Raw genomic sequence first — 71,772 nt, 5'->3', positions numbered from 1 at the left:
GAAGTAAACCGAATGTTTTACACACACCCACTCACAGACATTTCACACAGATTGCCCACACGCTGAGGGCCAGCAGTTTGTCCGCCCATCAGTTTGTCATCAGTGTTCACTCTGTACTTTAGAGCATCTCGTAATTATGTTCATGTAGTCGCTCCGGTGTGGACAAGAAAAGGTAAACCTTTCTTCTTTGTTTTTCTTTCCTTTCTTTCTTTTGTTCATCATCATCGTCGTCATCGTCGTCGTCGTCTTCATCATCATCAATCATCATCATCATCTGCTTCTCCTTGTTCCATAGACGCCCAGAGCTTCAGAAGCCAAAGAAAGAAGAAAAAAAAGAAAGAAAAAAACCTAAAAATAAAACAAAACCTTCCTGCTCGAAATCGAAGAGCATTAAAGGGAGGGTCAAACAAAGGTTGCGTGACGCCCGTGCTGGGTTCCAAACGGGTGGCTTGAGACGAGGCGGGCACGAGGCAGCCGGGGCCGGACGCGAGCTGGGTGTCAAGAGGAAGATGTCTTCACGCCTGATTTACACCTGGAGGACATGCAGCGGGGTTTCAGGAGCTTTGGGGTGGGGGTAGAGGGGGTGTATGAGATGAGGCTTGTTGGAGAGGACACGAGGAGGGACCAGGAGGGACCCCTGACTGCGGGAAGGGAGGAGGTTGGGAGGAAGGGGGAGGCGGATCACAGTAAGGAGAATCATAATATGCTGGGTGGGAAACGATGAGCAAGGAACTGCTGGGTGGAGATGTCGAACTTCTGCAAGGTTCAACATTCGATATCTTATTCCTTCTCCACCGTAAATGGTAACTGAGAATATAACAAAAATAACACAAATCACACGAAAAGAATAATTGCATGTCATCATTATCCTCAACAACAACAACAACAACAACAACAACAACAACAACAATAATAATAATGATAATGATGATGATGCGCGTTTCCCCACACGAAGACGAGCCCAACTCATCCTTGCAGCTTCTCACTCTCAAAAAAAAACAACAAAAAAACAAACAAACAAACAAACAAACAAACAAACAAACAAACAAAAAACTGCATAAAAGGAGAGGTAGTTCCATATTTACGGATGAAACAAATGAGTATAGAGCAATGAAACACGATACGAACAGGAGAAAATAGCAACACACACAACTCTCTCTCTATTATATAACGGAATATATATATTTCGAATCCCTACCCATTCCTTCCTTAGCTGTCAGACAAGCTGTTTACCTATGTTGTCTGCTTGGCAATACGATTAGGAACAGTTGACAGCTGGGTTAAGAAAACTCAATGAAATCTCTCTCTTCCTTCTTTCTTTAATGTCAGCTTGACAATTTTATTTCATGGTTTTATAATCAAAGTCTTTTCACCATTTTAGTTACAGTTTGGTATTTAGCATTCTAAACTGAGTATAAACAAACAAACAAACAAACAAACAAACAAACAAACAACAAACAAACAAACAAACAATTAAACGTCTCTGATTCTCCTCAAAGCCTTATGAGGACGTGAAAGATGACTGTCATCAAGTTATCGACATTTTCTTTCAAAGATGTTCAGTATCCCTACAACAAAGCAAGAAAAAAAAAGTTAAACAGATTCGTAAACAATAATAATGCAATGTTCACGAGCGGCTTCATTCAAAATAAAAAGTGATGCTTATAATTTCATGTAGAATGCTCAAGAAGAGATTCTTAAATTATTCCTGAATGTAATATTTTTTCTAATATTACTTGCTTACATATAGAGAGTGTAGTATTCAGAAATAAGTTTGTACACAATAAACACGCTGTTATTAAACAGGAGTAAGTGCAAAGGGCACGACCTAGCAGTCAGGTTGCAATGTATTGTGCAACAGACCCTGGGCCATCTGGGAGAAGCAGCTTGGGGGGAGAGCAAGAACGGGGAGGTAAGGGGGCGAAAGGAGTCGCGAGGAGGTGGAAATGAGATAATACGCCGATAACGCGAGGGTTGAAGAAGATGAGGAACTGGAAATTAAAATCTGGTGCACGCCATCGTCTTCTCTCAGCCTAACAGCCATTTCTTCTTGATGCTGGCGACAAAAATCTCTGGCCCTATCCCTGGCTCCGCTTGCAGCACGCTCCACTGGGCGACGCACCGTTCTCCTTCCGCGAGAGCTCACGTAGGGGAGCTCTCCAGTGTCTGGAGGCGAGAAGAGACAGGCGCGAGGCGCAGCACGTATCTTGTTGAATTTTCATGCTAACGTACACTGCAAAATGACGCAGAAAATTTCTTTTTGGCGCGCGCAAAAAAGCCTGAAGCCTATTCACGAGGAGAAGGCGAAAATGGTGTAAATGGAGCGGACAGGAGGAGGAGGAGGGGCAGATTGTACTGGGCAGCATAGATGGCGACCCTCTGGAGCGGCAACCCCAGCGCGTGGAATGAATGTCTATGAGATGTTGTCAGCAAAAGCTTTGCAACGAGTTTTCGCAAACATTAAGGATGCATGGAAAGCAGCAGTGGATGCATCGGGGATGGGAGGAAACACTGACATCTTAGGGTCTGGCTGTTTCCTTTCCTGAAGACAGCGACCATCTCTAGTCTGACTACCAAAGTCTTGGATTCACTGAGGAAACAAGGCTTTGTCGTGGTTGACTAACGGAACTGGTATGCCATCCCTGTGTCATGACCTACATGAAATTTTCTGATGTAATTTTTAATATATATTGTCCATGGTCTAATGTTCATAGACGTTGTGTGATGAATTACAACTTTCAGACTGGACCAGGGAGCAATGTTAATTTTTTTCACAATTTAAGTTTGAGCTGTGTATGTCTCTCTCTATCTTTTTTCCTGTCTTCCTGTCTGTCTGTCTGGTTGCCTGTCTCGCTCATCTCCCTCAGATCACCACGTCACCGAAGCCGTGTATTACAAACTTTACTCTCAGGGGCACGCAAATCCTGGTTGTAAGGATCAAGAGTTACCCAGTGGCGCCCGCAGAGAGAGAGAGAGAAAAAAAAAAGGTTAAGAGATGTTGAAGAGGAAATGGCTGACGGCCCCTGGAGCAAGACGCCTTCATCCTCGTTCATGAAGATCCCCTCCTCCCCCAACCCATCCTCCCTTGCGCCTCGTACCTCCAGGCTGCTTGTCTTCCTCCCTCATTTGATCTCGCTCGCAGTTTGCTGTACTGCTGCCAATGCTGCTATGGTCTGTCCTCATATTTCCAAGGGTGGATTATATGGCACCAGTTGCTACTATTTCTGAAAGTCAACAACAACAAACAACAACAACAACAACAACAACAACAACAACAACAACAACATGTGCGAGCTCGTCATGACTGTTTTTGGTTGCCATCCGATTACTCATACCTTCGCAATTGCACACACGAGCGAGTTCGTTCTACACAGCCACGATGTCCCTGCACACCTGGGTGGACATGTTTTGTATTTGCACCTTGGTCTGCATTTTCGTCGAGGGGCCCTAAAACTGTGTTCCAACGATATTTCAGAGGAACAAGGGCCAATTGTCGAACAAGAAATCGACAATATTCAGGAAAATTCCAGGAAATTCACAAAAAAGATTAACTGGATTGAATCACATAAGCCACAGTGCTGTCCAAAGAGAGTAAAATTAGACCCAGGTCTGTCACTTGACCAAACGATTAACCGTGAATTGAGTTGCTCGTTAACACAGTCGGGGGTGTTCCGGGGACAGAGCTTCAGCGTTTGATGTTGGTGCCTGGTGTCGATGGATAAGTGGGGTGAGTGAGATGATGGATTTATGGCTTGGGGGAGACGTGCGTAAACGTCGGAGGGACTAAGAAAGAAAGAAAGAAAAAAAAAAACGTATTGAATCTAAACTATTTGTGATTAGTTCTAGGTCAGTACATTTCAATGCAGTGACCACCGGTGGACTGGCTACAGAGGACGTCCATGCTTTCGCTTTAGAAATTTAATGCTTTAAATAAAGTCTCGCTTTATTCAGAACCATTCTTTTGTGAACTGATGTCTTTTATTGGACGCTCGGAAATATCGTTAGAACTAAAGCAACGGTATTATAGAACCTCCACAACAATGGAAGTCAATGTAACAGATAAACAAGAACATTGGGTGAGATGAAAAACCTTTGAACACTTTTGAACTGGTTTTGACAAGACCGGAACTCAAGTCAGTGAATGCAAATTGTTTGTGTGTGTGTGTGAGAGAGAGAGGGAGAGGGAGAGATTACGCGAGTGTGTGTGATAGAAACGTGGAGGAAGAGATAACAAAATGGATAAATATATATAAATCACTCGTACCTTGATGTACTTAGGATATTATATTTGTCATTTGACTCCTGCTGCGTAGTTACGATGATCCCCACACAATCATTTCTCTCTACAGAGATAACAAAGTTATTGTCCTTGTTCTTTGCCTTGTCAAATCCATACAAAAAGTTCTAAAACTTTAAAAACTTTTAATTCTGTGGTGTCAACCATTTGTGTCAAGGTTTATGGTTCAACTTGTCGCTACTTCTCCACCCCTTTCAGACAACGAACGCTGTTTCTTTACAAAAATTTAAAAACTTATCTACTCAACTTTTCTTTTTTTTCTTTCTCTCTTTCTCTCCTTCTCCTCCCCCACCCCACTTTTTTTTCCTTGGTCACGTGAATAGACCCAGTGTTACAAATCGCACGTCAATCATTACCGAACTTTCAGGTATAATTGGATCACAAATAATGGGTTCAAATTGACTTCTGCCGATGCCGCCAGCCATGATTGACAAGTGACGTCAGAAACGCATCCATGCAAGAGCGTCCACATGCCGGGGCCGGTAATTTTCATTTTCTGTTTTCTCGTTAGCGCACGCGTGCGCGTTCGCGCGTGAGTCTGCTGGTGCGTGCGCCTGCATGTATGCTTGTCGTGCATGCCTGAGCGCCCGCGTGCGCGTGCGCGCCCGTTAATGAGAATGATAGTTGTTCAGAGCGCCAGCGATCTGGCATGCCAAAGACTCCTCCTTAATACCGGTATCAAAGGCCTTCTTAAGATCGTAAGCCCTTTGACAATCATTACTTTCACTTGAAAGCTGAAGATAGCACCGTATTCCAGCTCATTAACAAAGCACAGAAAAAAAGAAGCTGGATAATAGGAAGAAAGGAGAGAAAATCACCCGTGAAACAGCATCTGATTGTGATGTTGAAATGGATACAATAGGGCAATCTTAAATCAGCATGAGTCTGACAGTCGGGACCGTTTCAAATAACTTTACACGAATTAGGGTACACGTAATAACCAGGCAAAGGGCGAACTACCCATTATTGTCCAGAAATCAACGGCGGGATTGTTCGCAGAAGGGCACAGTAACCATGACAGCCATTGGGTTGAAACTTTGAATTCATGCACTTGGTTGTCGCACCGTGATGTGCATCAGTCAGCAAATCAATGATACCACCTTTCTCCTCCTCCATTCCATTCCCCATCCTTATGTGTGTTTGTGAGTGCGTGCACGCGTGTCCCTAACCAAAGAAAAAGAATCATTTCACGCCAGTCGCAATCGAACCTAAAAATGTTCAAATTATTAACTTTAATTATTAAGATTAATTAAGAATTAATTAGTTCGAATAAGAAAGAGAAAATCTCGAAAAATGATGTCGGTGGCTGGAATCCACGTCTGCACGGGGCAGATACGTCATCCGTCATTACAAGTCATCTTTACAACTGTCAGGATTATGGCAAGAGAGCCAGCAATCTTCATGAAACAAGAAACATGAACAGACTCTGAGAAGCAGTCTAAGCCTTCTCAAAATCCTTTCGTCGTGAAAACAGTCCTGCACCTGAAAAAAAAGTTATTTGCGACAAGTCAGTCTGGTGGTGTAACAAGGGAATAGTGTTTGCCATCTTATGTAGAAGGTCAGTTGTCAAGTATATTATAAAATGTAAGATTTCTACAGTTTGACACGCAGTCATCTAGTTCTTTCAACATTATAGTTGATGAAGCTTTTATTAAACAAAATCAAACTCAACCAGAGATGGGAAAGTGCCCTGACTGTCACCACACCCAGAGTCATCAGAGAGAAAGTAGCATGAACAGTGAGGAAGCAGAAAGTGTGAGGTCGTACAGACAGGTAGTACAGGTAGTACAAACAGTGAGGTAGAAGGAGCAATGAGGTGAAGTCTCTCACTCAAAACATTGAACTGGGGAAAATTGTGGAATTAAACTGCGAAAATCATCTGGATTTTTCTTTTCCTGACACACGTTATCTTAATGCGATGTCCATTCATCTGTATTGTTTAAGAGTGAAGTAGATTCTAATAAAAAAAAAAAATCACGGCATTTCTGCTTTAAAAAACATGTTGTCAATTCGTTCATGACTATTTTTATCATCATTTTAATATATATTTCAGAAATACAAACTGATTTTCCATGTAAATGGCTACTATTAAAAAGGAGAGAAAATTATCTCTAAAATAAAACTTTCTAAAATCTCAAAGTTTTAATTTTTAACCTTTCTTTCGCCTGTATCGCTTACAAAATATTGTAGAGCCTGTTTCGTACTTTCGAATGAGAATTCAGTGAAAGCTTCTTCTTCTCCTCTCTCTCTATCTGTTTTTTTTTTTTTTTTTTTTTTTTGGGTGGGGATGTTTCTAGGAATTTTGTCTCTTCTTGTTTTTGCATCGCAAGTCTCACTGCTTACAGCTTGCATTCTTTGCCGATTCACCTCCAATGTTGTTGTTCACACTCATGGAATGACTGTTCCGACATTCAAGCTAGCGGCGAGGGAGGAAGTGGTCTGTTGTAACGCGCATGCCCACCAGCAATTTCCATCGTCGCGCGCAGATGCCAGCACTTCCTGTCGCTATATTTTCACGGAGGCTTACTTCGGAGTTGATAATGATAGAACATGGTCTGTAAAGAAGGGTCACTATGACAGCTCAGACCTACTTTACCCAGTGCACAGTTTACTTCAAGTTCTTCTTACAAAAGTTTTTCTGCTGGATAAACACGGGGATAGTCATCATCGTGATTATCATGGTCTAGCCTTGCAGTAGATAGTTTGGGCTTCAAGAAATAGTTTTCCATTGTGATCAAAGGATATTAATTAAGTCTTAGTAGCTCTCTGGTAGTCTGGCGGTAGTGTGTTTTCTTTGTGTCCATGCTAAAAAAAATAGTAAAAACTTTAGGAATATCTTTTGCACCCCCCCCCCATATTTGAGACGTAATTCCTAAGATCAAAGAACAGAAGAAAGGTAGGGGAACGTAGAGAGGAACGGTCATCACCGTGCGAGTGCGAACGCCGTTCACTGTCAGCAGGGAGTTTACGCCGAACAACTGCAGAATAAGAGCCTGGAGTAAATAATGGGATCACAATCTCACTACAAAAATCCTATCATAATTTCTTCGACTTATCATAACGCGGGTAATTACTTGTCCCATTATATATATATACCAAGATATATACATAAAACATACATATTACACGCACACTCATAAGTATAAACAACGAACATAACAATACACAAAACATTCACATCAGAGAATCCCAAACCAGCAACATTGACTTAAAATTTTTTTTTAAACCGCTTTACTAATTGCTTGACTTGACCGACCAGCCGGCCGGTCGGCGCGGTCATCGAGAGAGTAAGTGAGTCAGTGAGATAAATGAGTTATTATAATTGTAGCGGAAGCAAGAAGTGGAATCGCAGCCGACGATGCCGGCCGTCTGCCCTCCGTCGACGCTGCAGCAGCTCCTCCGCTGGCTTTTGTGGTCGGCTTAATTACTCCTCCCCTGCTGCGACTGTCCCAGCGTCTGCAGCGCGCGCACAGCCTTGGCGATGCACGTGCTGTTTGAAGTGCCAGTGACAGTGCGCGAGCAGAGGCCACGTGCGCCCAGAAATGAATACGATTGGCCAAATTGAGGTAATTATGCAGCCTGACCCCTCGGGCCTGGAACTGCAGCACGGCGGTTGGCGCTCCTCCTCGCCGAGCTGGGAGGTACCGCCTGGCGGGAGGGAGAGACAAGGGACAGAATGCAGCTAAAGGGGGGCAGCAGCGGCTGCAGGCGGGTGAAAGAGCCCGGCTGTGCGGAGGATGCTGTGCTCTGGCCGCGGTGAGGAAACTTACGGTGCCCCGGAGGGGTCATGCTTCTGAATTTGTGCTGGGAGTGGTGTGAGTCGATTCCCGAGAAAAAAGAACCAAAACAAACAGTTCCGCGAAGCAGCAACAGGTGTGGAGGGTGTTTCTCTCGGGAGTTTGGGTGGTCATAAGAGTAAAGATGGTGTCTGGCATCCCTGACTTCGTCTCAGTGCCAGAACCACAATAAAGGGCTGACGATGATTTGAAAATATTGACTGTTTGGTATTTGCTTGTCCGTCGTGGCCAAAAGAAATCAGATGAAAGTATGCAATGTGAAGAAACTGTTCATCAACTGTGTTGTGGCCAACTGTTCGTCATTCATAAGCTGTTGTAGAAAAGTTTCATTCATAAACTGTGTTATGGAGATGCCAATCTGTCTGAAACACTTTTGAGTCATGGACTGTGTTATTTCTGTGTCAGGTCTGTCGACATTGCCAAACACGAGTTGTAAAAATAGCAAGACCGTTAATTCGACTCTAAATAATAATATTGAATCTTTACCATCCCAGGATGCATTGCTTGATCAATATTTTATTCTTATAAATGATGGGTTCTGGAAAAGAAGCGTTTGATTTCATATCTAAAACACACACTATACACCCAGAGAGAGAGTGTGTGTGTGAGAGAAAGAGTTATCGTTATATGTATTCAACATCATAAACAATCCCATTGCGATTATTTATTAATGCAAGAAGGTTACAAGAAAAAAAAATAGTGTTGCCGTTGATAACCCCCAGGAAGGAGATACCACTGGTCTGTAATTCAGTTTAAAAGACCAAAACAGTGAGACAGACGCACTTACTGAGGGCTGCACCAAGGGAAAGACATTTTTATTGTCCTTCTTCCCTCACTCAACTTGACTTTTTTTCCTGCAGACCAAGAACATCTTCTGTAGGCGAAAGCTTTGCCTGAGGGGCCTCGATCATGTTTGTCAAGTGCCGATGAATACCTCACGTGCAGAGGTGTGGAGGCGCCTGTGTGTGCACACGCGGACGCCCCCTACTTCCTGTCGCAACAAATTAAGACGCAGCCTCGTTAGAGAGGCCGTGAATCAGCTCGGGGCGTCTGGGAACTTGGCCTTTGGTACGGAAACCAAGCCGTGTACACAAATAGGGCGAAGACCATTCTTAATCAGTATATATGAGCGAACCTTTGGCCAAGTTTGGCAAAGTTGTTGTGTTGCGGTCTTGTAAAAACATTGCCAAACGTGTTTAAACATTCATCCACATTTTTCGGGTCAAGAATGGTTTTTTACCGTGAAAACAATATCTGGACATAATTTACTCAGAACAAGCATCTTCTTTATATGCACACACAACACACACACACACAAACACACACAAGACGCGCGTGCGAAGCAGCTCAAGGAAACAAAGACATAGTGAAGCATAACGAAAAATACGAGATTCTAACTACGTTGTAAATTATTGTAGTAAATAAAAATTTATTTCAAAAATTGTTTATACAGTTAGTTAATCAAATGAATAAACAAATGCGATCTTTAAAAAAAATCCTCAACCCAAGAGACAGAAAACAGCCCGAACAGAGCGAACGACGACTCTTTCATTTCTGTCTTTGTGTCTGTTCTTTTTAAAGGGAATAATTTGATCTTTCTAGAATCAATAGATACAGCATGTAAGAACAAATTTCAAGATATAAATGCATAATTTTATAAATGATTTCTTACGCTTTTAAATGGATTAGTTTTCTTAAAGCAACAACTAGTTCTTAAAAAAAAAATTTCGAGGTAACTACAACTGAAGCTGCTGGTGAGATATTAAAATTAATTTAGATTTTACCATCCACGCTTATCTTCTTCGTCTATCAAATTAATGGTGATGTCGCAATTGTACTATTGTAGTATTGTAGTACCATTTCCTGTTTTCTACGATGGAAGAGCATTTCTCAAACACATAGAGTCAGCGGTAAACATCGAGAAACTGGGGCTACTTGTTCCCCCCTACATCCAGTTCACAATTTGTCTCGAACAATGTTTGAAGCGACTTCCTTCCTTCTCAACGTTGATTGCTACTTACTCTGAGCTACGTTCACATGGAGAAGAGTTGACTAAATGTACACATCACATGTTTACACCGCTTGTCGAGATGTCTAAATTTGGTATAAAAAAAGAACAAATTCCACACAATGAGGAGGCGCAGCAGTTTGTGGTTAGTGTGCTCCACTTAAGAGCGAAAATTCGCGGGTTTAAAGTTCACCAGAGGACAGTAACTAAATGAAAGGAGAAAAGAAGATGAGTGAGAAGGTACGGCTAGAAAAATCCTCCTGTAGAACCAGTGAGCCATTCACAATTAGGCTATAGTATACAAACGCTCTTCTGAAACAGGAATAGGAACAGAGAAACAGGAATATGACGAGAAAGGGAATGGTTAGAATGAATTGTGATTTACATAGGAGTTCAGAAAATGCGAATTTGAGGGAAAAACATTTGCGTTTTCCGGTTTTCTTTATTAGTGCACTTACCATTTCCCCTTCAAAAATAAACACAATTCAATTACGGAGCACATGACTACTCTATAACAGTTTCTTCTCAGCGCTCTAATGAGTAAAACTATGGCTACTTCCGATGAAACACCAACACAGGGGTGGAGCTGATAGAAGTGGTCATCCGCTTGTGATTGTCAGGACTGACTTCGTCCTCTTCAACGAGACTTCTGGCTTGTGTCTGTTGTCTTTACATCTCGTTGTTACTACTCACGCCACCTGTCGAGGCATAATGTCGTGGAAAGCCAGCACCAGACGACCCCAGAAAGCGTTTCTCGCGTCGTCTTCCTCGCCCCACGCCAGGTAAGTCGTCGTCTTAAACATGGCGGAGATGGCGTCAGTCATGTCACGACGTAATGGGCGCCAGCAGCGTCAGCACCAGGACGTCATCGCGTTCCATGACGTAGTTTTTGACAGAAACACCAGTTCAAACTGACACCAGCGGCTCCTGGCGAAGTGCGGCGACAACACAAAGAGGACACGCTTGGACGCGTGCACACAGGTGCTGATGTTGTCGATGATGTTGCCGCCGACAGGGAAGTCTCGCTGGTGGATGCACAGCCTCAGCCCGTGTACCTGATGATTAAAGAGAGAGAAAACGATAAGTTAGACGTTTGTTGGATAAGTTATACTAGTCATGACTACAACTCAGAGCTCAAACTTCAATAATGAATAAACATTACACAGTAACAAAGATATTTCTTATTATTCCGAGATTTGGATTGGTGGTGGTGGTAGTGGCGAGGAAATAGGTGTTTTAGTCAGCAACTAAGACTATATCACGGCAAGCAGCCAGCCCTCTAAATAGATGCTACATTCAGAGAAATAATAGTTTGCCCAAGACGGTAATAACAGGCGCTAGCCGGTGTGCCACTGAGCCACCCGAAACAGGACAAGCACCGAAGTGAACTGGGTAACACGACTATTATTACTAATTCAGGATTTCGTGAAAATCTGACATCTAATAGAATAAATTTCCTTCTTCTTCTTCTTCTCTTGTTGTTGTTGTTGTTGTTGTTGTTGTTGTTGTTGTTGTTGTTGTTGTTGTTGTTGTTGTTGTTCACGGTAATTTTTGTGGCTTTGAATTTTCAGAATAGATAGACTCTCCTACATCTAAAAGCAAAAAATAAAAGACAAAGAATAAATTACCTCCCTTCCAGTGTCGGTATGAGTTCCTGTCTCACCCAGTCCACGTCTTCGTTGGCGTACGACACGAACACATCATACTCGTACTCGCGTTCACGTTGTCGCTGCAGTCGTTGTTGCGGGTTTCCTCGGAAAGCCTCGTACAGCGCCAGGCGAATGTGCCAGCGGTACTTGTACAGCACCAGGAAGGTCAGCATGAACATCACCAGCACTGCCGCCAGAACTGCCGTCAACAGACTGGTGGACTGGCTCAACAGACACGCTTGATCATTTATCACAAAATCTGACAAGTAAACAATGGAGGAACCCGCTGGCGATAGGAAACTTTGGTCTTGTGATTCAGAAGCCAATGGTTCTTCATCTGGGTCAGTTAAGGTTTCGGGGTTCTGGTGCTGATGGTAAAATACCTTCTGGAAACGTCGTGAGATGGGATGTCGGTTAGAATAATCTGTCATTTGCTGCTGTACTTGCTGGCCTCAAGAGACTTTGCAATGGTAGCTGTTGCTCTCACTGGTTCACAGCTGCTGGATGAGAAAGATGCGCATACGTAACCTTTCGGAAATTTTGCAAACTTTTTTCTGTCGTCCATCAGCCATCTTTTGAACCACCGTACGTTACACGTGCACTCGAAGGGATTGCCACTCAAGTCCAGTTGATAAAGACGTTGGCGAGTACTGGCATTGAAGGTTGTCTCCCTTATCTCTGTCAGACGATTGTGGTCAATTTGAAGGATTTTCAACTTGCTTAGATTGTCGAAGACGCCATCTGGAAGATCTTCTATGGAGTTTGAATACAAGCTTAGCTCCTCAACATTGGGCATACCTTTAAATGTATCAGATGTGATGGTTGTGATCAGTGATCTACCCATGTAGACTGTAGTCAGCATGGGATTATTTCGAAAGAGTTCTAGAAACTTTGCATCTGGGACATCGGAAAATTCGTTCTGATCCAGCTGAACGTATTTTAAATTTGGGCAACCATTAAACATTTTCTCACTGATATCATTGCTCTTAAATGAAATCCCGGTAGCTGACAAATAAACTTTTTCCAGGGTAGCGCTTGCGAAAGCACCAGGTTCAATATTAGTGATAAGGGTGTGCATATCGGTCAAACGAAGAAATTTAAGGTTTTGAAATTTCGAGAAACTATTTGTTTTCAAGACATGAAAATTGTTCGATCCAATGTTCAAATAGGTTAAGCTTGGGAGGCAAACAGGTGAGTCTATTCTACTAATATCATTATTTCTGAAACTGAGATAACGAAGCATTAGGAAAATACGACACGTTTGTACCGGCGCACGTCGGTATGAAGTCACCTGAAATAGTATTGCTTCTGAGAATGAGATAATTTAGCGATGGTAAAGTGTCTGCCACTACACTCTCTACATTACAATCATCCACATTAAGGTAATCGAGATTCTGAGCGGCTTGAAAACAGTCAGATTGAAAACTTTAAATGTGTTTCCAGCAATAACCAATTGGCGCAAGTGTGGTAACGGAAACTCCAAGAAGATGTGTTCAGGAATGGTTGTGATATTGGGGTTGTAGCATATCTCCAAGCGAGCTAACGAAGATATATTCAGAACTGGTCGAATTGAGTCGAAGTCTAGTAAGTTGCTGTTGAGAGTTATATTAGTTAGAAATTGTAAACCACGAAAGGCATGCTGGTCCATGGAAACCAGTCCGTTGGCCGTCAGATTTATAGAGGAAAGCTGGGTCACGTTACTGAAGAAGTCTGAAGGCAGGTGGGTTAGGTTGTTGAAAGCAAAGTTAAGGTTTTTATGATGGGAGGTAACACTGGCACAAACTGTAAACGTCCGCCATTACCCGAACAATCCGCCATGTCGTGTAAACACCAACACATTCCTTGATAACAGTCTTTTCCAGGCTTTGGCACATTTTCGGCGAGACAATGGCTAACTACAGCTGTTCTGTAAGAAGTAAAAGAAGTATTGTAAAACTACTATATTCGTAGAACCTCATTTTCATCTGTGAGGAGTCAATCAGACATTTTTAATGAAAAACTTTCCTTCTCGCTTAGAATTCAGTAGTTTGTTGTTTTTTTTTTTTTTTTTTTTTTTTTTTTTTTTTTTTTTTTTACTAAACAAAATGTACACACAACTAAAGAACGGACTGATCCTCGAAGAAACGAACTCAACAGTTGGATGGTTTATCTCAACGATCTCTGTCAAGCACATTCGATGTGGAAAGGTTCATTCTCTTTCGTTCCTCATCCAGATTTTCTTCTGTCAACCGTTGCCTTGGGTGAATTGAAATGTAGTGAAAACTGAATTGAATTTGGTAACACAACCAAACCAGTCCAGCTTGTGTACTTTACTGTTGTCAGAGTAGGTAGATTGTGAAGACAGTGTGGAATGTGATCTGTATCCGTACTCTGGTCTTTTAATAAAAGAAAAACAAAAAACATTTAAGCAATTGCTGACAGCCAAAGTACTATTACAAAATAGAAGAGTCGTTTAAAGTCTATGAAACTAAACAGAAGTTATGGTACACACCTGCGAAGATTGTCTTTTCATCTACAGAAACCTGCCAGACCACAAACTTTACTGCATTCTGTACAGTCAATGTACATACTACAGGCAAACACATCAGACTGTGTCATCAGTGCATCAAGATAATGTAGACATAAAGATAAGTAATCCAATACGACACTGTTCCTTTTCAAACTGTCTTCCACAACAGGAAAGTAGGCCAGGAAACTACCACTTGTAACTACACACTTGATTTCAATCAAAGATTGTTTTCACACACACACACGCATTCACTTTCACAGATGTGGTCCTGAAGTTCATCACGCCCCGACAATTCCGAAAGGTCACAAGCCTGTGGCTGATACCAGAACATACTTTCTCCTCCACAGCACACAAGCATTTTTTTTAAATATTCTGCAGTTTACACAAGTCCTGCACTGACCACAGTTTCTGACCCCAGATGTAGGACCAAACCGGGGAAAAGCAACTTTTGTTGACGAGCAGTCAGGACACAAAGCGATAAGGGTTGAGGACAGTCTATTCAGCTAACTTCAAATGACAATGATTTTCTCTCAAAGAGTAATAATTACTGAATAACAAACTGTATCCAAACTGATTAATCTTTTTTTTACCAGTTTATTAACACACAGAGATCGACACTCTCCCCAATAACCCTTCAATTCCAGTGGAAACACGATGTTAAACATGGATATAAAGGTAAATAATATAACATTAACATATCTAAATCTGGTGCAAATAGAAATAAAATTCATGCGATGAGAAGTCCCAATCTGTGATTAGTTAATTGGTTAGTGTGCTCCACTTTAACACGAAATGGTCGCGGGTTTGAAGTTCACCGGGACTCCATCATTCCGGGCAGAGACTAATTAACAGAGAAAGTAAAGCTAGTGAGAGGGTACGGGTAGAAACACTGTCCTACAGAAACAGTTGGTCATTACTGTTCTTCTGAAACAGCAAACAGTAACAGAGAAACGGGAATATAACGAATATAACAAGGGTACTTGCGTTTAAAAAGAGAATAGACTAAAAGAATTTAAGAAGAAAAAAAGTTTTGCTGGCTTGCATCTGCAGCAAGTATAGAACTCCTAGGTTTGCTCCACTTGCCAGCATGTATACCCCATCAACTCCAAAGCACTGTTGTAGAAATTTTAACTAACTTCATTTAAGATTATTCCATCCAGATTGTAACGGATATGCTTAGCAAAAGAGAAAAATGTAAGCAAAGAATACCTTAGGTGAGTTTTTTTGTCCTGCTAGACAGACTGTGCATGTTATAGGAGTGCTATGTACCTTGATGTAGAAGAATGTGATAACACAATGCACAGAAACAAAAAAGTGTAGCAAACATATTTCTTCATTATAGCAACAACCAAGGGTACTGTATTAATGTTTAAAGAAGAAGACTATTCGAAAAAGTCCTTATATTTAAGAGGTGTGAAGGTTTGGAAAAGAAAAAACAAAAGCTTTAGAAAGCAGCAGGCATATCCATGTATATTAAATTATTTCTTAGTCCAGTGTATGCTTACTCCTCTGTTTCCCACACAGTTGTTTGCTTACAGATTCTCACCCTAAAGACCTGTGTTTAATCCATTTACATGTAGGGCATTGAAAATTGAATTACAAAATTTACTTTTTAAGATTATGTATGTAAGTATATGTATATATAATATCAAAATATATATATATACTGTTCATTAAGACCCTTCCAATGTATTGGAAGATATTATAAAAGCTATTCTATGTTACACAAATGTCTGTGTTAGAGATGCATTTTATGCATTTATACATACATGCATACTCCATGTCAAATATTTTACATGTACTGCATCGTTACACACATACAAGTAAAAGAGCTTACATTAATGTAATGGTTAAATGATGAATTTAATTCTCTTATTTAACTAAACAGAAATTATACAACAGTTCAAAGATGTTAGCAATGTGCCTTTACTGATCTGTAAATTCTATACTATCATGTGTGGTGTAGTACTTGTAAAGAATGAGGATCAAGCCCAAACCACTGGAAACTCCTTCAGAACCAGAGCAGGTGCTTTATAGTTTACCTTTACCTAACAAGGCATTGCCCAATCAGCAAAAACTACTTTGTAATCTTGTTGGTGATGAACTTTTTCCAAAACCCAGACAAGATTTGCAGTGTTAAAATATTTGTGCTTTGTGAATCAAGCAGAGGTGCTCATGTGGGGCATTTGTGTCAAATTAAAGAATTAAGCATTTGACAACAATTGTGCAGTTTGCCTTTTAAAAATAGGAAAATAGACTGACCAAAAGTCTGCTATCTTTCTCACACACACACAAACACACACTTTTTATCACTAATACACAATCTCTCTGTCCTATGCCTCCTATGTGGCACCAGAAGGAAGCCCTCTATATAGTATGACAGGCCCTCAGGATGGTATTCTTTGCTAATTTAGAAAGTGTTACAGAATATAATCAGACTGAAATTTATATAAGTTATGAGGAGCCTTGAATAGAACAGAGCAGGCAAATTCGGAAGATATAACCTCTTGCAATAATGAGGAAGAATGTTATGGGCTTAAATAACTGCATTGACCAAATACTAATCAGCTTATATATGAAAGATAGTCTACACAAACTGCTGGTGCCTGATGTTCACAGATGTGCTAGCAGATTTGAACAGAACAAAAATGTCTGTACTTTAAGTTTGTTTTGCTTTGTTCATATTATGTCTGAATGTATCCCCCATATCATAATGACAAAGTCAATGACATTTAATGTTTCTCTCTCTCTCTCTCTCTCATGCAATGATTCTTTAGAAGTCAAAATGCTATTAAGATTGTTATGTTTAACTACATTCAACCTATTCAAGTATTTTGACATTTACTTGGACAGACTTACCTACATACACAATGTAAGTCATTAAATTCATTATTTATGTGTCAATGGCCAGTTTGGAACCTTAAGTGTATGCATCTACATAAATACTCCAGTTACCTCCCAAAACAGATGTTTCAGTATGATTCTTGACTGTCTGTATTATTATTATTACCATCTGGATAACATACATTGTCTAATGTAACTGCCAAGATCATAAAACACTTATTTGTATCTTTGATGGAATTACATAATTGAAAGGGAGTTAACTGAAAATGATTACCATATACATTAAATTTTGCTCCTGCGGGCAACCAATATTACATCCCTTTATACCGTGTGTGTACATGCTTTTCTTTGAAGTTTGTTTCTTCTATAGCACATAATAATAGCTAGCATGTTTCATGGGAATCAGAAAGCTGGGTTTTCCTCTTTACTACTGCTATTTAAGTCCCTGATGTCAAATCTACTAATCGTGAAGTGGTTTCTTAATTTGGACATAAAATATTATATTTTAGGTAACAAAACCATAATCTTCATGAAAACAATAGCTGTATAGCAAGCATAAGACAGCTGGGAAGTAGAGAATAATCTACAGTCTACCAACAGTTCTGAGAAAGATCATGTGCAGTAAGTTTCATGACATTGATGCATAGTTTGAGCAATCCGGAAAACAATTTTTCAGTTTAGAGATCAATTGAATGATATGACAAAGTAAACAACAACAACAACAAAAAACATTACAACCAAGCAGAACAGTCGTAAACTTACACGACGACAGGAAAACAACATCAACAAGGGATGAAACTATTGCTAAATAACAATTAATGTAAAAACGCGGAAGTAGTTTAAGTTTGTAAACAACAAAATATTTGTTTGTGACTTATGAAACTATCGGATCCTTATAGCCAAAAAATAAAAGCAACAGTCGGTAAAAAATGGAGTTTGAAGATATACTCTTGCAAATAACATATGTTAAAGATAAAAAGATTACCTGATCAAATCGAAAGAGGAACTTGATCAGCAAACAGTCGAACCTAACTGTACTGTAAGGTCTGAGTTATGTCCCTCAATACACTGTCGCCTAGCAGTCTATGCGGAAAGTAGGGGGGGGGGGGACATAGGAGAGGGGGACAGGTTACACCTCGCTGCGCTCCCATGTCCTCTAGTGTGCAATGAGAAAGTAGGTCGGCCGCTCCTGGTATGTGGATGGGTTCAGGCCTGACGAGAGGGAGGGACTGGGGGAGGGAGCTGTACCCCGGCCCACAGGTATGAAGGGGGCCCGGCCTAGGTCAGTGGATGTTTTCCTTCTTCTTTTCCTTTTATTTGTCATTTGAAGAAAGATTGAGGTAACTTTCTTCTCTGTGGAGCAGGGTTCTACAGGTTCGATTTTTAATGTCGTGTTTCCTCATTCACTAACCAGTAACCACTCAGGTGTAAACAACTTATGTTCAAGAAGTTATATAGATCCTTGTGCACTTGTCCTTGAGTTTGCAGTCTATATTACATTACTGAATGTAGATGTTGACAATCGAACTACAAGCATATTGTTATCTACCAGGAAAATCAGTAAAGGTTACAATTACAAGGGGTCGTTGCTGGCTCTCGGTGGCTGTGAATGGGTGGCTGGAGCTTTTTTTTGTTTTTGTTTTGTATTTTTTTTGGGGGGGCGGGAGTAGTCCGCAGAGCTTTACTGACAGGTAAACAAGTCAGTGAACACAGGGATATGAAGCGCACATAATGCACATAGACTTGATGAAAGTACAACATTGTACTACTATAAATAGATCCCCTTAGCCCTAAATAAACAACACATAATGTGCGGGTACATCCAAGATGTATTTTAATCGTTGCTGTATATCTATAAGCTTCTTCATCAGTGGCGACTGTACATAAGATGTCTGTAACGTACAAACATCAAACATCTGAGAAAGAAAAACAAAATAACTAAATGAGTTCAAGCAGACGAAGCGGAAGTGGAATCCAATGCTAACCATCTTTCAATGAGGTTTATTGGTCTCAGTGTTCAATCACTATTGCTCCTCTTTCGTTCTCGTTTTTCGTATACACCTTTAAACATTATTCTCCACAGATAAAGATCAAGACAACACAGATGTCAGGACTGCCCATGAATATGATTACCTTGAGAAACCAAGAGCCAATCAGAGAGCTGGAAGTGCATGTTTAGCGGACATCGTGACGTCACCTTTTGACCCCACTAATTTCACGTTAACGTACTTTGAAAGCGATTGATTGATACTTCATGGAAGAGCACCTTTATTTTAAGAAGATCGCTAAAAGTTATATTTTTAACAGCTTCGTTTAGAAGCGCAGATTTACGAAAGAGAATAAGCCGAAAAATATATACAAAATGATATAGGGTTTCAGAGTTCAGGAAATTTAAACAAAAAACAAAACAACAACAACAAAGAGGAAGATCAAAGTTTGCTGTAGCAGTATTCTTTCCAGTTCTTATCAAGTCAAGCCATTTGAGCAAGTAAAATGTCGTGGAAAGCCAGCACCAGACGACCCCAGAAAGCCTTTCTAGCGTCCTCTTCCTCGCCCCACGCCAGGTAAGTCGTCGTCTTAAACATGGCGGAGATGGCGTCAGTCATGTCACGACCGCTAATGGGCGCCAGCAGCGTCAACACCAGGACGTCATCGCGTTCCATGACGTAGTTTTGACAGAACACCAGTTCAAACTGACACCAGCGGCTCCTGGCGAAGTGCGGCGACAACACAAAGAGGACACGCTTGGACGCGTGCACACAGGTGCTGATGTTGTCGATGATGTTGCCGCCGACAGGGAAGTCTCGCTGGTGGACGCACAGCCTCAGCCCGTACCTTATCATTAAAGAGAGGAGAAACGATGAGTTACAGAGCTATTTGTTCATCAGTTATACTAGTCACGACTAGAACTCAGAGCTCAAACTTCAATAATGAATAAACATTGCACAGTAACAAAAATGTTTCTTATTATTCCGAGACTTGGATTCGTGGTGGCGGTGGTGGTGGTGGAGGTAGGAGTGGTGGTAAATTGGTGTTTTACGCTTAGTCAGCAACTAAAACTATATCACGGCAAGCAACCAGCCATCTAAATAGATGCTACATGCAGAGAAATCATAGTTTGCCCAAGACGAGAGGTGAACCCTGACAACCAATTCTCACTATATTGGTGACAGGCGCTAGCCGTTGCTCCACTGATCCACCCGAACAGGATGAGCAACGAAGTCACCGTGGTAACACGATTATTATTACTAATGCAGGATTTAGTGAAAATCGACATCTAATAGACTGAATTTCCCTTCTTCTTCTTCATCTTCTTTGTTGTTGTTGTTGTTGTTGTTGCGGCTTTGAATTTTCAATACAGATAGATACTCCTACAATCTAAAAGCAAAAAAAATAAAAGACAAAAAATAAATTACCTCCCTTCCAGTGTCGGTATGAGTTCCTGTCTCACCCAGTCCACGTCTCGTTGGCGTACGACACGAACACATCATACTCGTACTAGCGTTCACGTTGTCGCTGCAGTCGTCGTTGCGGGTTTCCTCGAAAAGCCTCGTACAGCGCCAGGCGAATGTGCCAGCGGTACTTGTACAGCACCAGGAAGGTCAGCATGAACACCACCAGCACTGCCGCCAGAACTGCCGTCAACAGACTGGTGGACTGGCTCAACAGACACGCTTGATCGCTCATCACGAAGTCCGACAGGTAAACAATGGAGAAACCCACTGGCGATAGGAAAATGTGGTCTTGTAATTCAGAAGCCAATGGTTCTTCCTCTGGGTCAGTTAAGATTTCGGGGTTCTGGTGCTGATGGTAAAATACCTTCTGGAAACGTCGTGAGAGGGTTTGTCGGTTAGAAAAATCGGTCAGCCAATTTCGTAATTGCTGGCCTCAAGAGACTTTGCCATGATATCTGCTGCTCTCACTGGTTCACAGCTGCTGGATGAGAAAGATGCGCATACGTAACCTTTCGGAAATTTTGCAAACTTTTTTCTTTCGTCCATCAGCCATCTTTTGAACCACTGCACTTTACACGTGCACTCGTAGGGATTTTTGCTCAAGTCCAGTTGATGAAGACGTTGGCGTGTACTGGCATTGAAGGTTGTCTCCCTTATCTCTGTCAGACGATTGTGGTCAATACGAAGGATTTTCAAGTTGTTTAGATGGTCGAAGACGCCATCTGGAAGGTCTTCTATGGGGTTTGAATACAAGTTTAGCTCCTCAACGTTGGGCATTCCTTTAAATGTATCAGATGTGATGGTTGTGATCTTTGAATTACCCAGGTAGACTGTAGTTAGCATGGGATTATTTCGAAAGAGTTCTTGAAACTTTGCATCTGGGACATCGGAAAAATCGTTGATATCCAGCTGAACGTATTTTAAATTTGGGCAACCATTAAACATTTGCCGCACTGATATCATCGCTCTTAAAGGAAATCCTGGTAGCTGACAAATAAACATTTTCCAGGGTAGAGCTTGCGAAAGCACCAGGTTCAATAGTATAGATAAGGGTGTGCATAATGGACAAACGAAGAAATTTAAGGTTTGGAAGTTTCGAGAAACCATCTTTTCTTAAGACATGAAAATTGTTTGATCCAAGATTCAAATAGTTCAAGCTTGGGAGGCAAACAGGTGAGTTTATGCTATTAATATCATTATTCCTGAAACTGAGATAACGTAGCATAGGAAAATGCGACAACGTTTGTACCGGCACACGTGTGTATGAAGTCACCTGAAATAGAATTGCTTCTGAGAATGAGATAATTTAGCGATGGTAAAGTGTCTACCACAATACTCACTATCTCGCTATCATCCACATTAAGGTATTCGAGATTCTTGAGCGGTTTGAAAACAGTCAGATTGAGAACTCCCAAAGTGCTTCCAGCAATAACCAAGTTGTCTCAAGTGTGTAGATGGAAACTCCAAGAAGATGTTGTTCGGAATGTAGGTGACATTGTAGTTGTCGCACATCTGTAAGCGAGCTAACGAAGATATATTCAGAACTGGTCGCACGGAGTTGAAGTCAAGTGAGTTGTTGTCGAGAGTTATATCAGTCAGAGATCGTAAACCACGAAAGGCATGCTGGTCCATGGAAACCAGTCCGTTGGCCGTCAGATTTATAGAGGAAAGCTGGGTCACGTTACTGAAGAAATCTGAAGGTATGTGGGTCAGATTGTTGGAGGAAAAGTTAAGATTCTTTATGATGGGAGGTAACACTGGCACAAACTGTAAACGTCCGCCATTACCGGAACAATCCGCCATGTCCTGTACACACCAACACATTCCTTGATAACAGTCCTTTCCAGGCTTTGGCACATTTTCTGCGAGACAATGGCTAACTACAAGCTGTTCCGTAAGAAGTAAAAGAAGTATTGTAAACCTGCTATATTTGTAGAAAGGCCTCATTTTCATCTGTGAGGAGTCAATCAGACATTTTTTAATGAAAAACATTCCTTCTCGCTTCAGTAATCAGTAGTTTTATTTTACAAAACACAATTACAAAATGTACACACAATTAAAGAGCCGGACTGATCCTCGAAGAAACGAACTCAGTAGTTGGATGGTTTATCTCAATGATGTTTGTCAAGCACATTCGATGTGGAAAGGTTCATTCTCTCGTTCGGCATCCAGATTTTCTTCTGTCAACCGTTGCCTTGGGTGAATTGAAAGGTAGTGAAAACTGAATTGTATTTGGTAACACAACCAAACCCGTCCAGCTTGTGTCCACTTTACTGTTGTCAGAGTAGGTAGATGGCGAAGAAAGCGTGGAATGTGATATTTATCCGTACTCTGGTCTTTTAATAAAAGAAAAAAAACCATTTAAGCCATTGCTGACAGCCAAAGTACTATTACAAAATAGAAGAGTCGTTTAAAGTCTATGAAACCAAAACAGAAATTATGGTACACACCTGCGAAGATTGTCTTTTCATCTACAGAAACTGCCAGACCACAAACTTTACTGCATTCTGTACAGTCAATGTACAGACTACAAGCAAACACATCAGACTGTCATCAGTTGCATCAAGATAATGTAGACATAAAGCTAAACAATCCAATACGACATTGTTCCTTTTCAAACTGTCTTCCACAACAGGAAAGTGCGCCAGGAACTTACCACTTGAAATTTAATTTCAATTCTACCAGGGTACACTTTTACATCAGGGTATTTCCCTTTGATCCCTGTCCTTTGGCGACATCCAGTCGCATTTAGCAGTTTACTTTGTGCCGTCAGCAAACCCACAAAAGGGGGTCAAGGGTATGTCTGACTTTGCTTATTGCACTCTTTTACTGGCGAGCTACACGATTTCAACTTCATTGACATGGCTGAAGAGCGATTTCAATCAAAGATGTGTTGTTTAATGTCAAAATTATTTTTACAGTTGCATGTTCTAGAGAACCTCTATTCTAGTCTGGACAAGGCTTTGCTTAGCGACAGGCAGACGAGGCATCTGCCTGCCCTGATAACATTTAAACATTTTATAAACGTTTACAAAATTCTCGGCAATTTGTAAACGTTTATAAAATATTGAAATGATATCTGAGTAGGGCGCCACACTTTTGATTAAAACCGTGGCGATGGTGGCATCGAGGGCCCCGCACATACCCTATGCCTCAGGCCCCGCACATAAGTTGTATCTCAGGCCCCGCGGGGGCTAAGAACGACCCTGAGTGTGGAGTACACGTTAAAATTTCCAATCCGCTCGTGAGGAGCCCCATGAACACCCTCCATGACCATTAATAGGCCGTGTGAGTTGGAGCTTTGTCTCCTGCATTTGGGACAAAGGACGAACATCATATGATCTGTGTCACTAGAAGTTAAAGAAAAAATCCAGACTTCCTTCGTGACTGGGGATACATTTACGAATAAAGAAATTCCTGCTTTGTCCTACTCTCTCTCCTTCGCACACACACACAATTCAAGAAATTGTTAGGAAAGTTTAGATAATCTCGAAGAAAAATTGTTCAATTCAGATTCTACTCACGTGTTTACCGTTGGAGAAAATATAAACGAAGGTTACCGTAGGTCAGTTATTTATGTCGGAATGTGAATGTTACATGAGTATAATGTTCATTGACTTACAAGTATAAAACAGTATGTCCACAAACCATCTCCTCTTTCCTTAAAATTGCCGTGCTGTATTTACTACCGTATGACAGTTTCTTCTCCAAGATTTTTTGTACTTTCTTTAACGAGTGAAACCACAAGAGATTTCCGGTGATACACCAGCACAGCGGCGCCTGCTTGTGATTGTGTGTAAAGGACTGACTTCATCATCTCCACACGTCTTCTACCCTGCTGTCTGTTCAACAACAATTCAGTGTTCACTGTGTGTTCACTGTGCCCTCTTTCTGCATTAGTGTTCAATGTTGCACAAGTGTTTGGGAAGCAAGTAGTTCACAACACTCAGGAACGCCTCGAGAGTTTCTATCCTTTGAATATGTTTCAAGTAAACGATGACAGTTAGTCTATAACCAGCATAAACAACTTGGTAGGATTAAACCACAAGGACAATATTTTGTTATAGTGCTAAAAAAATTAATATGAAAGATGGCTTGATTTGACCTTACCACTGCTTTGAGATGGACGAAAAAAAAAGTACACGCAGTTCCTTGTAGTGTACATCTCGCGAAAATCTCGACTCATCCATACCTTACGATCTTATTGCTTCCTTTCAACGCCCATGGGAAGTATTGCAGGGTAAACAGGTCATAAACAATATTGCTGACAGATAACATTGGCTGTCACAACATTTTCTACTAAGAAAAAAAACAAATATATCGTTAAATTCTTTTCTTCTGACAGTTTGTATCTATGCATTCATCACACCATTAAGCGACATTTCACTTCACTTAATGCACCAGTGACATTCCAAATATTCTCAGTTACCATTCTATGTCAACATAGTTCTCTCTTAAACACATAAAAAAATGCATTTAAACAAATGAAAAACTATGTAATGCACATAACTTTCAGTCGCATACCTACATTTTACAGGTAAATTTCCGCTATAAGAATCCGAGTTGTAAATAAATAACTCGGTTATCGAGGCCATTTTTCCTAAAAGGAAACAAGGAGCAGAAAACAAGCTCAAAGAGCACAATAACTGGTTATGGTACAATAAAGACCTAAGCTTAAACCAGATTTTACATTTATTTGTACACCAAATCCCTAACAATCAGAGCGACTTGCAAAATGGCTAATACAAGACACAAGCTCAGTATGTCTCTGTATGTAACATCTCAAACGCTTCTCACGCCGCCTGTCGAGGCACAATGTCGTGGAAAGCCAGCACCAGACGACCCCAGAAAGCTTATCTCGCGTCGTCTTCCTCGCCCCACGCCAGGTAAGTCGTCGTCTTAAACATGGCGGAGATGGCGTCAGTCATGTCACGACCGCTAATGGGCGCCAGCAGCGTCAGCACCAGGACGTCATCGCGTTCCATGACGTAGTTTTGACAGAACACCAGTTCAACTGACACCAGCGCTCCTGGCGAAGTGCGGCGACAACACAAAGAGGACACGCTTGGACGCGTGCACACAGGTGCTGATGTTGTCGATGATGTTGCCGCCGACAGGGAAGTCTCGCTGGTGGATGCACAGCCTCAGCCGTGTCTGACGGTTAAAGAGAAAGGATATACACACAAACTCAGCCTATGTTTGACGATTCACGACAAAAAGAAAGTCATGCAGATGTTGTCTCAAAAAGTATAGTTTCCTGAAGTACACATTACTACTCACAACTACAATTCTGAGCTTAGAATGAAAATAATATAGCTACAACCATGTGCATTAAAATGAGAGATTTTAATGCCTTTCTCTTGTCAGTCATCCTGAATAGATTTTACTGTGTGGTGTGTGTGTGTAGTACCACTAACACAATGCAAAGTAGGAAAAGGAAAATCAAACTATTGCGTGGTCTCTTCTTCTGAATTAAAAAAAAAAGCACACACAGAACACTTTATTTAACTCGTATGTGCACAAGAGGACACATATCTGCTTTAAAATAATAAATTTCTGATTAATGGCTTAATCCTATTCAACAGACAGATAATACTAGCATGCAGCAAAAAAGGAAAAGATTTTGACATCATTAGTGTGTTATGACCGATCGTTAATGAGGAAATTCGAGGTAGGATTTACTAAAAGAACACAAACCAGGGCTCTTTTTACACAAACAAACTCTCTTGAATGCACTTCAAAATACGTGACAGTAACATGTTTGCTGCTCGTGAAATATCTGCTTAAAGTCATAAGTTGCAAGTGCAACCTCAACTATTCGTGGTTCTTTCTCCTGAAACCCCAAAATCAAAACGCAAATAACATACTTAAAATGTTTTATGTTCCGGTCTAATCCAGTCCACTTACCTCCCTTCCAGTGTCGGTATGAGTTCCTGTCTCACCCAGTCCACGTCCTCGTTGGCGTACGACACGAACACATCATACTCGTACTCGCGCTCAGGTTGCTGTTGTTGTTGTTGCGGATTTCTTTGGAAAGCCTCGTACAGCGCCAGGCGAATGTGCCAGCGGTACTTGTACAGCACCAGGAAGGTCAGCATGAACACCACCAGCACTGCCGCCAGAACTGCCGTCAACAGACTGGTGGACTGGCTCAACAGACACGCTTGATCGCTCATCACGAAGTCCGACAGGTAAACAACAGCAATCACAGATGGCAACGAGACATTCTCGTCTGCATCGGTCTGAAGAAAATAATTCAAATTGGGTAAAGAAAGATCACTCTGGTTTCTGTCTGATACTCCTTGGAAAGAGCTTGTTCTGTTTCTGTGCCATTTAAGATGATCATCTGTCTCCCCAATGAATCTCGTAAAGTTCCTCTGAGTTTTTCCAACTTGTCCACTGCTGGTAGACGAGACAGTAGCGCACACGTAACCTTTTGGAAAGTTCGCGAACTTTCGTCTTTCGTCTATCAGCCAGGATGTGAACCACCTCAAGCTGCACGTGCACGCGTATGGATTGCCGCTCAGGTCCAGTTGGCGAAGACTTGGCGAGTGCTGACACTGAAGGTGGTCTCCCTTATCTCTGACAGAAGATTGTCGTCAAGACGAAGGATCGTCAAGTTGACGAGATGGTCAAAGACGCCGTCTGGAAGATCTTTGATGGGGTTTGAATACAAATTCAACTCCTCAACATTGGACAGACCTTTAAATGTAGAAATAGTGACATTTGTTATCTGGTTAATACCCAAGTACACTTTTCTCAGTTCGGGATGACCACCAAAAAGTTCTTGGAATTTTGCGTCTGTGACGCTGGAAAAATTATTGTTATCAAGTTGAAGGAGGACAAGTCTTGGGCATCCTGCGAACATCTGCGCACTAATAGATTCGCTGGAAAAATAAATCTTGTTATCAGACATATACAAGTTTTCCAACGACGGGTTTGCGAAAGCACGAGGGTCAATGTACTTAATGTACGAGTGCATTCTGACCAGTTTCAGAACTTGAAGCTTAGGAAATTTCAAGAACATTTCTTTCTGCAGGTAATCCAGTTTGTTGGAATCAAGGTATAAAATTTTTAAGTTTGGTAGACAAACCGACTTGTGTATGCTGGAAATACCATTACTTCTTAGGCTCAGATAACCTAACATTGGAAAGAGCGATGTGTTATTGTCAGAGCAGGTCGTGATGAAGTCACCTTCAATCCGATTAGCGGTGAAAACGAAATATTTTAGTGTCGGCAAAGTGTCCACATGAAGTGTGTGCACTCTGTTATTACCGACGTCCAGGTAGGTCAGCTTCTTGAGAGGTTTGAAATCGCTGAGATATAAAACTCCCAAGTTGCTTCCAGCAAGAACCAATTGTTTGAGGTTTGGCAACGGAAATTCAATAAATATGTTTTCAGGAATGAAAGTAATGTTTCGGATATTTCGCATCTGTAACTGAATCAAGGTAGATACATTGAGAACAGGTCGAAGAGAATTAAAATCCAGGAAATTGCTGTCCAGAGTTATGGTTGTTAGATTATCTAAACCTCTGAAGGCATGTTGGTCAACTGAAACCAGTCCGTTGCCAGTCAGGTCGACAAAAGAAAGCTGAGTCACGTTACTGAAGAAGTCGGAGGAAAGGTGGGGTAGATTGTTGAAGGAAAAGTTGAGGCTTGTGATGATCGGAGGCAACACTGGCACAAACTGTAAACGTCCGCCATTACGTGAACAATCCGCCATGTCTTGTAAACACCAACACATCCCTTCATAACAATCTTTTCCACGCTTTGACACATTTTTGACAACATGCTTGCTAGCAACAAGCTGTTTCGTAAGAAATAAAAGGAGTATTGCAAAACTGCTATAATTGGGGAAGACGAGTCTCATTTTCATTGTGAGTCAGTAAAATATTTTTTTCAAGAAAAATTTTCCTTATTATTTAGTCAAACCGAAAAGCATTTTTGTAATTAGTGGCAGGGATCTTTCCAGAACGGTTTGAAATATATTTCGTCAGTGTTAAATTGTCTTTTCATAGAAATGATGCAGATTTTTTTTTTTTAGTTTTTAAACACCATTTCATTCATTGGCAGTTCATTCTCAGTAGCTTGGCTTGATTCATGTATTCTTTAGTAACAAGTGACAGCTGTTCAAAATGAAGCAGACTAAAGGCTGAAAACCAGAGGTACTCTGGTGATTGAAAGAAAAAACACTAAGCAATTACTCACAGCCAAAGTACTGTTACGAAACAGTAAAGTCGTTTAAATCCTAGAAAACTAAAAACAGTTTAAGGTGCCAGACTGCGAAGGTTGTCTCTTCATCAGCAGAAACCCGTGAGATTTGCCAGACCAGAAAGTTTACGGACCCTGTACAGTTTGTGTACTTACTACAAACAAACACATCACAGTGGGTCAACAGTGCGTCAAGAGAATAATATTACAGATATGACGATCAGAAGTCCAGTACAATGTCCCTCCTTTTCAAACTGTTGTCCACAACAGGAAAGTGCGCCAGGAAACTACCATGGCTTGAAACTAAGCTTCTTTTCAATTCTACCAGGAAAATTTTTCTACCCGGGTTTTTCCATTTGATCCGTGCCCTTTGGCGACATCCAGTTAAAGTTTAGCAGTTTACTTAGTTCCGTGAGCAAAACCACAAAAGGGGGTCGAGGGTATGTCTGACTTTGATTATTGCACTCTTTTATTGGGAGCTACACGATTTCAACTTCATTGACATAGCTAAGAGCGATTTCAATCAAAGATTGTTTTCCACACACACACACACATGCATTCACCTTGTACAGATGTGGTCCTGAAGTTCATCACGCCCCGAAAATTCCGAAAGGTCACAAGCCTCTGGTTGATACCTGAACATACTTTTTCCTCCACAGCACACAAACATTTTTCTGAAATATTCTGCAGTTTACACAAGTCGTGCACTGACCACAGTTTCTGACCCCAGATGTAGGACCAAACCGGGAAAAAGCGGCTTTTGTTGACGAGCAGTCAGGACACGAAGCAATAACCGTTGAGGACAGACTATTCAGCTAACTTCAAATGACAATTATTTCCTCTCAAAGAATAATAATTACTGAATAACAAACTCTATCGAAACGGATCAACTGTTTGTTTTTAAACAGTTTATTTACACACAGATCGACACTCTCCACTATACCCCCTTCACTTCCAGAGATATAGTGGAAACACGATGTTAAACATGGACATAACGGTAAATACTATAAAAATAACATATCTAAATCTGGTGCAAATAGAAGTAAAATTCATACAATGAGAAGTCCCAATCTGTGGTTAGTGTGCTCCACTTTAAAACGAAAGGTCGCGGGTTTGAAGTTCACCGGGACTCCATCACTTTAGGCGGAGACTAATTAACAATAAAGCTAGTGAGAGGGTACGGGTAGAAACACTGTACTACAGAAACAGTTGGTCATTACTGCTCTTCTGAAACAGCGAATAGTAACAGAGAAACGGGGATATAACGAATATAGCAAGGGTACATGCTTTTAAAAAGAGAATAGACTAAAAGAATTTAAGAAGAAAAAAAGTTTTGTCGGCTTGTATCACACACACACACTCATAACCAAACTATCTCTCCCATTTCTTTAAATAAAACCTGATGTAATTACTACACTATATTGACTACCACATAACAGTTACTACGCAACTTTTTTGTTTTTTCTTTAATAGGAAAAACAACAAGCGATTTCCGGGGATAAACCAGCGCGGAGATGGAGATGATAGAAGTGGACGACTGCTTGTGATTGTGTGTAAGGACTGACTTCCTTCTCTCAATGACCAATCTTTCGCCCTGCTGTCCACTCAACCACAGTTCAGTGTTCACTTTGCCATCTTTCTTTCTGTTGGTGTTCAAATCTCGCACAAGTGGCTCACGCAACTAAAAAAACTTCTCGAAAGTTTCTTTTCTTTGAACATGTTTTAAGTGTTTCCTGTAAAAGATCAGTTATTCTATCACCACCATAAACCACTCGGTATGATCGAAGTGTTTGTTATAGTGCTGAAAATAAATATAAAGACGTTTAAATTTGACCTTTATTACCTAAAAGAAAACTACTGTAACATAAAACAATTAACCCCCAAAAGGTACATCCGGTTCTTTCAAATGTAATCCGCGAAAGTCGACATTATAATCGTATCACTTCCTTTCAACGCCCATGGGAAGTATGAACCGTCAAATAATATTAATGGCATAGCATTCTTCACTAAGTAAAAATCATGCAGTCCTTATGAAACTATTTTCTACTAAAAAAATGTGGTTAGGAATTCATCGCACGATTAATCAACATTTCACTTCACCATGCACATTTCCACCAATGACACTGCAAATACCTCAGTCGCTATGACTCATTAAACACAGTTCTCATACAGGGCTTCTGCTAAGGCTAAATTCTTTGGGGTCCCAGGGACCCCTTCTTCAGATTTTTAAGGGGTCCCTGTTCTTCGCCCGAATTTGAATGGGACCCCATTGACGAAAATTGAAGGGGTCCAGGACGACACAACATCAGTATGTTCCTGTATGTAACATCTCACTACCGCTCATCACGCCGCCTGTCGAGGCACAATGTCGTGGAAAGCCAGCACCAGACGACCCCAGAAAGCCTTTCTCGCGTCGTCTTCCTCGCCCCACGCCAGGTAAGTCGTCGTCTTAAACATGGCGGAGATGGCGTCAGTCATGTCACGACCGCTAATGGGCGCCAGCAGCGTCAGCACTATGACGTCATCGCGTTCCATGACGTAGTTTTGACAGAACACCAGTTCAAACTGACACCAGCGGCTCCTGGCGAAGTGCGGCGACAACACAAAGAGGACACGCTTGGACGCGTGCACACAGGTGCTGATGTTGTCGATGATGTTGCCGCCGACAGGGAAGTCTCGCTGGTGGATGCACAGCCTCAGCCCGTGTCTGACGGTTAAAAAGAAGGGAAAATATGAGTTAGATGTTTGTTGATAAGTTATGCTAGTCACGACTACAACACAGAGCTCAAACTTTAACAGATAAGTATTACATGGTAACAGTCATGTGTATTATGATTCCGAGATTAGAATAGCTCTCTCGCTGTGGTCGTAATAAAGAAATAGCTCTGTGCTTGCTTTGGATTAACTTCAGTGAAAGATGTTATTATACATCAATTCTCGACATCGAGGCTTAGAATGAACCAAAACAAGCTATGAGGTACTTCGGCAACGTACTTTACTAGTCATTGAGATATTCACGATCCTCTGACCTTTAAGTGTCTTATATTATGTTCGTGGCAATCTTTTAGTATTTTAAGAATGTTTCATTGATCATTCTCCTAGATTTTAAGAAAGAATCATTTGCAGAAAGATGTCGGAAAAACTATAACGAGAAACGGTAATAACCTACCTTCCTTTCATTGCGGTATATGTTTCAGTCTTACACAGTCCACTTACCTCCCTTCGAGTGTCGGTATGAGTTCCTGTCTCACCCAGTCCACGTCCTCGTTGGCGTACGACACGAACACATCATACTCGTACTCGCGCTCAGGTTGTTGTCGTCGTCGTTGCGGGTTTCCTCGAAAAGCCTCGTACAGCGCCAGGCGAATGTGCCAGCGGTACTTGTACAGCACCAGGAAGGTCAGCATGAACAACACCAGCACTGCCGCCAGAACTGCCGTCAACAGACTGGTGGACTGACTCAACAGACACGATTGATCGCTCAGAAAAAAATCAGATAAGTAAACGGAGGAGTGGACAGGTGGTAGAAAGACCTTGCCTTGTGATCCAGAAACTGATATTTCTGTGTTTGTTGAGACTAAGGGCTGCTGGTGAAATACCTTCTGGAAATGTCGTGAGCTGGGCTGCGATTTGGGCTTAGGAAACTCAGACAACTGTTTGCTGTACTTGCCGGCCTCACGGATATCAGCCATGACAGCTGTTGTTCCCACTTGTTTACTGCTGCTGGATGAGAAAGGAGCGCACACATAACCTGTCGGAAAGTTTATAAACTTTTCACTTTCGTCCATCAGCCAGGATCGGAACCACCTCAAGCTGCACGTGCACGCGTACGGATTGCCGCTCAGGTCCAGTAGGCGAAGACGTTGGCGAGTGTTGACACTGAAGGTTGTCTCCCTTATCTCTGACAGACGATTGTCGTCAACACGAAGGATCGTCAAGTTGACAAGATGGTCAAAGACGCCGTCTGGAAGATCTTCGATGGCGTTTGAATACAAATTCAGCACCTTAACATGAGACAGACCTTTGAATGTATCAGATGTGATAGTTTTGATCTTTAAATAACCCAGGTAGACCGTAGTAAGCATGGGGATACGTTGAAAAAGGTTTTGAAATTTTGTGTCGTTGACTTTAGAAAAATCATTGTAATTCAGCAGAAGGAAGGAAAGTTTTGGGCACTGATCAAACATTTGTGCACTGATTGAATTACTAGAAAAATCAATCTCGCTACTTGACATGTACACAGTTTCCAGGGAGTTGCTTGCGAAAGCCTGAGGTTGGATTTCTTTAAGTCGTAAGCCTGACAAGATAAGTACTCGAAGCTTTCGAAGGCTCAAGAAACCACCCGTACTTAAAAAGCGCAACTGGTTTCGTTCAAGGTCTAAATGTTCTACGTTTGGCAGACAGACATCCCGGTCTAGGCTATAAATTTTGTTATTCTTTAGACTGAGATAGCGCAGCATTGGATAAAGCGACTCGTTTGTATTGGAACATGTCTGTATGAAGTTATCTTTAATGTTATTACTGCTGAGGAGAAGGATATTGAGCGACGGCAAACTGTCTACTACAATACTCTGTACCTTATTGTTACCCACGTCCAAAAAAAAGAGCTTCTTGAGCGGTTTGAAAACACTCATATTGAAAACTCGCAAATTGATTCCACTAATAACCAAGTCTCTCAAGTGTGGTAATGAAAACTCCAAGAATATGTTGTCAGGAATGTAGGTAAGATTGTAGTTCTTGGACATCCACAGCTGAACTAACGAAGATACATTCAGAACTGGTCGCACAGAGTAGAAATCTAGATTGTTGTTATCAAGAGTTATATTAGTCAGATTTCGTAAACCGCGTAAGGCATGCTGGTCGATGGAGTAAAGTCCGTTGCCAGTCAGATTTATAGAGGAAAGCTGGGTCACGTTACTAAAGAAGTCTGAAGGCAGGTGGGTCAGATTGTTGAAAGCAAAGTTCAGGTTTTTTATAATCGGAGGCAACACTGGCACAAACTGTAAACGTCCGGCATTATGTGAACAATCCGCCATGTCGTGTAAACACCAACACATTCCTTGATAACAGTCTTTTCCGGGCTTTGGCACATTTTCGGCGAGACCATGGCTGACTACAAGCTGTTCTGTAAGAAGTAAAAGAAGTATTGTAAAACTACTATATTCGTAGAACCTCATTTTGATGTGTGAGGAGTCAATCAGACATTTTTAATGAAAAACTTTCCTTCTCGCTCAGTAATCAGTAGTTTTTTTGTTTTGTTTTTTTTTGTTGTTTTTTTTTTGTTTTTTTTTTTTTTTTTTCACAAAACACAAAATGTACACACAACTAAAGAGCAAGACTGATCCTCGAAGAAACGAACTCAACAGTTGGATGGTTCATCTCAACGATCTTTGTCAAGAACATTCGATGTGGAAAGGTTCATTCTCTTTCGTTCGTCAACCAGATTTTCTTCTGTAAACCGTTTCCTTGGGTGAATTGAAATGTAGTAAAAACTGAATTGTGTTTGGTAACACAGCCAAACCAGTCCAGCATGTGTCCCTTTACTGTTGTCAGAGTAGGTAGATGGCGAATACAGCGTGCAGTGTGATCTGTATCCGTACTCTGGTCTTTTAATAAAAGAGAAACAAAAAACATTTAAGCAATTGCTGACAGCCAAAGTACTATTACAAAATAGAAGAGTCGTTTAAAGTCTATGAAACTAAACAGAAGTTATGGTACACACCTGCGAAGATTGTCTTTTCATCTACAGAAACCTGCCAGACCACAAAGTTTACTGCATTCTGTCAGTCAATGTACATACTACAAGCAAACACATCCGAGTGTCATCAGTGCATCAAGATAATGTAGACATAAAGCTTCCATAACAGAAAAGTGCGCCAGGAACCTACCACTTGAAACTACTTGATTTCAATCAAAGATTGTTTTCACACACACACACACACATTCACTTTTACAGATGTGGTCCCGAAGTTCATCACGGCCCGACAATTCCGAAAGATCACAAGCCTCTGGTTGATACCTGAACATACTTTCTCCTCCACAGCACACATGCATTTTTCTTAAATATTCTGCAGTTTACACAAGTCATCCACCGACCAAACCTGGGAAAAGCAACTTTTGTTGACGAGCAGTCAGGACACAAAGCAATAACCGATGAGGACAGACTATTCAGCCAACTTCAAATGACACAGATCGACACTCTCCCCAATAACCCTTCACTCCCAGAGATATAGTGGAAACACGATGTTAAACATGGACATAAAGGGAAATGCTATAAAAATAACATATCTAAATCAGATGCAAATAGAAGTAAAATTCATACAATGAGAAGTCCCAATGTGTGGTTAGTGTGCTCCACTTTAAAACGAAAGGTCGCGGGTTTGAAGTTCACCGGGACTCCATCACTCCGGGCGGAGACTAACAATAAAGCTAGTGAGAGGGTACGGGTAGAAACACTGTCCTCCAGAAACAATTGGTCATTACTGTTCTTCTGGAACAGCAAATAGTAACAGAGAAACGGGATTATAACAAATATATCAAGAGTAACTGCGTTTAAAAAGAGAATAGACTAAAAGAATTTAAGAAGAAAAAAAGTTTTGTCGGCTTGCATCACACACACACACACTCATAACCAAACCATCTCTCCCATTTCTTTAAACAAAACCTGATGTAATTACTACACTATATTGACTACCACATAACAGTTACTTCGCAACTTTTTGTGTTTTCTTTAATAAGTGAAATCACAAGCGATTTCCGGGGATAAACCAGGGTGGAGATGGAGCTGATAGAAGTGAGCGACTGTTTGTGATTGTAAGGACTTTCTTCCTTCTCTCAATGACGAATCTTCCGCCCTGTTGTCAGCTCAACCACAGCTCAGTGTTCACTGTGCCATCTTTCTTTCTGTTGGTGTTCAAATCTCGCACAAGTGGTTCATACACCTCAAAAAACTTCTGGAAAATTTATTTTCTTTGAACATGTTTTAAGTGTTTCCTGTAAAAGACCAGTTATTCTATCACCGCCATAAACAACTCGGTATGATCGAAGTGAAAGGAATGTTTGTTGTAGTGCTAAAACTAATTATGAAAGACTTTTAAATTTGACCATTACTACTTAGAAGAAAACTAAGGTAGCACGAAAAAATTAATCCCCAAAAGTTCGTCCGGTTCTTAGAAATATAATCTCGCGAAAGTCGACGTTATAATCGTATCACTTCCTTTCAACGCCCATGGGAAGTATCGCCGTCTTAACCGTCAAATAATATTGCTGGCAGAACATTTTTTACCCAGGAAAAAGCATGTAGTCGTCATGAAACTCTTTATTTTAAATGAAAACTGTGGCTACGAATTCATCACATGATTAAGAGACATATCACTTCACCATGCACCAATGACACTGCAAAGACCTCAGTCGCCATTACTTTGTAAACACAGTTCTCATATACATATATACACATAAAAACATAAAAAGAAATAAGCAAACTTTATAGTAAGCACATTTTAGTCACACACCTATATTTTACGGTTAAATTCCGGTTATAAGAAGCCGAGATTTAAATAACTAACGGCTATCAAACCTTTTGTCCTAGGTGAAACAAGTACAAAATAAGCTCAAAGAATACAAAAATTTTTAAAGTGTAAAACCAGGTTCTAGCAAAAAGTATTTAGCAAATACTAAGACAGCAATGGGAACGCCTGGCATAATGTGTAATACAAGACAAGACACAAGCTCAGTATGTTCCTGATTATTTACATCTCACTAGCGCTCATCACGCCACCTGTCGAGGCACAATGTCGTGGAAAGCCAGCACCAGACGACCCCAGAAAGCCTTTCTCGCGTCGTCTTCCTCGCCCCACGCCAGGTAAGTCGTCGTCTTAAACATGGCGGAGATGGCGTCAGTCATGTCACGACCGCTAATGGGCGCCAGCAGCGTCAGCACTATGACGTCATCGCGTTCCATGACGTAGTTTTGACAGAACACCAGTTCAAACTGACACCAGCGGCTCCTGGCAAAGTGCGGCGACAACACAAAGAGGACACGCTTGGACGAGTGCACACAGGTGCTGATGTTGTCGATGATGTTGCCGCCGACAGGGAAGTCTCGCTGGTGGATGCACAGCCTCAGCCCGTGTCTGACGGTTACAGAGAAATGATAGACACACAAACTATGTTTGACGATTTATAAAAAACACATTACTACTCACAACTACAACTCTAGGCATAGGCATTAATGGACGAAAACAGCATAGCAACAATCGTGTGTAATAATAATAATAATTCAAAATTTGTAAAGCGCATACTCACACTCCTACGGAGCATGCTCTTAGCGCTGAAGAACAAGAACGAAAAATGGACAGCATACGAGACAGGAAAACAAACAAATAACATGTGACCTGTCAATCAACAACCATACTAAACGAAGAATAAAATCAAATAAAGAAAACACAAGAGAGGTCTTTACAAAAGAATCAAAGAAACAGAACACTAATAAAAACATATCTCCTATCCAGTTAATTTTTCACTGAGTCCACTAAACCATCATTTTAACATAGTATGAGTCTAACGTTTAACTCAGTTCACTTACCTCCCTTCCAGTGTCGGTATGAGTTCCTGTCTCACCCAGTCCACGTCCTCGTTGGCGTACGACACGAACACATCATACTCGTACTCGCGCTCAGGTTGTTGCTGTCGTTGCGGGTTTCCTCGAAAAGCTTCGTACAGCGCCAGGCGAATGTGCCAGCGGTACTTGTACAGCATCAGGAAGGTCAGCATGAACACCACCAGCACTGCCGCCAGAACTGCCGTCAACAGACTGGTGGACTGACTCAACAGACACGCTTGATCGCTCAAAATGAAGTCCGACAAGTAAACTTCACCATACGCAGTTGGCAACGAGACATAACCCTCTAAATTCCGACGAACGAAATAATTTGAATCAGATAAAAGGAAATCACTCTGGTGGCTGTTTGATAACTCTTGGAAAGAGCTTGAACCAAGCAGCCCTTGCAATCTACCAAAGTCGTTGCTGTTCAATTTAAGATTATCATCTGACTCCCCAACGTATCTCGTGACGTTCCTCTGAGTTTTTCCAACTTGTTCACTGCTGCTAGACGAGACAGTAGCGCACACGTAACCTTTCGGAAAGTTTATAAACTTTTGTCTTTCGTGCATCACCCAGGATCGGAACCACCTCAAGCTGCACGTGCAGGCGTAGGGATTGCCGCTCAGGTCCAGTTGGCGAAGACGTTGGCGAGTGCTGGCACCGAAGGTTGTCTTCCTTATCTCTGATAATTGATTGTCGTCGAGACGAAGGATCGTCAAGTTGACGAGATGGTCGAAGACGCCGTCTGGAAGATCTTTGATGGGGTTTGAATACAAATTCAACTCCTTAACATGGGACAGACCTTTAAATGTAGAATTAGTGACATTTTCTATCTTGTTATAACCCAAGTACACTATCCTTAGTATGGGATTATCTTGAAAAAGTTCTTGAAATTTTGTGTCTGTGACGTTGGCAAAATTGTTGTGATCAAGCTGAAGGAGGACAAGTCTTGGGCATCCTGCGAACATCTTCGAGCTGATGGTGTCGTGGGAAAAGTAAATGTTGTTATCAGACATATACAAGATCTCCAGCGAGGGGTTTGTGAAAGTCCCAGGGTCAATACCAGCAATAAACTTATGCATTCTGACCAGCTTCAGAAGGTGAAGCTTAGGAAATTTTGCAACATTCCTTCATGCAGATAGATTAGTTTGTTGTACTCAAGGTATAAAATGTTCAAGTTTGGTAGACAAACTGACTTGTCTATGCTGGAAATACCATTATCTCTTAGGCTCAGATAACCTAACTTTGGAAAGAACGATGTGTTATTGTCAGAACATGTTGTGATGAAATCACCTTCAATCCGATTAGCGTTGAGAATAAGAAATCGTAGGGTCGGCAAAGTGTCCGGATAAAGTGTGTGAATCCTGCTGTTACCCACGTCCAGGTAGGTCAGGTTCTTCAGAGGTTTGAAATCGCTGAGATATAAAACTCCCAAGTTACTTCCAGCAAGAACCAACTGTTGCAGGTTTGGCAACGGAAATTCAATAAATATGTTTTCAGGAATGAAAGTAATGTTTCGGATATTACGCATCTGTAACTGAATCAAGGTAGACACATTGAAAACAGGTCGAAGAGAATTAAAATCTAGGAAATTGCTGTCCAGAGTTATGTTTGTTAGATTATCTAAACCTCTGAAGGCATGTTGGTCAACTGAAACCAGTCCGTTGCCAGTGAGGTCGACAAAAGAAAGCTGAGTTACGTTACTGAAGAAGTCTGAAGAGATATGGGGTAGATTGTTGAAGGAAAAATTGAGACTTGTGATGATCGGAGGTAACACCGGCACAAACTGTAAATGTCTGCCATTACCTGAACAATCCGCCATGTCTTGTAAGCACCAACACATCCCTTCATAACAATCTTTTCCAGGCTTTGACACATTTTTGACAACATGCTTGCTAACAACAAGCTGTTTCGTAAGAAATAAAAGAAGTATTATAAAACCTACATATCTGTGTAACAGATTCATCATTTCCATTCTTTGGGAGTTGCTTTTAAACAAACAGTTTTTTTCTGACACCCTTATGTCAAAAAATCACTTAAGGAATCATCTCACTGTGTAAACAATTTGAACATTCGTTTGTTCATCAACAAGATCTTCTTTCGAACTCGATTGAATTAAAGAAGTCCAAACGTGAGTCCTACCTGGTCACAATCAAACCAGTCCAGCTTTAGTCGCTTTGACTTTGTCAGAATTGAGTGGATTTTGAGGATCAGTCTGAGCCTGGAATGTTACTATGATCCCTACTCAGATCTTAATAAGGAAGAAACACATCAAACAATAGCTCAAAGCCAAAGTACTTTTAGAAATAGAATCGTTCAGAAACTTCAAATGAACGCTTAGTACACGCCTGTGAACGTTCATCAACAGTAGCCTGTCCTCGCAGATTCTCCACACCGCATAGTTCACTGCATCCTGTACTTTCCATGAACATTATGCAAACAAACACATCACACAGCACTTGAAAAGTGTGATCCAAGCTCATGTAGACACAATGCCAAGCAGTCCTATACAATGTGGTTACTTTTGAAAGTCTTGCACAATAGGAAAGCATGAGGCAGAACAAGGGAGAAAGTAAGCCAGTCAGGAAACCACTCCTTTAACCTTTGCTTCCTCTTCATTCAGCGTGACTAGAATTCAGAAATAGAATAAAGATGTGGTTATTTCTTATTAGGCGTTGGCCTCGTCTGTCTTTTTTCTCTTTATTTGCTGAACATAGCAGAGACAGCGCTAGATGGTCAACTGATCTTTCGGGCTTATAAAAGACGGAGTATGTGGATTACGAATGCAGTCTACGGAGCAGCAATGGACGAAGAAAACACATCTGATTAAATGTTCTATGGATGTACATGGTGTTCGTGAGTGTAGCACTCACATCTTGTAGGCATAAAAGAATTTATTGCAAATTCAGTAGACGGCCATCTTTAGTAAGAGTGGTTAGGAACAGCATTCAGTCTGTCCTCAGACGTGGTGAGCGTTTTCATTGCGACTGTTCCACCACTTGCTTTTCTTTTGATGGCCGTAAGAGGGTAAGTGATGCTAATTTTTACAAATGTATCATATCGAATTTTCGAGACCGAAAAACTATGTACCATGAAAGATGCTAATCAGATTTTACATTTATTTGTCCACTAAATGACTAACAATCAGACCGCCTTGCGAAATGTCTAATACAAGACACAAGCTCAGTATGTCTCTGTATGTAACATCTCACTAGCGCTTCTCACGCCACCTGTCGAGGCACAATGTCGTGGAAAGCCAGCACCAGACGACCCCAAAAAGCCTTTCTCGCGTCGTCTTCCTCGCCCCACGCCAGGTAAGTCGTCGTCTTAAACATGGCGGAGATGGCGTCAGTCATGTCACGACCGCTAATGGGCGCAGCAGCGTCAGCACCAGGACGTCATCGCGTTCCATGACGTAGTTTTTGACAGAACACCAGTTTCAAACTGACACCAGCGGCTCCTGGCGAAGTGCGGCGACAACACAAAGAGGACACGCTTGGACGCGTGCACACAGGTGCTGATGTTGTCGATGATGTTGCCGCCGACAGGGAAGTCTCGCTGGTGGATGCACAGCCTCAGCCCGTGCCTGACGGTTAAAGAGAGGAGAAACGAGAAGTTAGATATTTGTTGATAAGCTACTCACGACTACAACACAGAGCTCAAACTTTAACAGATGAGCATTACAGTGTAACAGTCATGTGTATTATGATTCCGAGTTTGCTTTGAAATGAAAGATATTATTGTACATCAATTCTCGACATCGAGGCTTAGAATGCACTGAAACAAGCTATGAGGTATTTCTGCAACGTACTTTGTTAGTCATAGAAGTGTTCATGATACTCTGACCTTTAAGTGTCTTATGTAATGGTCTTTATGTTCGTGGCAAACTTTTAGCATTTTAAGAATGTTTCATTGGTCATTCTCCGAGATTTTAGGAAAGAATCATTTGCAGAAAGATGTCGAAAAGCTATAACGAGAAACGGTAATAACCTACCTCCCTTTCATTGCGGTATGTGTTTCTCTCATACACAGTCCACTTACCTCCCTTCCAGTGTCGGTATGAGTTCCTGTCTCACCCAGTCCACGTCCTCGTTGGCGTACGAAACGAACACATCATACTCGTACTCGCGCTCAGGTTGTCGCTGTTGCTGTTGTTGTTGCTGTCGTTGCGGGTTTCCTCGAAAAGCCTCGTACAGCGCCAGGCGAATGTGCCAGCGGTACTTGTACAGCACCAGGAAGGTCAGCATGAACACCACCAGCACTGCCGCCAGAACTGCCGTCAACAGACTGGTGGACTGACTCAACAGACACGCTTGATCGTTAATCACGAAGTCCGACAAGTAAACAATGGAGGAACCCATTGGTGATAGGAAAATTTGGTTTTGTGATTCAGAAGCTAAAGGTTCTTCCTCTGGGTCAGTTAATATTTCGGGGTTCTGGTGCTGATGGTAAAATACCTTCTGGAAACGTCGTGAGATGGGTTGTCGGTTAGAAAAATCGGTCGACTTGCTGCTGTACTTGCTGGCCTCAAGGGCATCCGCCATGACAGCTGTTTTTCCGACTTGTTCACTGCTGCTGGATGAGAAAGATGCGCATATGTAACCTTTCGGAAATTTTGCAAACTTTTTTCTTTCGTCCATCAGCCAGCTTTTGAACCACTGCACTTTGCACGTGCACGCGTAGGGATTGATGCTCAAGTCCAGTAGATGAAGACGTTGGCGAGTGCTTACACTGAAAGTTGTCTCCCTTATCTCTGACAGACGATTGTGGTCAATACGAAGGATTTTCAACTTGCTTAGATGGTCGAAGACGCCATTTGGAAGGTCTTCGATGAAGTTTGAATACAAGTTTAGCTCCTCAACATTGGGCATACCTTTAAATGTATCAGATGTGATGGTTGAGATCTTTGAACTACCCATGTAGACTGTAGTCAGCTTGGTATTATTTTCAAAAAGTTCTTGAAACTTTGCATCTGGGACATTTGAAAAATCGTTGACATCCAGCTGAACGTATTTCATTCTTGGGCAACCATTAAACATTTTCGCACTGATAACATCGTGCTCAAATGAAATCCTGGTAGCTGACAAATAAACATTCTCCAGGGTGGAGCTTGCGAAAGCACCAGGTTCAATAGTATAGATAAGGGTGTGCATAGCGGTCAAACGCAGAAATTTTAGCTTTGGAAGTTTCGAGAAACTTTTTGTTTTCAAGACATGAAAATTGTTCGATCCAAGATTCAAATAAATTAATCTTGGAAGGCAAACAGGTGAGTTTATGCTAGTAATAGCATTATTCCTGAAGCTGAGATAATGTAGCTTCGGAAAATACGACACGTTTGTACCGGCACACGTGTGTATGAAGTCACCTGAAATAGAATTGCTTCTGAGAATGAGATAATTTAGCGATGGTAAAGTGTCTACCACTATACTCACTATCTCGCTATCAGACACATCCAGGTAAACAAGCTTCTTGAGCGGTTTGAAAACAGTCAGACGGAGAACTCCCAAAGTGCTTCCAGCAATAACAAGTTGGCGCAAGTGTGGTAGAGGAAACTCCAAGAAGATGTTGTCCGGAATGTAGGTAACATTGTAGTTGTCGCACATCTGCAAACGACCTAACGAAGATATGTTGAGAACTGGTCGCACGGAGTTGAAGTCTAGCGAGTTGTTGTCGAGAGTTATATCAGTCAGAGATCGCAAACCACGAAAGGCATGCTGGTCCATGGAAACCAGTCCATTGGCCGTCAGATTTATAGAGGAAAGCTGGGTCACGTTACTGAAGAAATCTGAAGGGAGGTGGGTTAGATTGTTGAAAGCAAAGTTAAGGCTTTTTATGATGGGAGGTAACACTGGAACAAACTGTAAACGTCCGCCATTACCGGAACAATCCGCCATGTCCTGTACACACCAGCACATCCTTTGGTAACAATCTTTTCTAGGCTTTGGTACATTTTCTGTGAGACCATGGCTGATTACAATCTGTTCCGTAAGAAATAAAAGAAGTATTTTAAACCTGCTATATTTGTAGAGCAAAGGCCTCATTTTCATGCGTGAGAGGTACTTTTTCAAGAAAATCGAAAAGCACTTCTGTAATTAGTGGCAAGGATCCTTCTTGAACAGTTTGAAATATATTTCGTCAGGGGGAAGCAGTTTGTCTATAGAAACGACACAGTTTTTGTGAGATTAAGTATCGAAACTCGAAACGCAGGGAGAAGAAAACAATTTTACTGATCCTCGAGGAAACGTTTATCAGATCGTCTGTGTCAAGGGGTTGCAAGGACATCCGACTTGTACAGGTCCACTGTTTGTCGTTCTTCAACCAGAGCTTCTTCTGTCGACTGTTGCCTCGTGTACATTCAAAGATAGTGAAAACTGAGTTGTATTTTGTCACACAACCAAACTAGTCCAGCGCGTGTCCCTATACTGTTGTCAGAGTAAGGGGATTTTTTCAAGACAACCTGGAATGTGATCTTGATCTGTACTCTGTTCTGTTGAGGAAAAACAAGAAACATCAAGCAATTGCTCACAGCCAAAGTACTTTTTTTAAAAAAAATAATAGCGTTGTTAAGAGCCTATAAAAGACAAAAGAACTTTAGGTTTACCTGTGAAGGTTGTCTATGAAGAGAAAACCGTCAGATTTGTCGGACCACAAAGTTTACTCCATCCTATACAGTCAATGTAACAAACACAGTACAGGTAGTGTGCATCAAGATAATGTAGATATAATGATCAGTGCTCGTATACAATGCAATTACTTTAATTGTTTTTCCCAACAGGAAATTGGAACGGAGGACAAGGAAGAAAATAAAGGAGACAGGAGACCATCACTTAAAACTTTTCTTCCTTTTAATGATGATGCAGATAATAAGTGACCAGGTTGATGGAAGACAGGTCTCTGCTGCGAGTGTGGAGTTATTATCGCCAAACCCGGGTCTTGGAGCAGTCACATCAAGGTGGGCGAAACCAACATCACCTTTGGGTCCTCCATCAGGAATCTGGGATTCATTGTCACTGCAGACATGACTCTTGCTAAACAAGTTACAGCTGTCTGTCAGTCTGTCAATTATGGTAGACAAGTTACATCTGTCTGTCTATTATGATAGACAAGTTACAGCTGTCTGTCAGTCTGTCTATTATGATAGACAAGTTACAGCTGTCTGTCAGTCTGTCTATTATGAGCTACGCAAGATCTGCGCCATCTGTCACATTCTGTCTAAATGCAATACCAACATCTTGTTTGTGGGTTTGTTTTATCCAGACTAGATTACTGCAACTCCTTGCTTGCTGGCTGCCCTGTATACCTTCTTCACAAACTCCAGAAAGTACAGAAGTCTGCTGCATGTCTGGTGCTTGGAGCTAGGAAACGGGACCCGGACACTCTCTTCTATTTTATTTTCTACAGTGCATTCAGTACAAACTGTCCTTGCTGTGTTTAAATTTCTTTGCTGACACCTGCCCAGACTACTTCTCTCAACTTCTATTCCATTATGTCCTAGCTAGACAACTCCACTCTTCGTCTGACGACCTTATCCTGATTACTCACCAAAACAAAAAAACATGGTCACATATCCAGCAAAACAATGGGATTCTCTCTCTATCCATATCCGCCATCTACCTACAATCAAATCCTTTAAACGTGCACTGAAGACACATCTCTTCCGTAAACATTACTCCAAACTACAGTCCACACAATGCTCGTCCTTTGTCACACCCTTCCTCCCTTTTCCGCTGATTGTTACTCCCCTGCTCGTCTTCCTTTTGCAAGATCATGATACTCTCAGTTCTTGTTACTTGGATCCTCTTTGCGTTTTCCGTATTTATCATTTATTCGTCATCATTTATATGATACTTGTTTGTTCTTCTGTCTCTCGTATATTGTCCATGTCTCTTTTTCGTGTTTAAGCGCTACGAGCATGCTCCTTACGAGTGTGAGTATGCGATATACAAATCTTGCGCTTGTTGTTATTATTATGTGTTTAGCGGAGGAGAAAAAATAAACCAAGGATGCATTAAGTTAGATCTTTTTGTCGGACAGAATGAGTGTTACACGAGTGTAATGAACGTAAAAGGATAAAACATTTAACATACAAGCAAACATGAAGCAGAATGTATACTTTACTTACAGAAAAGAAACAATGGTAAAGTTCCTGCAATGCAATACCACATAATGAGTAAGAGCAGTAAGAAAAAAGTTTTTAAAAGAAAAAAAAATAAAGAACAGGAAGTGTCAGACATTTATCAACAATTGTTTTTGTCAGCGCGTACACTCATTTCCCCCATTGCTGTTTGTTTACATCTTCTCACCATAGAGATATGTATTTATCTTTACATGCACGGTATTGTAAAATATATTGAAAACCTGGATCGAAAAAGTTACTTTGCAAAAATGTCACTGGAAATATATTAAACTAAAACATTAAACATGTAAATACACAAGATACTCGAATTCTTGAAGTACACTCGGAGATATTAAGATCTCGCTATTACATTAATATATGTATTATATCGGTAAGCATCCATGTATACATACCCTTTGTATGTCTCTAGTGTTAACTGTACTGCAGAAATAGTCACGAACTTACACCAAACAAATGTTTAAACGATATTACACATTCAAACGTGCTCTGATGATATGGAACACTCTACATCTCATGCTACTCGTTTAAAGATATGAAACCTTCACATCATTTGGAGTGGGTCCCCCGTAGGGTAGGGGGGTTAAACACTCGCTTATCACCACTGGAGTGAGACAGGTCCTGGGGATTTCGTCTCTGTATGTCCCACCTTTTCGCAGTGCCGGTCGTTGATAAGAGTTTTCTTTCCGGTTACACTGGTTTTACTTCATCCCTCTTCCCTCAGAGTGCGAAATTTAGGTTGAAGCACTTTACTGCCAAAACAACGACCATAATAAGCATCAATATAGTGATTTTACAAAATAATTTGTTCAAAGCACTTTTCAAACAAACAAAAAAAACTTACAAACAAACCTATTCTACATAAACTTACCAACATCTGTATATACATGTACTTATTCAGTAAACTTATTCACAAAGTAAATCCAATCATATTTAACGCCATCGCATTGTCTGGATATGAAAGGGTAAAGTCACTGATTTTGAAAAAAGTGGCAGTGGCTCAGTTGGGTATTGAACGATTTCAGTTTGCACTTAAAGGTGGTTAAAAAAACAGAGTAAGAATGTTGGCAGATAATTTGTTACAAGTGTATAGGGCTTGATCAGAAGCACGCCTTTGTCCATACATCTCTGTCTCAGTGGGTCAAGAAGCCTGATGGCGGAAGATGAACCTACAGCTGTGGGGTATAGATATGAGTTTTGAGTCACTCTAAAAGATTCTTGGGAATGTCAATATAGGAATACAACATTCCATTCTCGAGAGTTTAGAGTTTTGGTTGCCTCAGAGGTAAGATAATGACGGATGGAGCTAACCCTACGTAGTTAAAGGTCATGAATACTTCAGACATGAGAAACATGATAAAAGGTCAAGGTCCAAGCTGCAAACAGACAAAGAAATGGATGGGTTCTGTGTGGAAAGTGAGTACCGGGTTCATTCTTATCATCATTCAGAGGTAGTGTGTGTGTGTGTGCTTTCTTTGATAAGAGAAACTACAAACGACTTCCGGTGATAAACCAACAGCGGGATTCAAGAAGTGGGTAACTGTTTGTGATTGTAAGAACTGACTTCGTCTGTCTTCTCATCGAATTTTCCGCTTTTCTAGGATTTGAAGACGATTGAACGTTTACTTTTCAGTCTTTCTGCTAATCTCTCCCAATTGTTTACAACGCATGTAGTTCATACCATTAAAACACATCAAAAGTCTTTCATATTAAACACAAGTGTTGAGTGTTTGGATACGACCACAGTAATTCTATAACCAAAACTACGGTTCTTGATACAGTATATCTCGTGACAATCAAGACTCACCAATTTGTTATTATCATATTGCTTCCTTTCAGTACCCATGAAAAGTAATGTCAGGTGGATGGTTTTAAACAAAACTGCTTACAGATAACATCGGTTGTGAAAACATTTTGCACCAAGATACACACAAAGTTGATAGTTACAATTTTTTTTTAAGAATTTATGTACAAAAATTTCTCAAACCACTGTCGACATTTCGCCATCGCACCATGACACCACGCACAATGCTCTAGTGACAGTGGGGATGCCCCATGACAGGGGCCGCAACTTTCTCGACAGTCACCAATGACACCTTACACTGATCAACGCTGAAGTTATGACTGATGTAAAAAGATCATAACCTGTAATACCTTGGTGTGCTGAACACGAATATGACCATGAACATTTTGTATTGGTTCTCTATTAGCGATGTCTGATATCGTTCATTTTCTCTGTTTACAGTGTACATGTGTCCAGAAGGATTGTAACAACATCCTTAATAAGCCTACAATGACGTAATATTACATCACATTGCATAATATCGTCATGCACAGGTCATCCAGAGTTTATTGCGTCATTTTCTGATGCAGAGTAGTACGACTGCTGAAGTAAACTGACGTCAGCAGTGTCCTATATATAGCCCACTCACAAATATTGAGCATTGAAAGTATTTCAGACTTGTGGGATGCATTTTAAGCTACTGTTACATAAAACTCTTATTATTTTATCATTTAGTTACAATACAACACTAATGCCTCCAAAGTTCGGCACAAATTCAGATATTTCACTTGTAATTTGAGAATTCTTTATAAAAGTTCAAGGGTTAACGTTGAGGAGACGCAAAAGTAGTTCTGACAAGTTTTGTAGGTCCTGATAAGAAGGACACACTGCCAGCTGTTAAATTTACTAGAAAAATAGGATTAATAAATCATTCAGATATTTTACATTGAACTCCTTTACTGAATACCACAAGATGGTTCAAGAAGCCACAAAGTAAAAAAAAAAAAAAGTGAAAAACTTATTAAGGTAGTAGTAAAATTATCACCTTACCCAGCAGTTATGGCCCCTGTCTCCCGATAAGATACGACAGGTCAAAAATAAGCTCAGACAGTACAAAGGATTGCGGGGAAGTTTAAACCTACACACTACATCAATAAATGTAGTCAAACTTTTTAAATCTAGTTCGTCTAACAATAAAATACAGCGGAAGGTGTAAAATTCCATTATATAGACAACCTAGCGAAATGTCAACAACACAGTTAATATCAACAGATACACGAACGGTCTGTCCCTAGATTATTTACATCTCGTTGTTTCTTCTCACGCCACCTGTCGGGGCACAATGTCGTGGAAAGCCAGCACCAGACGACCCCAGAAAGCCTTTCTCGCGTCGTCTTCCTCGCCCCACGCCAGGTAAGTCGTCGTCTTAAACATGGCGGAGATGGCGTCAGTCATGTCACGACCGCTAATGGGCGCCAGCAGCGTCAGCACCAGGACGTCATCGCGTTCCATGACGTAGTTTTGACAGAACACCAGTTCAAACTGACACCAGCGGCTCCTGGCGAAGTGCGGCGACAACACAAAGAGGACACGCTTGGACGCGTGCACACAGGTGCTGATGTTGTCGATGATGTTGCCGCCGACAGGGAAGTCTCGCTGGTGGACGCACAGCCTCAGCCCGTGTCTGACGGTTAAAAAGAAATGATAGACACATATTCTGAGCATATGCTCGATGATTTGTGACAAAAAGAAATTTATGCAGTTTTCTGCTTGGGAAAAAATAAGATTCCTGAAGAAGTACACAATACTGCTCACAACTGTAACTCCTCCTAGGACCCAATATGATTTTTTAACCCTATCTGTGAGCGTTAATACTTGAAAGTTTGCATTTTAAGAAAAAAATTGGTATTTAGTCATTTGCATCATTTAATCATTTTATCTCATCAGAAAGATTTTTTACGAAAGAACCAAAGAAATAAAGCATGGAGACAAACTTATTTCTTCCAGCTAAAAGTTAAGCTATCAATCAGTCCACTAAACTCCCTTGTCAGTTTGAGTTCTTATATATTACATTCTACTAAACCTAACCCTAACCTTTGAAAATTGTGTATGAGTTCCTGTCTAACTCCTTCCACTTACCTCCCTTCCAGTGTCGGTATGAGTTCCTGTCTCACCCAGTCCACGTCCTCGTTGGCGTACGACACGAACACATCATACTCGTACTCGTGTTCAGGTTGTTGTTGTCGTCGTTGCGGGTTTCCTCGAAAAGCCTCGTACAGCGCCAGGCGAATGTGCCAGCGGTACTTGTACAGCACCAGGAAGGTCAGCATGAACACCACCAGCACTGCCGCCAGAACTGCCGTCAACAGACTGGTGGACTGACTCAACAGACACGCTTGATCGCTCAGAAGGAAATCAGATAAGTAAACGGTAGAGTGGACAGGTGGTAGAAAGATCTGATCTTGTGATTCAGAAACTGATGATTCTTCCTGTGTGTGAGTTACCACGAAGGGCTGCTGGTCCTGATGATGAAATACCTTCTGGAAACGCCGTGAGATGGGCTGCGATATTCGGTTAGAAAAATCAGACGATTTGCTGCTGTACTTCCCGACCTTATGGGCATCCGTCATGACAGCTACTTTTCCGACATCGTCACTGCTGCTAGATGAGAAAAAAGCGCAAACGTAGTCTTTTGGAAATTTTAGAAACTTTTGTTTTTCGTCTGTTAGCCAGGCTCTAAACCATTGCACGTTGCAGGTGCATGCATAGGGATTGTTGCTCAGGTCCAATAGGTGAAGACGTTGGCGAGTGCTAGCACTAAAGGTTGTCTCCCGTATCACTGACAGACGATTGTAGCTAACACGAAGGACTGTTAAGTTGACGAGATGGTCAAAGACGCCGTCTGGAAGAACTTCGATGACGTTTTTATCCAAATTTATCTCCTCAACATGGGGAACTCCTATGAATGTAGCAGATGTGATAGTTTTGATACTTGAATAACCAATGGAGACATAAGTTAGCATGGAAATACCTCGAAAAAGTTCTTGTAACTTTTTGTCTGAGACATTGGAAAAATCGTTGCGATTCATGTGAACGAGTGTAAGATTTGGGCAACCAGCAAACATTTGTGCGCTGACAGAATCGTGAGAAAATAAAATGCGGTTACCAAACAAATACAATTTTTCCAGTGTGGAGCTTTCGAAAGCACGTGCATATATATTTTTAATAGGGTAGAGCATAGAATTCAACCAAAGAGTGCGTAGCTTTGGAAATCTCGAGAAATAATTCGTCGTTAGGACGCTAAGTCGGTTCCTTCCAAGGCTAAGAAAGTCTAAGTTCGGCAGACAAACAGGACGGTCTATGGTGTCAATATAATTAGAGCCGAGATCGAGATACCGTAGGTTCGGAAAATGCGATTTGTTTGTATCGTAACAAATCGGTATGAAGTCACCTGAAATGTAATTGTTGCAAAGGATGAGATATTTTAGCGAGGGCAAAGTGTCTACGATGAGACGTTCTACGTTGCTTTTACTCACTTCCAAATAAATGAGGTTCTTGAGCGGTTTAAAAACACTCATATTCAAAACTCGTAATTTGCTTTTAGCAAGGTTTAACCCACGTAAGTGTGGTAATGGGAACTCCAAGAATATGTTGTCAGGAATGTAGGTAACATTTAAGTTCTTGATCATCTGCAAGTGGACTAACGAAGACACATTCAGAGCTGGTCTCACGGAGTCGAAATCCAGGAAGTTGTTGTCGAGAGTTAAAGAAGTTAGATTTCGTAAACCCCGAAAGGCATGCTGGTCCATGGAGGAAAGCCCGTTGTCCATCAGATATATGGAGAAAAGCTGGGTCACGTTACTGAAGAAGTCTGAAGGGAGGTGGGTCAAAGCGTTCTTGGAAAAGAGTAACTTTGAGATGGTGGAAGGCAGCTTTGGCACAAACTTCAACAGTCCTCCATTACCTGAACAATCCGCGGTGTCGTGTGAACACCAGCACATCCCCTGATAGCAGTCTTCCCCTTGCTTTGAAACATTGTCGGCGAAACAAGGACTGACAACCAAAACGATTGTAAGACAGAACACAAGTATCAGATATCTAGCGCACCTGCATACACGAGGCATTTTCTTCTCCATGGGAACATTTCTTGAGGAACGCTCAACATACGTGTTGAATAAACAAACGGAAGTCAGTCTACTCAGGTTATGGAACTCAGTTGTGCGTTCTGGCTTTTTAAAGATAACACAGCAACCTGTCGTTTCCTCATAAGACAATAGGCAAATATAATCTTCCCGTAATCATTATTTAACAGGGGCGTGTGATGTTTTGCTTTCACATCAATATTTTTGCGATAACAAAGGAAAATCATTACTGACAGTTTTCATTGTACAGCAATCACACTCATATTCGCGCTCGCACGTACATCGAATTTTTTCTTTTACATTTTTAATCCAATAATTAACGGTGAAAGTTCAAGCTCGTGATTTAAGATAGAGAACCTATAGAAGAACTGAAGATGTCAGCAAAAGTTTATTTCTTGTAGGTACTAATTAGGACTCACAGTGTCTGTTGGGACACAGATAACCTCTACGTTAATCAGGGGAGCTACCAGTTTTTTGTATTTAGGAGACCGATATGATTAGCATATCAGTCAGATGGCTTAATTGACCGTTTGCCCTGACGAGATCCAAGACAATTACAATTTTTAAATACCAACTTGAACGGTTTGCGTTTTTTGCAGATATCAGTAGATATAGGAGGTATAAAATAAAATCAAACTTTATTCCCGTCCAAGGAAGTCCAAGAAACAAATTTTTCTTTTGCTCACAAGCCCAACCAAATATAAAAACATAATACGACCATATGTATATATACACAACATAATGGCCATACATACCCATACAAGACATTAAACACACATACACACCTACACCTTCTCTCACATATATGTAAACCTCCTAAGGAAGATACCAGGTAGTATGGCAGCCCTACGAGTCTTTGTGTCCCTTATTCAGGATGGTGATGGCTGCTGCACCAAGGACCACTGGTAGGCAGTTTTTCGCGCATGTGACCCTTTGTAGCGCCTGCCCTATGGCAACAAACCAAGAAGCTGCAATTATCCAGAATTTCCAGAAGGGAAGCCGGTTTCACGATTTCCTGATAATTTTTAACCGATTATTTATGGCAACGTACCCTTCGAAACTGCTGTTCGCATAACTTCACTTTAAAATTGTAAAGAGAAATAAAATTCAAAATAAAAACAACGAACATGCTATAGTCAAACGACAATGTCAAACAGATACAGCTAAGAGGATTTTTAACTTGAACTTTTATTTGACTTAAAGATAGCGAAAAGAAACAAACATTAGACAATGACTAATTTTCCAAACACTTTTAAGAATATCAGTCACAAAATTACTGACACATTTAAAGCAAAATGTTAAATTCGGCAGACAAAAAAACAGCGACTTGAGAACATCCCTCATGCAATTTACAAATACTCAGCTGATGAGAAACAAGGAACTGAAATTTTCCTCTTGTCAACAGGTGTTTTTTTCCCCTTTGCAGTCAGCACAACACAACAATAACTAAGCCTTTGACAATAATTTTAACACCTGATCATCATGTACTCTGACATATCCTCCATACAAGATCTGAAGAAAAATTCATTTGACACACACAATATAGAAAGAATTCTCAGCCATATACAGTGCAAAATGTGTTATTTCCAGAACATAAAGTCACCTGCGATCCGCTGAGGATAAGACTTTTAACTGATGGAAAGTGTCTGTGTGAAGATCGTGGATCATGTTGATGCTGGCGTCAAGCAGACCAGGTTCATTGCTGGTTTCAGAGACATTCAATGTAAAAGTCCCAAGTCGCTTCTAGACGAAAGTTAGGCAATAGAAATAAATTTTAATATACTCTCTACTGTAAATGTGTGTCTACATTAAGTGTCTGGATTGTGATGTCATGGACGTCAAGCACATCAGTTTTTACAGAAGTTTCTACATAGCGTTTTCATAGAATATAAATTTAAAAATAACAGATTTGGTTGCTTTTAATAAGAAGCAAATGACACTTGTTGGACAACGAACATTTTCTCAGCAAACTGTTGAAATGAAAATAATCATTCGGATGTCGGGTATCCATAAAAAACCTTTGCAAACACATTAAACAGGTTGGAAAGGCAATTCGAGAAACTTTTGAATGCATGCTGGTAGGAACATTTTGCAGTGTCCTGTAAGCACCAGAGCATCTCATAATAACAATTTTTTTTTCTTGCTGTGATACATTTTGCACGAAGAAAGAATGGCAAACAACCAAAACTTTTGTAAGAAACAGCGTAACTATTTGAAATATCTTGCATATCAAGAGCATATTTCTGGTCTCTAAGACGAAATCAGGCTTCTTCTACATCACTAGCTCCCTCCTGAGAAAAAAAGTTTGAAATATGTACCAACAATGATGTGAATAGTTCTTGGTTAGACATAGTTTATTAGTGTTGCAATATGAAAATTTCTTATAATAACTGAGAGGCAATTACTGAAAACCATCCACTAAAATCGGCTGAAGATACCAGCAGGATCAAGACAATGGCTGACAAAACAAAATGCTTCTACGTTGAAAACTCACGAATTGTAAAACTATTACTCTTAACCATAGCGGCTGTTTACGAGAATATTTTCTGGCATTGGGAGTACCACAGATTCTGCTCAACCTGAGTTATTTACTACCGAACACAAAACCACCCACACCCGTCACTCTCCTCCCCTCTCCCACTACACATACGAACCATCAACCCTAACTTCCATAACATTAAAAAAACAACAAAAGCACACTACAATGGGGTTGTCAAAACTGGGGTAAATGTAAAAGTAATCCAGCCGTCCATTTTCTTTCATTTTTTCTGCATCTTTACAGCATAAAAAGTAGACACAGCAACCTTTCGTTTCCTCATTAGACAATGCATCAAATATAATCTTCCCATGTTCCTTGTTCAACAGGGGTATGACATGTTTTGCATTGCATCCTAATGGACGTAGATAGTCGACAACCAGTACCTTTATAAATGCTTTTCTTTTCTCAAAGTAAGCTTAAGATTTTCAAGAAGATATTCTCCGGTGTTTTTCAAGTTGTGTAAAATATCTCTGTATTTAATATATTTCTTCGAAAGTTTTGACTAAAGAAGTACGGACCATCCTTCCTTATATAAATTTAAACTAGGTTCCTTGAAGTATATCTCTGGTTGAACAGAAAAAATGCAATTTACTCAGTATACAGACCGCAAGTTCTCTATCAACATTAGAGAAAGTGTTTTGAAACATATATATATAATAAAATAAAAGGAGCCATTGAAAGATCCATACATTCGTTTCAAGGTTCAAGGTCCACTCCGACAGTAAAAAGGATAGGGTAGGGCTCTATTTTTCCCCCAACGAAGCACTTTACCTTGACTGTGGGTACTATACACCTCATAATACAGATGACATGTTAAGCCTGTAATGTGTTTATGGAAAATAAATGTTCTAGGAAAAAAAAAACCACAGATGAGGGGACCAAAAAAAGTTCAAACAATACAGCACCTGTTGGAAAGTTTAAGCCTAGAACCTACATAGTCAGACTTTGAAATCTAGGTTACTTTAAAAGAGCAGCAATATAATACAGCTCTCAGCGTCGAATTCCATTAAAGATAAAAATCAAAACGCCTTGCGAAATGTCTCAAACACATCTGATGTCAAGAAACAAGAGAGCAGTCTATCGTCTGTCCCTAGATTATTTACATCTCGTTGTTACTTCTCACGCCACCTGTCGAGGCACAATGTCGTGGAAAGCCAGCACCAGACGACCCCAGAAAGCCTTTCTCGCGTCGTCTTCCTCGCCCCACGCCAGGTAAGTCGTCGTCTTAAACATGGCGGAGATGGCGTCAGTCATGTCACGACCGCTAATGGGCGCCAGCAGCGTCAGCACCAGGACGTCATCGCGTTCCATGACGTAGTTTTGACAGAACACCAGTTCAAACTGACACCAGCGGCTCCTGGCGAAGTGCGGTGACAACACAAAGAGGACACGCTTGGACGCGTGCACACAGGTGCTGATATTGTCGATGATGTTGCCGCCGACAGGGAAGTCTCGCTGGTGGATGCACAGCCTCAGCCCGTGTCTGATGATTAAAAGACTAGAAAAGAAGCCACAGTAGAATGTGATACTACGACAGTGTGTGGATGTGTGGAATGGATGTAGATGTAGATTTCTTCCAACAATGCAACCTACAATGACACCTGGGCAACATTTGCGGAAATTCCTAATAATCCGACTTTTGGCTGTCTAATACAATGAATTTTGACGTATTTTTATGCATGATAATCTTTATGGCCTTCCATTTAGTGAATAGACTGGATGTCATCTTCTCAGATTCTATAACAAATCATTTGCATACAAATGAATCATTGAAATCCAAAAATCAAAACGCCAATAACATACTCACATGTTTTATGTGTTCCTGTCTAATCCAGTCCACTTACCTCCCTTCCAGTGTCGGTATGAGTTCCTCTCTCACCCAGTCCACGTCCTCGTTGGCATATGACACGAACACATCATACTCGTAGTCGCGCTCAGGTTGTCGCTGCTGTTGTCGTTGCGGGTTTCCTCGAACAGCCTCGTACAGCGCCAGGCGAATGTGCCAGCGGTACTTGTACAGCACCAGGAAGGTCAGCATGAACACCACCAGCACTGCCGCCAGAACTGCCGTCAACAGACTGGTGGACTGACTCAACAGACACGCTTGATCGCTCAGAAAGAAATCAGATAGGTAAACGGTGGTGTCCACAGGTGATAAAAAGACCTGTCCTTGTGATTCAGAAACTGATGTTTCTGTGAGAGTTGAGACTAGGGGCTGGTGGTGCTGATGGTGATATACCTGCTGGAAATGTCGTGAGATTGGTTGCGATTTTCGCTTAGGAAAATCAGACCATTTGTTGCTGTACTTGCCGCCCTCAGAGACATCCGCCATGACAGCTTTTTTCCCCACTTGTTTACTGTTGCTGGTTGAGAAAAGAGCGCACACGTAACCTGTCGGAAAGTTTACAAACTTTTTCACTTTCGTCCATCAGCCAGGATGTGAACCACCTCAAGCTGCACGTGCACGTGTAGGGATTGTTGCTCAAGTCCAGTAGGCGAAGACGTTGGCGAGTGTTGACACTGAAGGTGGTCTCCCTTATCTCTGACAGACGATTGTCGTTAAGACGAAGGATTATCAAGTTGACGAGATGGTCGAAGACGCCGTCTGGAAGATCTTCGATTGCGTTTGTATACAAACTCAATACCTTAACGTGGGGAATATCTTTAAATGTATCAGATGTGATAGTTTTGATTCTTGAATTACCCAGGTAGACCCTAGTAAGCAGGGGGATACGATGAAAAAGTTGTTGAACTTTTGCGTCGGTGACATTGGAAAAATTATTGTAATCTAGCTCAAGAAAGGAAAGTTTTGGGCACTGATCAAACATTTGCGCACTGATTGAATCGCTAGAAAAGTCAATGCCACTACTTGACATGTACAGAAATTCCAGGGAGTCGCTTGCGAAAGCAAGAGGGTCGATTTCTTTAAGTCGTAAGCCTGACAAATTAAGGCGTCGAAGCTTTTGAAGATTCGAGAAACCACCTGTCCTTAAGAAGTACAATTTGTTATATGCAATCTCTAAATGTTCTAAGTTTGGCAAACAGACACGCCGGTCTAAGCTATAAATATTGTTATTCCTTAGACTGAGATAGCGCAGCATTGGATAAAGCGACTCGTTTGTATTGTAACAAGTTTGTATAAAGTCTTTTCCAATGTTATTATCGTTGAGGATGAGATAAGTGAGCGACGGCAAACTGTCTACCACAATACTCTGTATATCATTGATACCCACGTCCAGAAAAACAAGCTTCTTGAGAGGTTTGAAAACACTCATATGTAAAACTGGCAAATTGATTCCAGCAATAGCCAAGCCACTCAAGTGTGGTAATGAAAACTCCAAGAATATTTTTTCAGGAATGTAGGTAGCATTGTAGTTCTTGGACATCCTCAGTTCAACTAACGAAGACACATTCAGAACTGGTCGTACAGAGTAGAAATCTAGATTGTTGTTGTCGAGAGTTATATCAGTCAGATTTTGCAATCCACGAAAGGCATGCTGGTCGATGGAGGAAAGTCCGTTGCCAGTCAGATTTATGGAGCAAGCTGGGTGACATTGCTGAAGAAGTCTGAATGAAGGTGGTTCAGGTTGTTGAAGGAAAAGTCCAACGTTGAGATGGTGGAAGTCAGCTTTGGTACAAACTGCAAACGTCCGTAATTATGTGAACAATCCGCGATGTCGTGTGAACACCAGCACATCCCTTCATAACAGTCTTTTCCAGGCTTTGGTACATTTTCGGCGAAGCAATGGCTAACTACAAGATGTTCGGTCAAAAATAAAAAAAGTATCTTAAAGCTGATATATTTGGGGAATAAAAACCTCATTTTCATGCGTGAGTAGTCAACAAGAAATTGTTTCGAGTATAACTTTCCTTCTCGCTTTTTTCTAATCGAAAAGCAATTTTGTAATCACTGGCAAGGATCCTTCTTGAACAATTTGAAATATATTTTGTCAGTGTGACACAGTGTACACAGCAAGGATACAGATTTTTCTGAGGTTATAAACACCAGGTCAGTCATTCGCGGATTATTCTCAGTAGTTTAGTGGGATTTGTGTATTCTTTAGTATATGAGAATCTCTTATGCACATCCAGTCAGCTCTATTTGAAAGTTTTTGTTCTAATAGAAATATTATGGAAATTTGATATTCCAAGTACCAGACTGTTGATTGACAGGTGTTTAAAATGAAGTAGACTAAAGGCTTTCAACAGGTTGTGTTATTTATACACGATGCGAAAAGTGTACAACAAAAGAGCCGGACTCTGATATGTTTATCTCAGCGATCTTCATCAAGTTGTAGAAGCAAATGCCTGTGGAAAGATTCACTTTTTGTGGTTCGTCGGCCTTCTTTTGTTGATCTTTGTCCCTAGGGAATTGAAATGTAGTGAAAATTGAGTTGTTTTGTATTCGGTCACACAGCCAACCAGTCCAGTGTATGTCCCTCTACTGTAGTCAGAGTAGATTTTGAAGACAGCCTGCAATGTCACCTTCATCCGTACTCTGATCTTTTAATAATGGAAAAAAAAACAACATTTAAGCAATTGCTCACAAAATACTATTACAAAATTGTAGAGGCGTTTAAATCCTATAACACTAAAAAAAAGTACATGCCTGAGAAGGTTGCCTCTTCATCAACAGAAACTCGTGAGTTTTTCCAGACAACAGAGTTTACTGCATCCTGTATAGTCCATGTACATACTACAAGTAAACACAACGCAGTGTGTCAACAGTGAGCATCAAGATAATGGAGAAATAATGCTGAGTGATCGTCGACAATGCTGTTTTCTCAAATTGTGTTTCTCTACAGGAAAGCGATCCAGGAAACTATCACTTGAAACTTCTTTTTTTAATACGAGTAACATGGAAGGAATGGACTAAAGCTACTAACATGGCTTTACAAAGATAATACCCGTAGCTCCTTCCGTTAGGATATTTTATCTGACCCAAACCGAGAAGTTGCAATTATCTGTTTAATTTCAAGTGTTTCCGCAAAGGAAGCTGCTTCCATCATTTCCTGGTAGTTCTTTTTTTTACGGATTATTCGCTGTCAACACTGTCAAGTACCCTCTGAAACATCTGTTGACATATTTTTTTTCTTGGTTTCTTCTTCTCAAATGGAGCTCTCTTTTTTACGCTCTATAAGTTTAAAATATGTCTGTGTAATGATGGGGTTAGTTTTTGCTCAGCGACAATTTATTTGTTGCTATATTTGTGTTTCTTTACCTACAGACAATAGAGAAGTATGTTTGAATTTGTTTTATTTTGACTTGTAGCTGTGGACCGTCATGTTCTTAAAATTAACGATTATCTGAACAAAATTCTTCTAGGAAATTCTTCTAATTCATGTAATTAGAAATACTTCCGCGAAATTTCAGTTTTCCTTGCGATGGAGGACTTGTCTGTATATTATTGTCCGCACTAATAGAAACTGTGTCTCAACACAAATTCAGCAGACGACATTTTATTTGAAACCTATTTTTATTATTCAGTCTTCTTACTGCCAAGATATTCACAGCCTGTATAGAGAAAACACTTGGAACATTGCTATCTTGAATATTCAAAACAATGTGTGCAACAGAAAAGACATAAGAATAAAACAGCTAATGATACAAGCGAGCACAAGACAACGCTTAAAACGGTAAAATTTTAACCAGTGCGGGTCTAGGAGGGGAAAGTTTTGTGATTTGAGAGAAACGCAGATTTTATTCAACCTGACATATTAACTACCGAACCACAAACGCACCAGTCCACCAATTCACACTCACCACGTCCACCTAAACACTTGTGAGCAACCAATCCTAACTTAGAAAACATTTAAACAAAATTTAATAACAAACTCCAATGGGTTCGGCGAAACTTAGGGTGTATGTAGAGGTCCTCCAGCAGTCCAATTACTTTAAATTTGTTTTGCATCTTTAATGCATAAAAAACAGCAACCTTTCGTTTACTTACAACAATACGTCAAGTAAGGTTTTTCCAAATTCAGTTTACAACAGAGTTCAATCATTTTAGTACATGTACAAACCAACCTCGCTATAGGAAGCCTTGGTAAATAAATCAAGAAGTAAAAATAAAAGTAATAAAAGTAATAAAGGTTTTAATATGTTACAATCCCTATGTCCCACCGAGACGTAAGGGGTCAAAGTTCAAACAGTACGCGACACGAGCTATGAAACAAGGTGATACAGCTGTTGCTATAACGTTTTACAAAGACAGCAAGCAGAACGCTTAATATGTATTACACACGGATGTTGTCAAAAGAACACAACAGCAGTGTCTGCTGAAGTCTTACATCTCGTTGTTACTACTCACGCCACCTGTCGAGGCACAATGTCGTGGAAAGCCAGCACCAGACGACCCCAGAAAGCCTTTCTCGCGTCGTCTTCCTCGCCCCACGCCAGGTAAGTCGTCGTCTTAAACATGGCGGAGATGGCGTCAGTCATGTCACGACCGCTAATGGGCGCCAGCAGCGTCAGCACCAGGACGTCATCGCGTTCCATGACGTAGTTTTGACAGAACACCAGTTCAAACTGACACCAGCGGCTCCTGGCGAAGTGCGGCGACAACACAAAGAGGACACGCTTGGACGCGTGCACACAGGTGCTGATGTTGTCGATGATGTTGCCGCCGACAGGGAAGTCTCGCTGGTGGATGCACAGCCTCAGCCCGTGTCTGACGGTTAAAAGACAACAAATGATGTTACAGAAGAATATACTAATTACGACTACGACAGTGTGTGTGTGTGTGTGGAATGGATGGATTCGAATGGATGTAGATGTAGATTGCTTCAAATATAAAATGTGGAAAAAAGTACATTTTTGAAACTTTGATTGACATTAGTGAAAGCTGTCAATACCTTCGAATTCTCAATGTTTAGGCCTACATTATGACCTACGACGACACGTTTGCAACAGTTATGACTTTTGCTTGAATTCGTGATAATCCGACCTCTGACTGCCTAATACAATGAATTTTGACGAGTTTTATTCATGATAATCATTATGGCTTTCAATTTCGTGAATAGACTGGAAGTCATTCTCTAAGATTATATAAACAATAATTTGCAAACAAATGTCTCCTTAAAAGCCAAACTCAAAACGCGAACATACTCACTTGAAGTTTTTTATGTGTTCCTGCCTAATCCAGTCCACTTACCTCCCTTCCAGTGTCGGTATGAGTTCCTGTCTCACCCAGTCCACGTCTTCGTTGGCGTACGACACGAACACATCATACTCGTACTCGCGTTCAGGTTGTCGTCGTCGTCGTTGCGGGTTTACTCGGAAAGCCTCGTACAGCGCCAGGCGAATGTGCCAGCGGTACTTGTACAGCACCAGGAAGGTCAGCATGAACACCACCAGCACTGCCGCCAGAACTGCCGTCAACAGACTGGTGGACTGGCTCAACAGACACGCTTGATCGCTCATCACAAAGTCCGACAGGTAAACGGTAGAGCGAGATAGGTGATGAAAAGATGTTGTCTTGAAATTCCGAAACTGACTTTTCTTTCTCTGAGTCAGTTAAGACTGGATGGTTCTGACGCGGACGGTAAAAAAGCTTTTGGACTCTTTGTAAGATGGGCTGCAATTGTGGGTTAGAAACATCAGACCAGTTGCTGTCATACTTGCTATCCTCAAGCCCATCCGCCATGACAGCTGCTTTTCCCACTTGTTCACTGCTGCTGGATGAGAAAGATGCGCAAGTGTAACCTTCTGGAAAGTTTACAAACTTTTGTCTTTCGTCCATCAGCCAGGATCTGAACCACCTCAAGCTGCACGTGCACGTGTAGGGATTGCCGCTCAGGTCCAGTACGCGAAGACGTTGGCGAGTGCGGACACTGAAGGTTGTCTCCCTTATCTCTGACAGAAGATTGTCGTCAAGACGAAGGATCGTCAAGTTGACGAAATGGTTGAAGGCGCCGTCTGGAAGTTTTTTGATGGTGTTTGAATACAAACTTAACTCCTGAACATGGGAAGAACTTTCAATGTAGAAGAAGTGACATTTGTTATCTGGTTATGACCCAGGTACACTATCCTCAGTTCGGGACGACCTTGAAAAAGTTCTTGAAATTTTTTGTCTGTTACGTTGGCAAAATTATTGCGATCAAGCTGAAGTAAGAAAATAGTCGAGCATCCTTCAAACATCTGACTACTAATAGTATTGCGGGAAAAAAAAATGCCGTTATCAGACAGATATAGGTTCTCCAGCGATGGGTTTGCGAAAGCACGAGGCTCAATACCAGCAATATACGAGTGCATTTTGTCCAGGTTCAGAACACGGAGCTTGGGAAATTTCTGGAACATTCCTTCCTTTAGGAAACGCATATTGTTAAAAGGAAGGTACAAGAGGCTTAAGTTTGGTAGACAAACCGGCTTGTCTATGCTGGAAATACTATTACTACTTAGGCTCAGATATCGTAGGTTTGGAAAGAACGATGTGTTGTTGTCAGAACATGTTGTGATAAAGTCACCTTCAATCCGATTGGCGTTGAGAACAAGATATTTTAGTGACAGCAAAGTGTCCGGATAAAGTTTGTTCATCCTGCTGTTATCGAGGTCCAGGAATTTCAGGCTCTTGAGCGGTTTAAAAGCTCTCAGATGTAAATTTTCAAGTTGCTTCCAGCGAGAACCAATTGTTTGAGGTTTGGCAACGGAAATTCAATAAATATGTTTTCAGGAATGAAAGTAATATTTCGGATATTGCGCAGCTCTAAATGAATCAATGTAGATACATTGAAAACTGGTCGAAGAGAATTAAAATCCAGGAAATTGTAGTCCAGAGTTATGTTTGTTAGATTTTCTAAACCTCTGAAGGCATGTTGGTCAATTGAAACCAGCCCGTTGTCAGTGAGATTAATGAAAGTAAGCTGGGTTACGTTCTTGAAGAAGTCTGAAGGGAGGTGCGATAGACTATTGAAGGAAAAGTTGAGAGTTGTGATGATCGGAGGTAACACTGGAACAAACTGTAAACGTCTGTCATTACCTGAACAATCCGCCATGTCATGTAAACACCAACACATCCCTTGATAACAGTCTTTACCAGGCTTTGGTACATTTGCTGCGATACAATAGATAACTACAAGCTGTTCGGTAAAAAATAAACACAGTATTTTAAAACTGATATTTTGAAGGATTAAAAACCTCATTTTCATCTAAGAGTAGTCAAAAATAAAATTGTTTCAAGAAAAACTTTCCTTCTCGCTTAGTCAAATCGAAAAGCACTTCTGTAATCACTGACAAGTATCCTTGTTGAACAATTTGAAATCTTTTTTTTTCATTGTTAAACAGTGTACACACAGCAATGACACAAATTTGTTGGAGGTTATAGACACCATGTCAGTAATTCGCGGTGAGTTGTTTTGTATTCGGTCACACAACCAGTCCAGTGTATGTCTCTTTTCTGTTCTCAGAGTAAGTTGATTTTGAAGACAGCCTGGAATGTCACCTTGATTCGTACTCTGACCCTAACCCTTTAATAATGGAAAAACAAAATACATTTAAGCAATTGCTCACAAAGTACTAATACAAAATTGTAAAGTCGTTTAAAGTCTATAAAACTGAAAAGAGGTTGAGGTACATGCCTGTAAAGGTTGTCTCTTCATCAACAGAAACTCGTGAGATTTGCCAGACAACAGAGTTTACTGCATCCTGTACAGTCCATGTACATACTACAAACAAACACATCGTAGTGTGTCAACAGTGAGCATCAAGATAATGGAGAAATAATGCTGAGTGATCGTCGACAATGCTGTTTTTTCAAATTGTGTTTCGCTACAGGAAAGTGATCCAGGAAACTATCACTTGAAACTTCTTTTTAACATTGCTGAAGAAGTCTGAATGAAGGTGGGTCAGGTTGTTGAAGGAAAAGTCCAACATTGAGATGGTGGAAGGCAGCTTTGGCACAAACTGCAAACGTCCGCCATTGTGTGAACAATCCGCGATGTCCTGTGAACACCAGCACATCCTCTGATAGCAGTCTTTCCCTCGTTTTGAAAGATTTTCAGAGAAACAAGGACTGACAACCGAAACGATTGTAAGACAGAACACAAGTATCAGATGTTTAGTCTACCTGTATACCCGAGGCATTATTTTCTTCTTTTGAGACGACAACAAGTTGTTTCTTTCAAACTGTACGTTGACTGTTTGCTTTGCTATCGTGTAGGTATGACAAAATGCTCCGTCAGCCTGTGATTCGAGTTATTTTCAAGAGGTATAAAACATTTGTTTTCGTCCAATGGGCACTGTTTTGAGTAACGCTCAACATATCTACAGACGGAACGAACTCAAGTTAGTTAATTAGTTGCGGTTACGAAACTCAGTTGTGCATTCTGGTTTCTTAAAAACCACACAGAATCCCCTCGTTTCCTCATAAAAGAATAAGGCGAATATAATCTTCCCATAATCATTGTTTAACAGGGACGCGTGATGCTTTGCTTTCATATCAATATTAGCTTGCGACAAAAAAAGGAAGTTTTTCCCCTTTTTTAAAATGAATAGTTTTTAATTGTACAATACTCACAGTTGCACTTGCACGCGCTCACACACACACACACACTCAAACGCACGCGCACATACAAATACAAAGAGGCATTCGCGCCATCATTGCTAGAATTATTTAATGAATTAATCAATTAAACTTTAATGATTTTATTTTGTTTGAGGCCATTAACTCTTTTTCTCTGTTATTTACCTTATAGAAATATTTGTTGTTACTGATTTTTTGTGTTTATCCTATAAAATATTACTGTATTAAAGTGAAGACCACCGTGATATCCCTGCTAACGAAACAACTGTGTAAAAAGCCATAACTTGTCAGCGACTATATTGAAGTCTTTTTGTGTTTGGCAAAGGTTTCCATCAGATGCTCCATCAACAAGAAGATGATGGCTATCCTAATTCACACTCCTCTCAGTCTCACTAAAACTCTGAAAGCCTCTTTTTGTCCTTTTGTACATTATAGACTTTAATATGTTTTGCTGAGATTGATGAATAGAAGAGTGGTAGTAGCGATCGACGCTCTGTAAACCTGTAGTGCGGAGTGATGCTGACCCCTGTTGTTTAACCTCACCAAGTCGAGATTTTCATGTTGACGGGAGCCATTCTATGTTCGGTGACATTGCCTCCCAGGACTTCGCCACCTGCTCGCCATTCATCCTCCAACGCAACAGAACGGAGATCCTCACCACGAGGATAACACCACACAACAACTTGAGTATGCACGTGTAAGGCAACGGGCAGCTTGAGTGTCATCAACCCATGGACATCACTATTTCCGGCACTGGACTGTGACCTCGCTGTGACCTCGCTGTGACCTTGATGTAAGCCCACCTGCCGACACCACCACCTGCGTCAGACATCCAGAGCATCTACAACCGTTTGATCACGTGATCCACGGAGAGAATCCTTCTCGAGTGATGACTCGGATTCTGAGTCTGAATATCTATATAAGCTCTTTGTGTTATTCGCAATTTAAGTTTCGACGGCCTGTTGCAGGACGACAATTCTATAAGATTATAGTTCAAAACTGTGAGTATAGTCATCGATGACTGCAGTTTATGACAAAGGACAGTCAGATATTTCAAGATTGTGTGACTGTACAAGAGTACAAGTGGGCGTGCGAGTAACCTTTCTATTCTGATAGTTTGCCCTGGGTATTCAAAGCTGATTTATATTTGAGTGCATTAGATGTCTATAATTTTGGAGCGCTTTTCTGCTTGATGATTTTCGATTTATTCATGCTGTAGTATCTTATGAAGTCATAACATGAAAACTAAAAAAAAATTACATGATCTGGGAAACCTCAAACACTCGTTGTGTTTTTTATCGAAAGAAGGGTCAATGGTCAGGTGCGAGTGTATTGGAAGAGCCATTCGTGTTTTGACAGTAGCACTGGCACAAACTGCAGGCTGCCATTAGGTATCAGTGCACATGAATACCACAAGAATAATGTTCTTTTTTTGAGATGACTTCCAGTTCTTTCTAAACATTGTTTTTAAGCTTCGTTATTATTGTAAATCTGGAAAAAGTTCCTTCAACTTGTGGTTAGTTTTATTTTCAGGATATATAAAATATTTTTCTGTCGCTTCACGGACACCTCTCTCTGAGGGGCGCTGATTAAACAAACAGAAAATACGAGCTGAAGTCAGTCTAAGGTACTCAGCTGTGCTCCTTGAACTTCAGCTGTCGACTCTGGCTTCAAAAAAAAACAACAAAAAAAACAAACAAAAAAAAAACAACAACAACACAGCAGCCCATTGTTTCCTGGTCAGACAATACGGCAAATATAATCTTCCACGTTCATTGTGTAATTGGGGACAACAGGGTTTGCTTTCACATCAATATTTTTACGATCGGAAGGAAAATATTATTTCCTTGGTAGAACAGACATTTGTTCTGTACATTACTAGCATTTTTATTGACGAACGCGCGAGCGAAAACACACACACACACATACACATGTTTAAGGCTTTTTATTTAATATTGACGACAGAAGTATTTGACAAAGTCTGCAAACATTAATAATAATAATAATAATAATAATAATAATAATCAACATCATCATCATCATCGAAAGAAGAGGAAGAAGGACACGCTCTGTATATCATTGGTGGAACTGCAAAAATGTATAGCTCTCAGCATTGAAACATTTTATATTGTGTTGTTTGTTTGTTTGTTTGTTTGTTTGTTTGTTTGTTTGTTTGTTTGTTTGTTTGTTTGTTTGTTTGTTTTGTACCACAGATGACAAGTTCTCTATAAACATAAAAGGAAGGAAGTGTTTTGTAAAGAATAAAGGTAGACATTGGAAGCTCCATACCTTCATGCGCTCTGCTAAGGAACAGGCTCCAGGTCTACCCCCGGTGTTGCCAGGAAAAGTCCCTCTACCCAACAAGTGTATGTTTAGCAGAAATTGTAACCTACATTATCTCATGGAAGTAAAGAAGGGAAAAAGAGAGTCTAAGCTGTAATTCCACATACTATACTTAATCCCGGCCAAACACATTCTCATCATCTTCTCGTCACACACACACATTTCAATAATTTTCGTTTTCCCAGAACAATAGGTCAAGCAAGATATTTCCATATTTAGTTGACAACAGAGTTCAATCATTGTAGTACATGTACAATCAAACCTCGCTATTGAAAGTCTTGGTAAATCAATGAAGAAATAAAAATGAAAGTAATCAAGACTTTAAAATGTTACTCTGTGATTACAACCTCTATGTCCCGCCGAGACCTGAGGGGCCAAACAAAGTTCAGACAGTAAGTTACACGAGTCATCTATGTCGTATTAAACAATGAAGCAAGGTGGTGCTGCTGGTATAAAGTTTTTCAGTGTTTTCAAAGTTATAGACACCATGTCAGTAATTCGAGGTGAGTTGTTTTGTATTCGGTCACACTATCAGTCCAGTGTATGTCTCTTTTCTGTTCTCAGAGTAGGTTGATTTTGAAGACAGCCTGGAATGTCACCTTCATCCGTACTCTGGTCTTTTAATAATGGAAAAACCAAAAAAAGTTAAACAATTGCTCACAAAGTACTAATACAAAATTGTAAAGTTGTTTAACGTCTATAAAACTGAAAAGAGGTTGACATACATGCCTGCGAAGGTTGTCTCTTTATCAACAGAAACTCGTGAGATTTGCCAGACAACAGAGTTTACTGCATCCTGTACAGTCCATGTACATACTACAAGTAAACACATCACAGTGTGTCAACAGTGAGCATCAAGTTAATAGAGAAATAATGCTGAGCGATCGTCTACGATGTTGTTTGTTCAAAATCTATTTCTCAACAGGAAAGTGATCCAGGAAACTATCTGTTGAAGCTTCTTTTTAACATGAGTAACATGGAAGGAACGGACTAAAATCACTAACATGGCTTTACAAAGATAATACCCGTAGCTGCTTTAGTTAGGATATATTATCTGACCCCAAACCAAGAAGATACAATTATCTGTTTAATTTCAAGTGTTTCCTCAAAGGAAGCTGCTTCCATCATTTCCTGGTAGTTCTTTTTCTACGGATTATTCACTGCGAACACTGTCAAGTAACCTCTGAAATAGCTGTTGACATATCTTTATTCTTGGTTTTTTTTCTTCTCAACAGTAACTATCTTTTTTACGCTCTATAAGTTTGGAATATGTCTGTATATTGATGGGGTTAGTTTTTGCTCAGCGACAATTTATTTGTGTTGCTATATTTGTGTTTCTTATGATAATCTTTACCTACAGACTAAAGAGAAGTATATTTGAATTTGTTTTATTTTGACTTGCAGCTGTGGACCATCAGGTTCTTAAAGTTAACGATTATCTGAACAAAACAGGAAGTTCTTCTAATTTATGTAATTAGAAATACTTCCGCAAAATTTCAGTGTTCCTTGCGATAGAGATTATTGTCCATCTTAACAGAATTTGCTGTCTCAACATTCATTAAACAGACGACATTTTATTTGAAACCTCTTTTCATTATCCAATCTTCTTACTGCCAAGCTATTCACAGACTGTGTAAAGGAAACACTTGGAACAATGCTATCTAGAATATTCAAAGGAGGAGAAACAAGAATCGGTAACATAAGAATAACACAGCTAAGGATACAAGCAAGCGCAAGACAACGGCTAAGAGAAAAATGATTCTACGCTTAAAATGTTTATACTGTAAAATTCTAACCAATGAAGGTGTATGAGGGGAGAGTTTTGTGGGTTTGGGAAAAACGCAGATTTTACTCAACGTGAAATATTAATGGTTCGTTTTCACGTGACGTCATCAGTTTTTGCGCGCTGCTTCAGCGGCCATTTTGTTTACCCTAAAGCAGTGGTTACAGAAGCTTGCTAGCACATGATCGGTTATCATGGTCGTCTGCGGTATAAAAGGATGCGGAAACAAGCCCTGCAGTAAACGAAGTGTTCCTCTAGATGTATCTTTTCATAGGATACCCACAATTATTTTGAACCAAGGTGACGAAACAAGAAAACTTACAGAAGAACGACGTCGTCTGTGGAAGGCAGCCGTTTACCAAAAGGATATTACAACGGAAGAGAAGTGGAGCAAAATACTTATCTGTTCGAAACACTTTGTTGGCGGTAAGAAACCAGACGTTTTCCAAATTGCTAAAGTATTTAACGTTGTTCTGCATGTTGTATACATTGCGATTAATATTTTCTTCAGTGTAGGTTGGTGACAGTTCACGTGATTTGAGTGAACATCAAAACAAGACTTGCATTATGCATGACCACGACTAATAAACTATAGCTATAGAAAGAGAGGATAAAAAATGTTATTTCTATTTTATTATTTTTCTTTCTAGACGTGTATTTGGTTTATTTTGTTTCAGTGCTGATTATTATTATTATTTTTGTTTTGTAGTCAATGTCACAAAGATGTAATTCATGGGTTGTTTTATTCTTGTGTCTAGGAAAGCCAGCCTATGAGAATTTCCGGAACAGTCCTTCCTGGCTTCCCACTCTACACTTGGGACATGAGCGATCAAGTACTTGCTCAGAAGCTGAGGCTTCGATAAACATGTATTTGAGGCTTGTGTCTCGCAAAAGAGGTAATGCATCTTTCCCTACTCTACATACTGCAAGCAAGAAGCGAAAATCAATCAGCAGTGAGACAAGCCAGTAAGTAAAATTGTGTGAAAGTGATTTTGGTTGCTCAAGTGCTTGCGAAGAAAGTTTACATGATGGCATAGATGATTCATGTTCAAATGATCGGAACACTCAAACAGATTTGACTGGACTAAAGATGGATGCAATCATGCAGGACTCTGAGACCAGACTTCTTGATTCAGTTAAAAACAGACAACATTGTTCTATTTATGAAAGACAGGTGTATGTTGAAGATGAAGCTTAAGTTCCATTCTACACGGGACTTCCTTCATTGGCAGTAATGGACCTTATTTTCAGAACGGTAGAGCCATACATGTCTAATCAAACACAGTCACTGTCCAAAGAGCAAGAGCTTTTGCTGTGTTTAATTAAGATCAGGCTGAACTACCAATTCCAGGATATAGGGTATCAGCTGAAAGTATCCGTGTCAACTGTGCAAAGGAGTTTTCATAGAACTCTTGATGTACTTGTGGCACGGTTGTCTTTTTTGTTGCACTGGCCTTCAAGAGAAGCTCTGAAACTGTCTATGCCAATGTTCTTTAGAGAAAACTTTAAAGATGCTTAAAGTTGCTGTTATTGTTGACTGTTTTGAACTTGAAGCACAGAAACCCTCAGGCCAAACCAATCAGATCCAAGTTTATTCCAACTATAAAAAATATCATTCTGCCAAATATCTGATTGAGATCACACCACAGGGGTCAATCAGCTACATTTCAGATTCATTTGGTGGCAGCGCTTCAGACAAACACATCATTGAAGATACTTCTTTGTTGTTTAACTTGTTATCAGGTGATGTAATTATGGCCGACAGAGGTTTCAACATTGAAGATGAAGTTCTTTTTTTATCAAGCTAAATTAATAATTTCAGATTTTACCCATGGGAAAAAACAACTAAATCCCCTACAAGTTGAAAATTCGAGAAAAATAGCCTCTGTGCGAATTCATGTTAAGAGACTTATAGGCTTTGTTGGCGGAAAGTTTGGCATTTTGCAGTCTAAAGTGCTTATTGACCTGATGGCAACAAAGCCTGGTGATGTGATGATAATCCAGTCATAGACAAAATAGTTCAGCTTTGTTGCTGCATTGTAAATTTACATAAATCCCTAGTGCCTATTGAGTAGCTATAGTGCAATTTTTTAGTTTGAAATCAGCATATATTTTCAGAATGCATGCTTGCAAACTGTATATGTTTACATTACCACAGAAGTTATTCTCAGATATAAAATGCACAATTACCTTACTGTAGTTCTTTTTCTTTCGCACTTTATTTATAATAGCATGATGATATCCAACTGATCAGATAAGTTACTTGGTAAGTTGATGTGAAACAGTGTGAACAATACAGAATTTGTTGCTTGCTGGAGATGTCATGCTTTGTATGTTGTTGATCAAAATATTTTCTGTTGACAGAATATTGTTAATATTTTTTGCTTATTAGCAGGATACTCAAACATGTATAATTGAATCAAATATTATTGTCATTTGAATTCAAATGCTGTTTGCTTGCTCAGAAGCTAATTCAGAGCAATATTGATGCCAGAGCTTCTTTGTGGATTTTAGATTACCTAACCAATAGTTTTTCTTAGTAATCCATATCAGTGATGTTATTTAGATTGGGATTTTGATATGTTCCTTCTTAGCCTGTAATGATTTTTTATGTAAAGTTATGTTCTGTCAGCAGACACAAAAGTTTTCTGAAAAGGATTAATAAATATGTATTTGAATGTGCAAAAGTTCTTGTTTGATGTTAAAGAAGAAAGAAGGAAAAGGTGTGGCTGGAGAGGGAGAGAGCGGCCAGCGAGGAGAGATTGGGGTAGAAAGCAATGAGTGAGAGGAGGGGAAACTGGACGCTTAATGAAGGGGAGGAGGATTGTGTTTCTTATTGAAGGGAGAAGCCACTGCCGGGACAGTGTGTTTTAAGAGGGAGAAGAGAAAAGGATTCAGAAAGAGGTGGACGCTTGTTTAAGAGTAGAGAGCCATTGCCTAGACCAGCGGTTCTCAACCTTTTACTTGTGACCCCCCCTCCCCCCTGACAAACAAAGGTACGTCCGCGCGCCCCGCTTAGTCACCAATGTAAGCTAATTTCACTAATACCGGTATAAGAAACTTTAAAAAAAATGACCACCTTCGCGCCCCCCTTGTAAGCACGCCCCCCAGGTTGAGAACCGCTGGCCTAGACAGTGTGCCTCACTAGTGTGCAAGA

At 40.6% G+C, this 71,772-nt stretch overlaps 6 protein-coding genes across 6 annotated transcripts; all 6 read right to left on the bottom strand.

Annotated features, from left to right (window-relative positions):
• Positions 1–11,689: 11,689 nt before the first annotated feature.
• Positions 11,690–12,319, bottom strand: LOC112559780 (toll-like receptor 6). The gene has a single exon (XM_025231179.1). It carries the CDS (start codon positions 12,180–12,182, stop codon positions 11,727–11,729), a length of 456 nt encoding a protein of 151 aa, XP_025086964.1. The 5' UTR covers positions 12,183–12,319; the 3' UTR covers positions 11,690–11,726.
• Positions 12,320–13,784: 1,465 nt separating this feature from the next.
• Positions 13,785–28,282, bottom strand: LOC112558791 (toll-like receptor Tollo). Its single transcript, XM_025229452.1, has 4 exons — positions 27,835–28,282; positions 26,467–27,160; positions 18,090–19,939; positions 13,785–14,126 (listed from the first exon to the last, which is right to left on the bottom strand). Exons 1-3 carry the CDS (start codon positions 28,280–28,282, stop codon positions 19,576–19,578), a joined length of 1,506 nt encoding a protein of 501 aa, XP_025085237.1. The 3' UTR covers positions 13,785–14,126; positions 18,090–19,575.
• Positions 28,283–31,098: 2,816 nt separating this feature from the next.
• Positions 31,099–33,806, bottom strand: LOC112558790 (toll-like receptor 5). Its single transcript, XM_025229451.1, has 2 exons — positions 31,987–33,806; positions 31,099–31,477 (listed from the first exon to the last, which is right to left on the bottom strand). The coding sequence occupies exons 1-2, from the start codon at positions 33,804–33,806 to the stop codon at positions 31,114–31,116; spliced, it is 2,184 nt and encodes a 727-aa protein (XP_025085236.1). The 3' UTR covers positions 31,099–31,113.
• Positions 33,807–36,538: 2,732 nt separating this feature from the next.
• Positions 36,539–43,266, bottom strand: LOC112558775. Its single transcript, XM_025229430.1, has 6 exons — positions 42,805–43,266; positions 41,414–42,375; positions 39,179–39,239; positions 38,751–38,909; positions 37,355–38,478; positions 36,539–36,902 (listed from the first exon to the last, which is right to left on the bottom strand). The coding sequence occupies exons 1-6, from the start codon at positions 43,264–43,266 to the stop codon at positions 36,539–36,541; spliced, it is 3,132 nt and encodes a 1,043-aa protein (XP_025085215.1).
• A 5,316-nt stretch (positions 43,267–48,582) lies between these two features.
• Positions 48,583–51,290, bottom strand: LOC112558774 (toll-like receptor Tollo). Its single transcript, XM_025229429.1, has 3 exons — positions 50,909–51,290; positions 49,429–50,347; positions 48,583–48,973 (listed from the first exon to the last, which is right to left on the bottom strand). The coding sequence occupies exons 1-3, from the start codon at positions 51,288–51,290 to the stop codon at positions 48,610–48,612; spliced, it is 1,665 nt and encodes a 554-aa protein (XP_025085214.1). The 3' UTR covers positions 48,583–48,609.
• A 3,772-nt stretch (positions 51,291–55,062) lies between these two features.
• LOC112558773 (toll-like receptor Tollo) lies at positions 55,063–61,392 on the bottom strand. Its single transcript, XM_025229428.1, is given in 6 exon segments — positions 55,063–55,453; positions 55,815–56,332; positions 56,334–57,598; positions 58,279–58,334; positions 60,281–60,640; positions 61,124–61,392. Coding segments are annotated over 6 exon segments (2,832 nt in total). The 3' UTR covers positions 55,063–55,089.
• Between the last annotated feature and the right edge of the window lie 10,380 nt (positions 61,393–71,772).

This window comes from Pomacea canaliculata, linkage group LG3, assembly GCF_003073045.1.
Source record: "Pomacea canaliculata isolate SZHN2017 linkage group LG3, ASM307304v1, whole genome shotgun sequence".
Taxonomy (NCBI): domain Eukaryota; kingdom Metazoa; phylum Mollusca; class Gastropoda; order Architaenioglossa; family Ampullariidae; genus Pomacea; species Pomacea canaliculata.
This window is presented reverse-complemented; position numbering and strand designations above follow the sequence as displayed.

Coding starts and splice junctions, on each gene's coding strand:
- LOC112559780 (XM_025231179.1), bottom strand. CDS start 12,182: ATGACAGATTATTCTAACCGACATCCCATCTCACGACGTTTCCAGAAG.
- LOC112558791 (XM_025229452.1), bottom strand. CDS start 28,282: ATGGCGGATTGTTCACGTAATGGCGGACGTTTACAGTTTGTGCCAGTG. Junction 27,161..27,834: donor GCTGACCTACCTGGACGTCG/GTAATAACAGAG, acceptor ATCCTTCGTCTT/GACGACAATCTTCTGTCAGA. Junction 19,940..26,466: donor ATACCGACACTGGAAGGGAG/GTAAGTGGACTG, acceptor TTTAATGATAAG/GTACGGGCTGAGGCTGTGCG.
- LOC112558790 (XM_025229451.1), bottom strand. CDS start 33,806: ATGGCGGATTGTTCACATAATGCCGGACGTTTACAGTTTGTGCCAGTG. Junction 31,478..31,986: donor ATACCGACACTCGAAGGGAG/GTAAGTGGACTG, acceptor TTTAACCGTCAG/ACACGGGCTGAGGCTGTGCA.
- LOC112558775 (XM_025229430.1), bottom strand. CDS start 43,266: ATGGCGGATTGTTCCGGTAATGGCGGACGTTTACAGTTTGTTCCAGTG. Junction 42,376..42,804: donor ATGTGTCTGATAGCGAGATA/GTGAGTATAGTG, acceptor AAATACGTTCAG/CTGGATGTCAACGATTTTTC. Junction 38,479..38,750: donor AGAACCTGACCTACCTGGAC/GTGGGTAACAGC, acceptor AAATTTCCTAAG/CTTCACCTTCTGAAGCTGGT.
- LOC112558774 (XM_025229429.1), bottom strand. CDS start 51,290: ATGTGCTGGTGTTCACACGACACCGCGGATTGTTCAGGTAATGGAGGA. Junction 50,348..50,908: donor GTTCCCATTACCACACTTAC/GTGGGTTAAACC, acceptor CCAATGTCTCAG/ACAAAAAGTTACAAGAACTT. Junction 48,974..49,428: donor ATACCGACACTGGAAGGGAG/GTAAGTGGAAGG, acceptor TTTAACCGTCAG/ACACGGGCTGAGGCTGTGCG.